Source organism: Typha latifolia, chromosome 15, assembly GCF_019914945.1.
Source record: "Typha latifolia isolate L0001 chromosome 15, TyphaL0001v2, whole genome shotgun sequence".
NCBI classification, from domain to species: domain Eukaryota; kingdom Viridiplantae; phylum Streptophyta; class Magnoliopsida; order Poales; family Typhaceae; genus Typha; species Typha latifolia.
Window position 1 is genome coordinate 1,031,246 of NC_133100.1, and position 71,486 is coordinate 1,102,731.

Sequence of the window (71,486 nt, forward strand, 5' to 3'; positions counted from 1 at the left end):
GTAAGCTCTTTCCACAAGAGTCAAGATCCAATGTATGCCCGAATGACCTGCTCACAAGGTGTCATGACACTCATTGAGCAGTTCTCTTCTCAAGTTGTTCATCCGTGGCACATACACACGGTTTCCTTTTGTCATGATGAGTCCCTCCTAGACCCAAAATTATCGCGTCTTCCCTTCGTCTACAAGCTTCTTGAGGGTCTTCGCCATCGGATTGCTTTGCATTCCCTCGTGAATCTTCTTTAGAAGCGACGCTTGCACTTGGCTTATACTCTCATTCGCCACCGCTTTAAGAGCAGCAAGTTGCGGCTTAATGCATCCGCAACTTGATTTGTTCAACCTGGTTTGTATTTCAAAACCATGTCAAATTCAGCCAAGAAGTCTTGCCATCTTGCTTGCTTTGGAGAGAGCTTCTTTTGAGTTTGGAAATAACTAAGGCAATATTATTAGTCTTCACCACAACGCGAGACCCAAGGAAATAATGCCTCCAAACATGAAGGCAATGTATGATCGTCGTCATCTCCTTTTCGTGCACTGTATACCTCCGCTCCGTATCATTCAACTTGCGACTTTCATAAGCAACCGGATGTCCTTTTTAAATAAGAACTCCGATGGCATAATCTGAGGCTTCCGTGTGAACTTGAAACGGAATGGAGTAGTTTGACAACCGCAATATGGGTTCTTCCATCACCGCTCTCTTCAAATCAGCAAAGGCTTCTTGACATTTGCTTGACCACTCCCATGAACAGTCCTTCTTCAGCAAATCTGTCAACGGTGCAGCCCTCAGCGAGTAGCTTGCAATGAACTGCCGATAATAGTTGACAAGTCAAAAATGAGTGAAGTTCCATCACCTTCAAAGGGACTTGCCAATCATGAATTGCACGAACTTTCTCCTCGTCCATGCGAACGCGACCTCCGCCAACTTAGTGTCCAAGGAACATGATTTCCTCTTGTGCGAAATAGTATTTCTCCTTCTTCACATAGAGAGAGTGGACCCTAAGCACCTTGAAGATGACTTTGAGATGTTGGATGTCCTCTTCCAACGTCTTGCTGTACACCATGATGTCGTTGAGGTAGACCACCACGAACTTGTCAAGGTATTCATGGAACAGTTGGTTCATGAGTGTACAAAAGGTTGCAGGGGCATTCGTCAAGCCGAATGGCATCACCAAGAATTCGAATGCGCCGTAATGTGTCACACACGTTTTCTTTGCTTCATCACCATCCATAACTCTGACTTGCCAATACCCTGACCGCAATTCTAATTTGGAGAAGTGCCGTGCTCCTCCAAGTTGATCAAACAAGTCCACAATGAGAGGGATTGTGTATTTGTTTTTTATCGTCACTTTGTTCAAGGTGCAATCATGCTTCTTTTGAAATAGCATCAGTGCCCCAAACGGTGCTTTGAGCTGCAGATCAACTCACCCTTAAGCAACTCATCAAGTTGCTTCCGAAGTTCCACCAACAACGAAGGAGACATGCGGTATGGTGCACGGGTTAGAGACTTTGTCCCTGGCTCCAATTCAATCTTGTGATCCACCGGTCGTCGAGGAGGCAAGGTCTTTGGCAATTCGGGTGACCCCACGAGGAATTAGGCCATTCTCCAAAGGATCCGCCTCAAGCTTCAAGGCCGCCAAGAATACTTGCTCACCCTTCTTAACACCTTTCTTCAGCTGAAGTACTGAAAATTGCTTTGTTTCCTTTGTTGTCGTCTTCACCATCGAAACGACACAAGGGGACTCATCCCCCATTATGCAAAGAGCATTAAGAAATGGCATTGGCACTCCTCTTGCCATTTGTAGGAATTCCATCCCAAAAATGACTTGGAAGTCATCCAAAGGAACCACGATGAAATTGGCTTTGCCTCTCCAAGACCCAACTGCAACAAGCACATCCTTCGCTTGCCCGGCGATCGGTTAAGACTTCGAATTCACCACCTTCATTAGACTTGAGTCCTTCAAACGGAGCAACCCAAGTCGTTGTGCTTTATGGTCTGTTATGAAGTTATGAGTGGCACTAGTGTCAACCAATGCCTTGGTCGACTTTTCATTGAGCTCAATGTCGACAAACATTAGCTCTTTAGGCTTTCGGTTCTTCAAAGGCAATGATCTTCTCTTCTCCCCCCACTTGAGCCTTGAGTGCATTTAGAAGCCGCAATGCCCCCATGCGAGGGCCCTCCGTCGACTTCTCATCGTCGCTCTCCGAACTTTGCTTTTGGAAGTAAGCCCCGTTTGGGTTTTGGCCCATGAGTTTTGTAGGCATGTATGGGGAAAATCTCAAACTAGTGTTGCGATGACACTAATATTGCGATACTAAGGTTGCTTCGCAAGGAGCTCTTGAAGGAAATAAAAAAACACTCAATAATATGCAAAAGACATGAGGTTGACATCCCATTTACGGACTCAAAAAGCGGTAAATAATAGGATCGACATTGCGAACAAAATGGTCCTAACAGTACGGTGTGAGTGGTTATAAATGAATCTTATATTTACATTTGTGTGTGAAATTTAAGATGCAAGGAAATATGGGACTTTATAATTTCCTGATCGCCTCTTTGAATTATTCGTATTCTAAACGCACAAGAGAAGTGGATTTTGTTAGTAAATTTATAGATGATAGAGGATGATGATCAATGATAACTTCGTTTGCTTCTTACTTCATCTATTTAACCTATAATCTTCCACTGAGACGGGACCTAATCTCAGGTAGAATCCCACTCTTTCATCTCTCGGGAAGGGCTTGCTACAATCAATTTCATTTCTTGAGCCTGAAAATGAAAAGTTGTGAAGAACATAGGAAGAACTATTAGCAGCAAAATTTAAACAACTCAAATCAAGAGGGTTAGGATTAGAAAACAACCTAAAGAACACAGAGAAGTATACTACCTCTTATATCCTAGAGCAATTGTTGTTTCAAGTTATACCAACGTGCGGTAATAAATTATGCATCAAAGATCCAAGAAATTTGAGACGAGAGACTTTGGAAGAAGAGAGTTAATTATTTTTCACAATCTAAACACAATATAAGGAAGTAACTAGTGTTGGCAGTAATAATGTGATTCCAAAGAGTCACAAAAAATATGTAAGTTAAGTAGCATAATAATCTTTACCGATAAAATAGGTACTTATTTTAGGGACCAAAGTCCATAAAAATTTGTCATTTATATACCATACTAATATTTCTCAAATATCCAATATGATACTAAACTCATTTTTTATTATTTTTTATTGTCATGATATTCACTTTAGAGCTAATTTTATTTACTTCTCTTTATGAATTTGACTAAGTGAATATATAACAATAAAATGCCTTTTAAGCTAAATTAATTTCACCATTAAATTATCATTAACAATGTGTGGGTTTCACTTAAAACTTAACTCAAAGTTAATAAAAATTTATGTCAAATACATAAAGTTACTGACAACCAGAACATAAAAACCCTCAAATCCCGTCCTTTCCATTAGCACAACTTTTTCCAGTTAACTGCAATAATATGGAACCGAGATAAGAAGAAAATGAGTATATGACAGTCCCTACATATCCAAATTCTACACAAATACACACAGGGGAAACAGAGCACTGAAATTGAGACAGCATTTCATTTGTAGGTGATGGCACGAGGAATATAGGTAGAATCAAAACAGCAACAATATCAACTTTTTCAAGATTTAAATCATGTCAATCACTCAACACGTAGACAGGGAATGTGACAAATGGTCTGCCAGTCAGGTCCGTCATCCATGTTATACCGGTCGTTAAACTCAGGGTGGCATCGACTTACTGACAAATATGCCAAACTCGGTGGCAAGTCCTCCTTGCTAGGCAGAGACCAGAAGTTGCTGCAATCCTCTATCTCCAAATTCCTGAGTGAGTGCAGGTTCTTCAATGCAGGCAAGGTGCCGAGATTGTCGCAAGCTTCAAAACGTAGCATCTGGAGGGAGGTGAGAGGGTGAAACACCTCCTCATTGATTTCCTGTTGATTAGAAAATATAATTTCCAGTTCTTTGAGGGAGGCAAGGCCTTCCCCACTAAGCAGCACTTTCAGCAATAGGGTGTTGTCGACGCAGAGAGCGGGAAGTGCTGATAATCCAACTTCTTCCACCACAACATATATCTCATTTAACCCCGAGGATGGCAATGGAGTTAGCTCTGGACAACCAACTTTCAAATATTGAAGGGAACAGAGGGCTCCAAGGCCCATAAGCGATATAAGGCCTCTATAATTTGTAATCTCTAACCGATGGAGTCCTGTCAACTTTTGCAGCCCCTTCTCCAAGGAAAGGGTCGTTGGACCTGAGCACCAGTCTATCCTCAATGACTTAAGAATATAAAGGCCTTGGAGAGACTTTGAGAGTATCTTGTCTGCAGCATTACAGTTAATTATTTCTAGGCTTTCCAAGGATTCAAGCAGCAGGCCATTATCCTCGTCCTCGTACTTCAGGTCCTCCTCCATGTAGTTCACGTCCTCCAGTTCCTCCTCTTCCTCCTCAAGGTTCTGCTCAGACGGCCAGCTGTCAATGCAGAGTTTCCTCAGCCCAATGAACTTGTTAATTGCTTTCACTAATAAAGGATCAAGCTCACCACGGGTATCAACAGTCAACTCTTCCAATTGACTAAAATTTTCATGCTGTTTTAGCAACCATTCACCTGGAGACTGCAATTTTAGACATCCTTTGATGGACAAAATGTCTAAAGATGATGGCAAGAAGTAGGAAGAGGATAAAGCCCATTTCTTTGCCATCAATTCTGGGAACTCGTTCAACCCCACGTTGAAAAGTTCAAGTCTCTGGAGAGTAGGAGGGAGTGGAAGCATTCTTCTTAGTTTTGGGCACCCTGAGATTCGGAGAATCTGGAGACATGGAAACAAGCAGACTTTATTGATTGAGGACCACACTTCCCACTCGCGCAAGTCATCAAATACCAACTCTCGCAATGATGGAAACCCAGAACCATGGAATCTATCTCCAACTTCTCTTACTGCATGCATCCCACTTAGTTCAAGAACTTGAAGCCTGGGAAGCTTTCCGAGAGGAGGGAGATCGTCCCAATCTCTGCAATCAGTTAGCTTGACACTTACTAAATCATAGTGGTGAAAGTAGTGAACCATCCATCTCGGAGACCGGGTACCTTTATAGCCATCGATATGGAGCTTTTTGAGATTTGCATTAGGTTGGAGGCCTTCTAGTATTTTGTTCTCTACCTCAGGATTGGTGTTTCTTTCAACGGAGCCCCAATATAACTCCAGCTCGACAAGATTCCTTTTCTCCACTAATCTAGCTTCTTTGGCTTGTTCTTGACTTTCCACATTTTCAAGATGCCTAATACTAAGAAATCCTCGGAGCTCATTTAGGCACTTTAACTGTCCAATGTCAAATCCAGGAACATTCTGCACGTAGAAGGGACATATTAATTGCTGAAGACAAGTCATTTTCCCTATCGCTGCTACCCTTGATAATACTCTGCTGGAACAGATCAAGCTTTGTAAATTAATCAGTTTGCTCATACTTGCAGGTACAAAATCAAGCTCCAGCTGGAAAAGATTGAGAGACTGTAAATGGTAAACCTTGGTTAGTTCATCAGACAGTTCTTTGATTTTACGATTTCCAGAGAGATCCAAGTAGCGCAGATGTGTAAGACTACTTTAGATTGTCGGGACACCTTTCCAAGTTGCAATGTTTCAAAGTCAGCGAGCGGATGCTTTTTAGCTGTATAATGACTCTTTGGAGATGATCAACATCGTTAGGATGGATAGAGAAATCGTCCGCAAAATCAAGGTGCGCAGCTTATTCAACACAGCTGCGTTCTCCTTTAGGCTGGCCAGATGTTTTGTGTTCAGAAACAAATGACGAATGGTGATTGGAATGGTTCTGAACTCATCACCTTCAACTCTAAAGTAGTCATCCTTGCAAATATGTTCTGCCAGATCATGTACTAGATTATGTATAATGTAGTGATCATAATCATCACTTGACTGAATGAATGACATGGATGTCAATTTCTTAAAATAGTCATCTCCAATATCCTCCATTCTTCTTTGCTTGGGATTTAAAAACAAAGTATCGAAAAGTCTCAATTCACCAATACCCATGATTCTTATTATCTTGTCATTTTGATAAATCATACCCTGTGCCATCCATATTTGTATTACATCTTCACGTTTGAAGATCCAATTCTTAGGATATACACTTAAATATGTAAAGCACTGCTGTAAATGAGTAGGTAAGTGTAGGTATTTCTGTTTGAAAGCTGCCATTATACCGTCCTGACCTTTCTCTAATTCATATATGTCACTCATGGAATTGCTATCCCAGTGACCAACACCTGACTGATCTTTCTGAAGCGCACCCGCAGTCTTTGCAGCGAAAGGTAGTTCCTCCAGATCTGAATCTAATTTCTTCCCTCTATGATGCTTCTCTAGATTGGCACGACCAAATTCATACTCCTCTAGGAAGGATCGGAATTGATCTTTTGGGAATCCCTCCAGTCTTTTTGGCAAGATTGAACATCAAAATATATAGTAATGGCAAGAGGTACCTATACCAGCTGACAGTTATTAGGAAAATGGTTTCCTTGCCGAGTATAGATACAATTCTTGCGGCACCAGAATGGGGAGTTACCGATTTCCTTTGCATTCTTGGCATGCCATAGCGTTGACCTTGAGCGATAATCTCAACGGAAATCATTTTACTTGGTAAACGCCAATTGGCTATGAAATCGTACCCAGCTGTTAAGAAAAGGTTGAGAAACAAAGAAATCTAATAAATTATTTGGAAGCCTATTATAAAGTGCCAGGTAGCCAAGATTGGCAATCACGTCTGGCAGGTTGATATATCTATGCCAGCTAATACTTATTTGGAAATTTATTTTCTTTCCTCAGTATATTCAATTCTTGAGGCAGCAGATAAATATATATAGGAAAAATCCGTAGACCTTACATTAAGTATGAGAAACTAATTACATAACCAAATTCATAGATGGATCAGTTCATCAACATTAATCTCAAAATGTAAGACTGGTTAAATTATAAGCGATGATGTTGCTACACTAGATCGTGAAGAATACCCTAATATCCTCCACCTATATATTCCTGGACAATGGATCAATTGTCCAGTCCGCACAATAGCGAGAAGCATTGATAGCTTTGACCACCATGGGGAACTGCAAGACCTTCACTAGCTAAAGAATTCTCACAATGATTTTGTAACACACAAAAAGAAAAAAAGAAAAAGCACAAGCGTCGTGTGCCCGCACTTCAATTCAATTGCAAGGCATGTGCCAAGCGCATGTGATTTCTTTCTCTCTTCCCCCACCTCTCGCGATCAGTTATGAGAGGTGGGAGAGATAGATGCCGGAGTGGAGTTCGGACTCCAACCCCCCCACCCCCTGGCCATGTCTCTATAAAACCTAACTTCCTCAATCCTCTTTTTTCCTAGCCGCTCTCTTCTCCCTCATTCCTCTCTCTCTCTCTCTCTCTCTTCTATGTTTCGTGCCATCGAAGAACCCGACGAGGGCCACGGACCATCGGAGCTCTGGCGGATCAAATCAAAACCCCCAATCCAATCCGCATGTCAACCTTTATCTCCCCTTATAATTAATTTGAAATTTGCTTAGTAAATCATAGTTAAATCCTAGCTTATAATCAATAGCCAGCGACTTCGAATCGACCACCCACCGGCCTGGAAAGTTACCCCGCATCAACCCCTCGCCATGGGTACTTAATATTCCCCTTTTGCATATAATCAAGCAAGTACATGCATATGCAAAGATTCTTAAGGACTTATGCACTATCAAACAAAAGCATAATGTAAAAAAGATTGCATTTCTAACGGAGCAAGTTAGTGTTATACTTGAACATAAGATTCCACCTAAAAATAAGGATCCGGATATCCCTCCATTACTTGTATTATAGGGGAGCAAGAGTTTGGGCAAGCCTTACTCGAGTTAGGAGCAAGTGTGAATCTTATGCTCTATTCGATTTACTTGCAATTAGGGTTAGGAGAAATCAAAGCCACATTATTAGTACTTCAATTAGCTGACATATCTTTAAAAAAACCAATAGGGGTAGTTGAAGATGTTTTAATCCAGATTAAAATTTTTTATTATCCTATTGATTTTCTAGTATTAAATACTCAATCTGTGGTTAACTCTACTTTTTCAAATTCTACTTATTTTAGGTAAACCATTTCGTGCCACTGCTAATACTACTATTAATTGTAGGAATGGATTATTAAAATTATTTTTTGGTAACATGACTTTAGAGGTTAACATTTCTAGAATTGGCAAACAATCATTTAACGATGAAGAATGTCAAACAGACTTTTCTACTTAACACTCCCATAGAAGTGGAGGTTGTTGCATTGTGCAGAATTGATCCCCTTGATTCTGAGTTCAAGGCATCTATAATTAAAATATAGCTATTAATGATAGTAAGTTGCCTATCACATCTGACACTCATGAGATGAAACATTGTCAACTAAGGTTTGAGGAGCTTTCTACCATACCAGCAAATCTAAGTATGGGAGTTCCTAAAATGGAGCTTAAACCTTTGCCAAAAGGTTTAAGGCATGTTTTTTCAGGACCAAGAGATTCATTTCCTGTTATAATTTCTTCTAATTTAACCCCGTCCCAAAGCGAGCAACTAATTCAAATCTTACGAAAACATAAGTCTGCCATTGGGTGGACTCTAGCAGATGTACGAAGTATTAGTTCTTTGATGTGTTATCATAGGATTCATATGGAAGAAGAGGCTAACCCTCGTAGAGACCCTTCAGCGTAAACTTAACCCCCATAATAAAAGAGGTAGTGAAAACTGAATTCATAAAATTATTAGATACAAGTATTATCTATCATATCTCTAATATCAAATGGGTAAGTCTTAGGCAAGTGGAGAATCAATTCCTACCAAACTCATTGTAAAAAAAAAAAAAAAAAAAATTGGGCACACACGTGCCGAGCACGTGCGTTGACTTAAAAGCGCGCACTGTGGGGCACGTGTGCCCCTTTTCTTTTCCTTCCCTCTTTTTTTTTCTTTCTTCTCTTTTTTCCTTCTTTCTTTTTCTCTTTCTTCCTTCTTCTCCCCGCCAGCTCACTTCCCCCCATCTCCTTCCTGCCGCGCCGGAGCGCTGCCAGCACCGCCGACCTCGTGGATTGAAGTGTCTAAGCTGCCTCTCTCTTCAGGTAAATTTAATTCAAAAATGTGATCCGGCCTCATCGTGATCCGGCCGGTCGGTAACTTCGTGCCTTGCCGCGCTGGCTCAGTGAGCCCCTACTCTCAGCGAGGATGCCCCTAGTGGCTTCCTTCGTGGCTTTTGTGGTTGGAGTCGTCCGACGAATGGTCGCCTTGGCCGATAGTTGAGGCGAGGTGGTTTCTCGCTGCCGGCCATCACTGGTGGTTGGGCTTCCTTTCGACTAGCTTCGATTTGCCAAGGGGACTGTGTTGGTGGGGTTAGCTGTGCTGGTCAACGGTTGGGTTCGCCGGCAACCCCCCTTCACTGATTAGGTCCTTGCCGTCGGTGGATGGTGGCTGTCTTCCCCACCGACGGGGTAGGCACCGTGGGTGCCTTCCTCCGCTGGCGGGGACATCAGCCGGCCTGTTGGCCCCGGCTGCTAGTGGCGGTGACCACCGATGGTTCTCCGCCCATCCACCCTCCTTTTGGTCTAGGTGAGTAGGGAGGGAAGGGGGAGCGATGCCTTGGACTCGGGTTAGGTGCAGCTAACTCGAGTCCTGGTCGGGCTAGGCTGGGTGCAGCCCCGGCTCAGGGGCTCTCGACCCAGCCCAGGCTCGAGTGTTAGGTCGGGCTGGTTGCGACCTATCCCAAGGCCGTGTGCCAGGCTGGGCTGGGCTGGGGGCAGCCCAGCTCGAGCTCTAGAGTATTGTTGGTCTGCATACAGCCCAGCCCATATTTGAGGTGGGTGGGGCTGCAAGCAGCCCAACCCAACTTGGGGGTGAGTTGTGCAATAGCCCAACCCATGTGTTTTTCTAGTTTATCGAAGGCTTGGGCCAATTCTTGGTGGGTTTATTTTGGCTTTGTGTTGGCTAAATACAGTGTTTAGTCGCTTATTTATCTCTTTAAATTGTTAAGTCATTATTTAATTATTTTTAATGCTGGCAATCATGAGCCTTAATTAATCAATAATTTTTTAGCCGATGGTATTGTTCGCTATATTAGTTGTTTTATAAATAAATCTTAATGAGCTAGACCATGGCCTGAGATTGCCGTTATAAATAACACATATTAGGAACTAGCTCCAATTGGATATGAAGTTTTGCTAATTATAATTTTAGGCAAATTCAAATTTATCAAAAGAGTCGATGGTCGGGTGTATCCTGTATTAATCGCTCCTATTGGAGAATTAATACAGATAAATGTAGGAAAATGATATTAAACAAGTTGCATTTCTTTGACGAAGCTTATTAATTAAATATTGTCTATGCTATCTCCGGTAAATTTAATAATAGTGATTGGGGCGATAATTTAAGGAGAATATTTTTATTACGTTTAATAACGTGTTAGGCCTTGGTATAGTTGTGCCGGTTCTACTTGATTAATAAAAGTAGGAATTACGAGATAGACCTACCCAAGCCTATAGTGGACGTCGGTAAGATTATTTAACTAATTAGTGATAGGATTGTTGTACTTATGCTTTTATTTACTTTTCTTATTGTGGTGGACTTCATACCCTATGAGGATGATATCGTGGTGTAGTTACAACTAGTATTAGGAAAGTGGTTCAAGTAAGTGAAACTTCTATAATTTAGGAGTAGTGTAGAGAATAAAATATCGTACTTTATGAAATCATCATATACATATCATGCATGTGCATATGTTTTTCTTATCGTTATTATTGCACATCATGATAGTAATTATATTTTGCGGTTCGAAAAGATTTCATATATTATGATATCTTCGCATACTTATTAGGCATGATCATATGTTTAGCATACAAAACATGATAATGATCGCTGTTACATTATGCTTGTTATGTTGGATAATATAATGCTACTTGCACATGTGCACGACCATAAAGGGGGTGACTGCTGCATCTCGACATTACTCGACACCTCCCCCAGCTAGGGTTAGGGGCGGGGGATATTCTTATACTTATATATATTAGGGCCCACGCCTGAGGTCTTAATCTGTTGATCCTAGACAAACAGACAGCCATTTTGCTAGGCGATGGACGATTTACTATCGATCGACGAGAGTTATACCCTTTAGGGTATCTAAGATAGAGAGAGAAAGAAAAAGGGTAGGATGAGTAGACCTAGTGGTATCCAATGACGCAAAGTGAGGGCATCCGTAGGCGACGGCTCATGATTTCTACACGGTGGTATGATAATGTGGAGCCGAGGGCTCAGATAGTACTATCGATGTGTGATACGAACATTTGTGATGGGCTTACTACTAAGGTTCTTAGTCTGCGGTGGCGGATAATCGGCCATGCTATTCGCTGGGTGATGGGTTAGCGATTTTATCGCTCGGGTCTACCCTTCCTTGGGGTATGTGTTTGGTTGGGTGTGAGGATTGATGTGGCCTTCAGGTGTAGCTCTGCGTGAGCTTATATTGCAGACTTGGTAGTATGAGATGATGCATATTATATGGTATGGTGTTGACATGACTTATGGGCGGAGCTTAGTGTGAGCTCAAGTTTGAAGACTTGATAGTTCGAATTGATTGCATAGTAGGTTATTGATTGTTGATGCATTGATTTGATCATGATGCACATATTTATATTTACTTATTGTTACATCATTCATTGTACTACTTTTAGAGTATAGAAGTAGAAACTTGTTGAGCTTTATGCTCACCACCTTCTAGTGAAAATATTTTCAGATTAGTAAGCCAGAGTTTGTGGCGGATCCGGCGAAGACTTGATTGAGTCTTCTTTTTCTAATTTTTATTTTTATTCTTAGTTTATTTATATAAATTAAGCTAAATGGTTTGTACCTCCTGCGTGGGTTTTATTGTATTTTTGGTTATTGATATATATTTTGAGCTTATTGTGGCCTTGGTGTTATGGGCATCTTGTCTGTATTATTTATAGAAATGTAGGCTTTTTGCTTGTATATTATGTTGAAACATTAACCAGTAGGTCATATGGTAATTATGTAGATTCTACCCACGTGAGGGCACGTGTTTAGTGGCAGGTGTTACATTCATGACTGGATGGCAAATGTGGATTGCTATAGAAAGTTGAATGCCGCTACAAGAAAGAATAATTTTTCACTTCCTTTTCTTAACCAAATTTTAATACATGTGGTTGGCCATCAAATAAAAATTTCTTGATGGCTACTCTTGTTACTCTGGTTATTATCAAATAAAGATTTCCTTAGAAGACCAGGAGAAAACCACATTTACATGTCCTTTCGGTACTTTTGCATTTCGTAGGATGTCGTTTGGCCTATGTAATGCATCTGCAACTTTTCAAAGATGCATGTTAAGTATGTTTAGTTATATGGTTGAGGAATGTATGAAAGTTTTATGTTAAGAACCAGATCTAGATCGATCCAGACATAATAAAATTACAAATGGTAGCCTCATGAGTTAGGGTTCTAATGACTCTAGTTTCATATTAATCGAATGTCTGTATAAAAAGATAAAATTAAAATAGTGAAGCAAGATTAGAATAGGACAGAACGGTAAATATCCGATGTTGCGACAGTAGTTGGAGCGTGGCAGACGCCCAAAGGTGGTGGTGGATGGCCATATAGTAAGGTGGTTGCTGGAGGAAAGTGGTGGCTAGGGTTTCGGTGGTTGGAAAGGTAAATGCGATAATAAGACGATCTAATGGCTACAATAAAGATGGTAAATACAATAATAATAAAAATAACTAAACTTAATTAATTATCAATGCCTAGATACTTGGATGCTTAGATGAATAATGCCTAGCCACTCTATATAGAGGTCGAGTACAACAAGTCCTACTCGGACTTAGCCTTAAAGACTTATACGACTCAAACTAGAACTTGTCTTAGAGGCTTATATAAGTTAATGGAACTTGCCTTAGTGGTTTACATAACTTAATTGAACTTGTCTTAGTAGCTTACATGACTTAACTAGACTTGTCTTAAGGGCTTACATAAGTATAAATCAGTTAAAAGATAAATAGGCTCGATTGATCGATTCCAATGTCTTTATGGTACGGTCTAATCTGACCTGATTCGTATCACTTTATGGATGACTTGACTATTTTTGAAGACTCTTTTGATATATGTTTGTTAAATTTAGAAAGCTTAGCTGAGGAAAAGAGTCTCGTGCTTAATTAGAAAAAGTGTCATTTTACGGCAATCTCGTGGGATAGTGTTGGGACATATAGTGTCTTCCAGAGAATTAAAACTCGATCAATCCAAGATAGAATTGATCTAAAAGTTTTCTACACCAAAGACTGTCAAAAAAATTTCTTCCATATCTAGACCAATGTGTAATCTTTTATCAAAAGATGTTGCATTGAGTGGACTTTCAGCTTGTCAAGAAGTCTTTAAAACATTAATCGGCAAGTTGACTTCTGCACCTATAGTTTAATCACGTGATTGGAGTCTTCCTTTTGAAATTATGTGTGACGTGTTAGGACAATGACGAGAGAGAAAACCCTTTGTGATTTATTATGTTAGTAGAATCTTGAATAGTACTAAGATGAACTACACAACTACTAAAAAAGAACTAGTAGCAATAGTGTTTGCATTAAATATATTTTGTGCTTATTTGATTGGATTCCCTATCATCATTTTTATTAGATCATTTCGCCCTTAAATTTCTTCTTAATTATTTAGCAATAGGCGAAATACCTTCCAACTAGGGTACGCAAGAAATACATAAGTTTCTTGTCGAGGTTAAGAACATCTATTGGGATGATCCTTTCTTTTTAAGTACTGCCTTAACCAAATTATGAGACATTACATACCTAATGATGAAATCCTAACTATCTAAAATTTTTGTCATTCATAAGCTTGTGGAGACCACTTTACTATTAAAAAAAAACTACTGCAAATATTTTAGTGTGGATTTTGTTGGCTAACTTTATTAAAAAATACAAACAATGTTTGTAAAACTTGTGAGCAATGCCTTAAGTTAGGGGCATTGTCCTGGCACAATATGATGCCATTAAACCCGATCCAAGTTATCAAGATTTGTGATTATTGGGGGATAGACTTTATTTATGGGACCGTTTCCACCATCGTTTGGTTATCTTTATATTCATGTAGCAGTGGATTATGTATCCAAATGGGTTGAAGCTGAGCATGTAGAAATAATGATCATAGTAATGTTGTTAAATTTTTAAAAGAAATGTTTTATCACGTTTTGGGCCACCATGAGTGATTATTAGTTATCAAGGCTCTTATTTCTGTAACCGTCCCTTTGAAGTTTTGATGCTTAAATATGATGTCATTCATAAAATCTCTATAGCTTATCACCCCTAGAAAAATGAGCAAGCAGACGTTGCCACTAGGGAGATCAAACATACCTTCACAAAAATGGTTAATCTTGACTGCAACGATTGGCCCTTACGGCTTACTGATGCACTTTGGGCATACTGTATTGCATATAAAATAATTTTGGGTATGTCTCCCGATAGGCTTGTCTTTACCGAATCTTTTCACCTTCCGGTGAGCTTGAACATAAATCATATTGGGCTACAAAGAATTTCAACTTAACCTGACTAAAGCAGGTAATGTAACAAACTCCAAGTAATTAAGTTGGATGAGTTGCGTACTGATGCTTATGAGAACTTTAAAATATCAAAAGAAAAGATGAAAGCCTTCCATGACAAGAGAATAGTAAGAAAACAATTTGTACAGTATCAATAAGTTCTTTTGTATGATTTTAGACTACATTTACATGCTAGCAAATTGAGATCTAGGTGGAATGGACTCTTCATCGTGAAGGGCATCTTTGAAAATGGCGCAATATAACTATAAGATCCTAAAGTTAGGCGTATCTTCAAAGTCAATGGTCAAAAGGCTTAATTCAATCATCGACACGTTAGTATATGTAGAAGAGTCTATCTTTCTTGGAAACCCTCTTTACAAACCTTAACTTGTTTACATTTTGAACTCTCAAAGTCTTGCTTCTACATCTCAGGTGATTTCCTTCCATTTTAGTTACTTGTTATTTATTTATTATATTTTAAGATTAAATATATTTTATCTTTATGTATTTATGGCTAAAATCACTTTACTCCTATATACTTTAAAAAGTCTTAAATCAGTCCTTATACTTATGAATAAAGTAAAATAATTAGTTTTTACATTAAACTTAACTAAATGACATTAAAATGACCAAAATAATCCTATCTGTTTGTTAGAGAAGACATACAGATTTTTATATAATATAAAAAAATTATTAAAATAGTTATGTTACTCGGTTAATTTAATAGAAAAACTAATGGTTTTAGTCATAACTACAGTGACTTATTTGAGATTTTTTAAAATGCAAAAGATGTAAAGTAATTTTACCTATAAGTACATAGGGTAAAATATATTTTACCCTCCAAATCTTAGAAAAGCTTCTAATTGATGGTCATCTGACCTCCAAGTTGGATGATCGGTCATCTTCCATTCACCAATTTTGTAAGACTCGAGCTATTTGATTGCAGAGCATGGAAGGACCTACCACCTCCTAGACAACTACCTTGGCTTAAGATACTTGTACTAGCGGGGATGCATGCCATAAAAGAAGTCAGTCCTGAGTTCTATGGCTCTGGTCCAGTGAAGGGGTTTCCATTATTGCAAGAGTTGACATTCCATGATTTGCCAGAATGGGAAGTATAGTCGGCACTTGAGGAGGCCCATTCATTTCCCCATCTCCTGACACTTGAAATCTTAAAATGCCCAAAACTAATAGCAATTCCTCCCCTCCCTCCTATCCTCGAAAGACTGGAACCTCATTCTATAGGAGTAAATGATTACCCTAAATTTCTTAGAACAGCGTGCCAGTCGTCTTTGCCTTCTTCCTCCTCTTTGTCATTATCTTTAAGAGTTTTGGCCGTCAAAGAGTGTCAAAAATTGGAGTATCCGGTGGAATGGTTGCTAGAATAGCACGAGAGATCACTTTGTCTATTGAAGCCCCCTGCGAGTTTAATCCTCTACTCATGAAAGCAATTAACAAATTTACTGGGCAAAAAACTGTTTATTGAGCGCTTACGGTTTGTGGAGGATGATTGGGAGGACCTAGTAGAGAATGATGATGCGGAGGACGAGGAAAGTGGCCTCCTACTTCAATCATCGGAAATACTAGAGATCTCGGCCTTTGTTACAGAGAAAGTACTTTCAAGGCATCTCCGAGGCCTTTCTTCTCTTCAATCGTTGACAATACGCCATTCCCACTTAGAACAACTCTTTCCTCTGCTAAGGGGCTTGAACATTTTAGAAGACTCACTCGATTATCACTTATTGATTGTGATGAGTTTACATCACTTATAGGGCTTAAAGCGCTTCATTCCCTTGAAGAATTGGAAGTTGTTGGATGTCCAAAACTGACTTTGCTACCATCATCGCAGTCATATGAAGTTGAAGTGGTGGGGGAAGATGTTGGCTCCTCAGCACTTTCCACTCTTTACATCGACAACATCTTGCTGCTCAAAGTGTTGCTTAACAGGGAAGGCTTTGCCACTCTCAAGAAACTAAAAATTAGATACTCTCATCAGTAGGAAATCAACAAGGAGGCATTTCAACATCTCACCTAGGGGTGGCAATCGGGTCGGGTTAAGCGGGTTCCGGTCGGATTAGATTCGGGTCGGGTCCGGTCAATATTACCTTGACATGAACACGACCCGATTAATAAACGGATAACACAACACGACCCGCCTAACCCGTTTAATAAACGGGTCAGGTTAACACGACCCGTCTAACCCGTATACTTAAACGGGTCCTGTTAACCCCACACGTTAACACGACCCGTCTAACCCGTTTAATATAAATCCTATATAAAATTTAATATTTACTAATTTATTATATATAAATGGTGTATTACACAAATAAAATAACCTATTTTTAACTCAAAACTCATACAACATCAAAATTACAATAGAGTTTAGAACAAAGTTCCAACTCTCAAAAAGTGTCATACATTCATACAAATAAAGTAATACATTTCCAACTTAAAACTTATACAATATCAAAATTACAATCCTAATAATTCATCATAACAAAACACATACAATAGAGTTTAGAACAAAGTTACAACTCTCAAAAAGTGTATCATACATTCATACAAATAAAATAATACATTTCAACTCAAAACTTATACAATATCAAAATTACAATCCTAATAATTTAACATAACAAAAGTTCATACAATATAATTTAAAACAAAGTTCCAACAAAGTCCATACAATCCCATGACAATTGGAACAAAATTTAGAGTTTATAATCTATTACAAATTAAAAATAGTTTGAAATATGCAAACACTATCATTAAGCTCTCCATCTCCAAATATCACGACCCTGCCAAAAAGAACAAAAAGTAAACATCTAAAATATAAGATATATAGAAAACTTCACTTACATTAGTCAATGAGCATTCACCGGATTTAGATTTATGCATTTGAGCATTCACCAGATTCTACAACTTCACGTGCATTAGTCATTAAGTCCAAATTTATAATATTTTCTGTTAGCTCCTCCAATGCTACCAAATTGTCTATCATAATATGATAAAATAAGTAGTATACTAACTTTTTAAATATTTATATAAGAAAACAGCAATATACTTACCTCTAGTATGAAACAACCAATCTCGAGTACAAATTAAAGCTTCCATAGTTTCAGGCTTTAAAGCAATTTTATATTGATCAAGTACTCTACCACAAATACTAAAAGCAGATTTAGAAGCAACTGTGGAGATAGGAATACTTAATTTATCACATGCCATAAGAGAAAGATTTTGATATCGAAATTGATTGGATTTCCAATAATTAAGAATATCAAATTTAGAATTTCGATCAATTCGAGGCTCTTCAAGATACAATTCTAATTGTGACTTTTGTGATTTACTCAAACTCAAAACTCTCAAATAAATTAAATTCCTACATAAAAAACATATAATGATAAGAACATACTAATGGTATTAAATTACCTTCATCATATAGTTGTTACCTTTAGTATTATTTGAAACTTTATATAAAGTAGCTGAACATGTCATATTGGAGATGTCACATTGAAAACTTTAAAAGTATTCTGAATATAGTGATCAAAAAGAGCAAACAATTTCTCGCAGATCTTTATCATCTCATAAGAAGAGCCATAGAGTTTGTTGTATGAAAATTTCATAAAATGTATTTTGAATTGTGGATCTAGAATGATAGCTATCACTAAAATAATACTGTATTGTTTCTAATATTTTTCAAACTTTACATTCATTTGTGTGGCTATATTACTAATAAAATTATCTGAGCTTTACATGCCTTCCATTATATTCAATTGGATCAAAACCACCTTAAAAAAGTACAAATTTACTGTATGGTATATAGATCTAGAAAATAGAGATGTAACATCATAAAACAACTTCAAAAACTTACAAATATTTTCAGATTTACCCCATTCTTCTTATGATGGACAATACTTGTAATTTGAATCACTCAATTATAAATAAAGAAATGCACGACGATATATCATAGCACTATCAAACATTAAGTAAGTTGAATTCCATCTTGTAGGCACATTTTGCCTTAATCCTTTACTGTTATTCAAAGAAACTTATTTAACACACTCAGCAAATCTTTGTTTTCTGACTTGTGACCCCTTAACATATTTGATGCTCTTTCTGATTTTGAATACAGAATCATCTATTTCTTTTAATTCTTCTTGCACTATTAAGTGAAGAATATGAGCACAGCAACGAACATAAAAGAAATCACCATCACATAATAAAGCATCGTTTAACATAAGTTGGCTCCTCAATAACTCAACAAACAAATTATTTGCAGATGCATTATAAGTGTTATAGAAAATAACTTTTTCTCTATACCCCATTCAGTAAATAATGTATAAATCTTATCAGACAAAGCTATTCCAGTGTGTGGGATTGGCATTGCACAAAAATTTATAATTTTTTTTGCAATACCTAATTTCCATTAACAAAGTGTGCCGTGAGACATAGATAATTAGAGGTCCACAAGTCAGATGTTAAACTGAGTCTTCCAGAAATAGAATGTAACCAATCTTTGAGTTTATTTTTCTCCCTTTTGTACATTTTCAAAACATCCGCCTTAGCTGTATTTCTACTAATATATTTGACCTCATCACATAAGTAACAGCGCAATATTCTAACTCCTTCATATTTAACAAATTGAAAAGGTAATTCATACTTAATAATTGTCATTGTCATCAATTTACGGTATTTCTCCTGATCAAACTTAGAAACTTGTAAAGATATTGATCCTTCTGATTTGGTAATTGGCCTATATTTTTAGTTTTCAACTTTGGGCATACAGGTATATGGCGTTTCATATTTCCAGTCTCATACTTACTATCTGATATGTATATAACACTACATAATTTACATATGGCTCTCTTTAACCCATCTTCTCATTTTGGTAGTTCCGTAAACACTTCCCAAACACTAGATGCTTGTTTTATATACTATAGGAGGAGGAACCTCCTCAGAAATATTTTCTCCAACTTTATGAAATATCTCCACACTATCATCACCCATAACTAAAATGAGAGCAAGAGAAATAATATTATAACATGGAACCAAAGCTATGAAACTAAATTAAATTAAACTAAAATCAAGTAAGATATACTTGACTAAATAGATCTAACAAGAAATTAAAAAAATAATACAGTAAAATAAGTAACTAAACAATAATCAGTAATTAAAAAATATATAATAAGTGGCTAAACAACAATCAGTAATTAAACAAATATATAAAATAAGTAACTAAACAATAATCAGTAATGAAACAAATAATCAGTAACTAAAGAAATAATACAGTAAAATAATACCTCTGACATGGATCTAATGTCTGTCACTTGCATATACATTCCATTACTAATGTATTGATTTATGCAAGAATCTGGATTTGACCTCTGCAAGTATTGCTATAGTTATGCTAAGATAATCATTCCAAGGAAGTGTAACCTTGACCCTAATTGTGAATAATTAGAATAAAAAAAAAATCAAACATATGCCATATGATAGCACCATGTTGTTGTTGATGAGATGCATTTATACTCCAAAGTGAATGAGGTGTTGGGGATAATTATAGGTCAGGAAAATTATAATTATAGGTCAGGAACATGGCCAAGCACCATCTCATTCTTGGAACATGGCCGAGCAACACAAGCGGGAAATAGTGGAAGGAGTTACAAGAAGAAACGCAGACATTCTTGGAGGAATCAGGAAGATCATAATTATAGCTACATTCATTCACCATCGCATCCAATCTTACCATAAATGACTAACATATGAATGTCATGGTAGCTGTGAAAGATGTTTCCAACCAATAAAACGATGATAGACTATAATCAAGTGAGAAGAAAAGTATATGTACTAAATTGAACCAACCAATGCTTTTGAGTTTCTTACTCTTTTACTGATTCTTCTACAATTACATAGCCAAATTAGTTATGTGCTTAGAGACATACCTTACTTTAAAACCTACAGGATGAGCTAAAACTTCTTAGATCATAAAATGTTTCCACGAGATACAAAGACTTCAAAATGAGGTAAAAGTATTCAGCAATAAATTGAACTCTAGAATGTATTAGAAGAAAAATATCATGACTAAAATGTATTAGAAGTTTAGAACCTCAATGTATTAGAAATTTAGAAGCTCGGGTGTCAGGTGGCGCGAGGAGCTTGGTGTTCGGCGGGGCGAGGAGCTCGGGATCGCCGGATCGGTGAGCTCGGGCGGCGTGAGGGGGGAGATCAGACGCCGCGGGTGTCGTCGGGCGGCGTGAGGGGGGAGATCAGACGTTGTCGCAGGTGTCGTCGAGCGGCGTGAGAGGGGAGCTCACGCGAGGAGCTTGGGTGTCCTCGAGCGACGTGAGGGGGGAGATCAGACGCTGCCATAGGTGTCGTCGGGCGACGTGAGGGGGGAGATCAGACGCTGCCATAGGTGTCGTCGGGTGACGTGAGGGGGGAACTCATGCGAGGAGCTCGGGTGTCCTCGGGCGGCATGAGAAGCTTGGGCGCCAGCGTGAGAAGCTTGGGTAAGGGGAGGAGGTAAGGGAAGGGGGCGACGACGCTGGTGGTTGGTGTGAGGATTGAGATTTAGACTTTGGGTGACTTGGGTTTTAGGGTATTAGTGTATTTTGGTCAAATTTAAAATTTAGAATATATATCATATATGTGTGTGGCGGGTTGGCGGGTTGTCGACCCGCCCGACCCGTTTACTTAAACGGGTTAAACAGGTCAAGCGGGTCAGAGGTATAAACTCGAACACGACCCGATTAATAATCGGGTTAGGCGGGTTGACCGGTTTATGACCTGAACCCAATTAATCTAAACCCAAACCCGATTAACAGCCGGGTTATCGGGTCGGGTCAACTTTTGCCACCGCTAATCTCACCTCCCTAGAAACGCCACGTTTTGAAGATTGCCACAATCTAAGGATTGAAAAACCTTGACTAGCTCTACAAATTGGAGATAGAGGACTGTAGCAATTTCCAGTCATTGTGTAGCTACGGAGGCTTGCCACCCTATTTTTAAGGAGTTGTACAACAGGCACGATGGAATTGAATGGTTGGCCATTGATCTTATTTCCCTCATCAGTATCGATTAATTGACATGGTTGATGAACTATATATTTCTAATTTAATATAATTCATGAGGTATCATATTATACACTTCCTCCTTTCATCTACGTTCTCTATTCTTCTACTTCTGTTTCTGCCCACATTCTTCATGTCATCACCAGCATTCTTCCATTGCGCTACTTGTAGTTTTCTACCTATGCCCATATGCAATTAGGTGTAGTTTCATTTCAGTGCTTCTATTTCCTCTGTGTACCTATACAAGGTTTAGATATCTACTCTAGCTTTGTTGGGCGTGAGGAGAAGGAAGAGATCATTAACTTTTTGTTGAAAATAGAGTCACATGCTGATGAAAGTATCCCTGTTCTTTCGATACTCGGCATTGGATGTGTCGGGAAGAGTACTCTTGCCTAATATGTGTATAATGATGAGAGGGCGGAGAGCCACTTCTCCCTCAAGATGTGGATTTGCGTCTCTACGAGCTTTGATGCAGTCAAGCTTACAAGAGAGATGTTAGATCATTCAAATTCTCGCTACAATCATACTGGTGTCCAAAGCTTCGAGATACTATAAGCAATGCTTAGGAAGATTCTACGCACGAAGATATTTCTCCTCGTACTCGACGATGTATGGAATGAGACTGAGAGGGAAGCATGGGATACAGTTAAGGCTCCATTGTACGCCGAAAAAAATGGAAGCAAGATCTTACAGACCAACAGGCTAGAGAAGGCTGCAAAGTTGATGGGAACAGTGAACCTAATTAAAATAGAGGGTTTACTAGAAGATGACTACTGATCCCTTTTCAGCGAGTGTGCTTCTGGTGATGCAAAGCCTGAGGAGCATCCGAGATTAGCAACAATAGGAAAAAAAGTGGCCTCGAGGTTGAAGGGATCACCTTTGACTGCAAAGACTATTGGGGCGTTTTTGAAAGATATCTAGATGATGATCACTGGGAGAGCATTTCGCAAAGTGACATATGGGAATTGGAGCAGGGTCAGGATGGCATAATGTCAGCTCTCAAACTAAGTTACCTACACTTACCTGCCCATCTACAACAGTGCTTTGCATACTTGAGCATGTATCCTAAATATTGGAAGTTACCACAAGAATATGTAGCAAGAATGTGGATGGCATAGGGTATGATTCATCAGGATAGCAGGATGAAGAGAATCGAGGATATCGGAGTAGACTACTTCAATGAATTGATATCCAAATCATTCATTGAGTCAATTGTTACAAAATGATATGTACACTTTACATGATCTATTGCATGATTTAGCAGAATCTGTTTCCAAGAATGACATTTGTAGAATTAAAGATAATATATTTAGGACAATCCCAACTAATGTTCACCATTTATCTCTTTCTACTGACAATCTTGCCACACTTAAACAGAATGTCGTCTTGCTGAATAACTTGCGTTCCTTGATTTTCATGTTCCCCTTCAAAATACGTCTTGACAAAGATGATGATCTTCATGATGTTTTTAGACAGCTAAAAAGAATTCGAGCCCTTGAGTTGAGCTACTACGTCATGGAGTGCCTAATACTCTAAGTAGTCTAATACATTTGCACTACTTAGATCTCTCTAACACTGGCATCGCAGATTGGCCAGATGAATTAAATAAGCTTTATCATCTCCAGACGTTAAATCTTTTTGGGTTGGAGTTGTCTCATGTACCTAAAAGAATGAACAAGCAGATCAACTTGCGATACTTGTTCTGTTGGAACAAAGTATTGTCAATGATAGCTGGGATAGGGAAAATGACTTATCTTCAAGAACTAATTAGCACTTTCTTTGTGCAAAATGTTCACAGATTTGAGATTGGACAGTTGAAGTACCTAAGGGACCTTCGACAATGCCTTTCCATAAATAACCTCGATAATTTGCTCAGTAAGAAAGATGCCGAAGAAGCTAGGTTATGTGACAAACAGAATCTTGTTGAGTTGAGGTTAATTTGGGAATACCCTAAAAGTGACGCAAATCCAGAGCTGGAGAATAGTGTATTAGAATGCCTCCAAGCGTATCCAAATCTTAAAGAACTTGTAATTGATGGCTATAATGGCGCCCGACGTCCAAGTTGGATGATCGGTCATCATCCATTCACCAATTTTGTAAGACTCGAGCTATCTGATTGTAGAGCATGGAAGGACCTACCACCTCTTGGACAACTACCATGGGTTAAGATACTTGTACTACGGGGGATGCATGCCATTAAAGAAGTTGGTCCTGGGTTCTACGGCTCTAGTCTAGTGAAGAGGTTTCCATCATTGCAAGAGTTGACATTTGATGATTTGCCAGAATGGAGAGTATGGTCTGCACTTGAGGAGGCCCATTCATTTCCCCATCCCCTGACACTCAAAATCTTAGAATGCCCAAAACTAATAGCAATTCCTCCCCTCCCTCCTATCCTCTAAAGACTTGAACTTCGTTTTGTAGGAGTAAATGATTACCCAAAATTTCTTAGAACCATCACCTTTGCCTTCTTCCTCCTCTTCATCATTATCTTTAAGAGTTTTGGCCATCAGAGAGTGTCAAAAATTGGAGTCTCCGATGGAATGGTTGCTAGAACAGCATGAGAGATTAAAGCACTTGAAGATTTGTCTATTGAATCCCTCTGCGAGCTTAATCCTCTACTCGTGAAAGCAATTGACAAATTTTACTAGGCTTAAAAAACTAGATATTGGGCGCTTATGATCTATGGAGGATGATATTGAGGAGGACCTAGTAGGGAATGTCAAGAATTATGATGATGAGGAGGATGAGGACGAGGAAAGTAGCCTCTTGCTTCAATCATTGGAAAGCCTAGATATCTCTGCCTTTGTTAAAGAGGAAATACTTTCAAGGCATCTCCAAGGCCTTTTTTCTCTTCAATTGTTGAGGATATGGCGTTGCCCACTTATAATAGCCCTTTCCTTTGCTGAGGGGCTGGAACATTTTAGAAGACTCACTCGATTATCAATTACTTATTGTTATGAGTTTATATCACTTGCAAGGCTTAAAGCGCTTCATTCCCCTGGAAGAATTGAAAGTTGTTGGATGTCCGAAACATACAACTTTGCTACCATCCTCGTAATCAGATGAAGTTGAAGTGGTGGGGGAAGATTTTGGCCTATCAACACTTTCCACTCTTTGCATCGACGACACCCTATGAAACACGGACACTTCAAATAGCATGCCGTGTTCGTGTCCGACACTTGTCGGACACCAACACTCGTCGAACACTTATTGGACACGTATCAGATACTTCTACGACATATTCGATATTTAAAAAATTATAGAATAAATTCGGACACTCCTTAGACACCTTTAGATACTCTTGAAAAACTTTTTGAACATAAGATTTATTATATACTATAAAAGTTGATAACATAAATTATTAATTTTAGACAATTCCTGCATATGCTATAGAAATATAATGCAACAATCACAAGTTACTACATACAGGAAAATTAATATTAATATATATTATTGTAAAATCACAGATTCGTCTATGCCATCCACTGTAGTTAAGTAATGGTAGTTAGTTATTTATTCTCAGGTAGTTAGATATTTATTCTTATAATATAAAATTGTATTATCACGTATTAGCATTATCATTTTTGGCTTTGTAGTATTGTATACGTTTTGTTTTTCTGTCATGAATAATTTATGCATGCTTGTGTATTTATACTATAAGTTTAGAAAAATATTTCTTTAAACGTATCGATAATATATATAATGCTTTTATTTATTTATTTTGCCGTGTCCTAAACGTATCGTGTCCTGTTTTTTTAAAATTTGTCGTATCCTTGCGTCCGTATTGTGTCGTATCCGTGTCTGTGCTTCTTAGACGACACCTTGCTGCTCAAAGTACTGCTTAACAGGCCTTGCCACCCTCAAGAAACTGGAAATTATACATTCTGATCAGCAGGAAATCAACGAGGAAGGATTTCAACATCTCACCTCCCTCGAAACACTACGCGTTAAAAAATGCCACAATCTTCAATCCTTACCTGAGTTGAAAAACCTTGACCAGCTCTACACATTGGAGATAGAGGACTGTAGCAATTTTCAGTCATTGTGCAGCTTTGAGGACTTACCACTCTATCTGTTTGAGTTATCAGTACATCGATACCACGCTGATTTTAAGGAGTTGCACAATGGAACTGAACGGCGGACCACTAATTTCATTGAGTTCATAAGTATCGATTAATTGGCATGGTTGATGAACTATAGATTGCCAATTTAATATATTTCATGAGATATCATCTTATACACTTCCTCTTTTTCGTCTTTCTCAATTCCTCTACTTCAATTTCTGCCCACATTCTTCATGTCATCACCCACATTCTTTCACCGCTCTTGTCACGCCCCGATCTAGGAATATAATAGTCGCAAATCTCTAGGATAAAACTTAGAGAAAATACGAAAGCCCAAAGAACAATCAAATCTTAAAATAGATTGACATAGCGGAAATGGTACTTAACTTTTAGAATCCTTTCTAAGTGACTTTTTTAATTCGTGCAAAATAATAAGTCTTCATGAACTAAATGCCCAGCAAGTAACCCACTCCACTATAAATATATCTAATGACAAATATCAACATGTGATACATATAGTAGTAGAAAAAGAATTATAATAATATATATAAGCCGTCTTGAAAAATAAATAATTTTTTTTTGACTCTTATACTAAATTTTAAAATCCAATATATGCTAAATTAAAATCATAAATCATTCTCATTATCTCATATTGAATAAATCAATATAACAAGGAGTGATCTATATAAAAGTGTACTATCATGAAAATCAAATTATAAATTATTTATAATATCTCAATTTAAAGAAATTAATTTGCTGGTAAAAATGTATTATCATAGAAATCGAATTATAAATAATTCATAATATCGCAATTTAAATAAATCAATATTAAACAAATCAATTTCTGCTAAAAGTGTAATATTATGGAAACCCGCCAAAACCAATAAAATGTCATATCGTCTCTTTAATGGATACTCTAACCCGTGGGCACATCGCATTACCTAGTTACAATCGGGATGGCGTTTGGGACTTTTTTAGATAGCCAATTCATTTAGAGTCACAGTAGTTACTCTGCGGTGCCATATCGACTTTTCCACTAGCCGTTGAGAAAGATTAAGAGTTATCAGGATAAAAATCCAAAATTTTTTTCCCTAATCCCGCTAGAGTCACTTGGTAATAGCACGTCGCAACGTTACATCTAAAAATCTTTTCTTTGGACTTATCTTTTTGAAAACAAATTGAGTTCCAGATCTAACTTTTATCGTATTCAACTATACTGATTCATTCTGAATCTCAAGTATCAAATTCCTCAAACATCAAAATTCTCAATTCTTTAAATACAATATATACATGAATAATCCATAAATCTAAATACTATTGTTTTCTCTAATATATATATATATATATATATATATATAAATCATTCTTAATAAGTGAACATTTGGTCTTATAAAATTACACATCTCAAAATAATATTTTACCTATAATCATCTCAAAATCTTTCTTTTTAATAAAGATCTCTCATATTTTATTTACAGAAAATAAAATATATTAGCATAAAAATCTCTTCTGTTATTTTTTGAAAATAAAATATAATATTAACTAATTTCAAAAATCTGGAAATTCATAAAAATTGGAATATTCCTAATTTATATCCTATTTTCTGCAATAAAGATAAATATTTAATATTTTCAGAAATCTAAAAATATAAACAACAAAATCCTTTTTTTATTCCGAAAATAATAAATCTGAATTTTCTGTAAAATATAAATAATCTTAACATCTCTAATTTTTCATTAAAAATCCTTAAAAATAACAAATCTCTTAATTTCCTATAACATCATCATATATTTATTATTTATAAAATTGAACAACATATGAATAAATAAAAAAAGATATTTTCAATTCATCAATTCTATTTTAATATAATAAAATTTAAGAAAATATAAGTGGGAACTTGACTTGATCGCTCCATCCAAAAATAATTTAATTTTTGCATTTAAATCGTAATCTGTATTGATTTTGATGCCCTCTATTATTGTCTCTCTTTCTTTTCTTCCCTATAGAATGATAAACTCTTTTCTCTCTATTCTCTATAGGTTTTCATCTATATTTCTTTTTTGCTTTTTTCTCTTCTCTCTCATTAATAATCTCTTTTCTTTCTCTAATCTCTCTCAAGAATGATCTCCTTTTCTTTTTTTTCTTCTCCTTTTCTCCAAATTGCTATGATGGCGCTCTTACCTACTCTCTTAAAATTGCATGTAGGTTTTCTTGTAGGCCCCTTTTTTTATAGTTAAGATTATAATAACAATTGTAGTAGAATAAGGATTCCAATATATTAAAGATATATCTAAAGTTTTAATTTAATTTAATCAAATCCCAAAATATGAAAGATAAAAATAAAATTTCTCATTGGTTTATTTCTATTCTATTTATTTATTTATGTTTTAAAATTTTGGGTTGTTACAACTCTATTTCTAGTTTCCTACCTATGCTCATATGCAATTAGATATAGTTTCATTCGCAGTGCTTCTATTTCCTCTGTGTACCTATACAAGGTTTAGATATCTACTGTAGCTCTAGTCAAGTTCCACACTAATTTTGTAGGATGAGCTCCTCGCAACTAGCATTGCTGCAATTAATCTTCTTATTGCATTCAAAATAAATATAATTTTGGCTTTGTAAGGTTATGCTTGCTTCTATTCCTCTTGCTATCAAAATATACTACTATCATCCTCCTTTGCTGCTGTTGTAAAAAGTCAAGAATGTAGGATTACCATGTGTTGATGATTTCCGCCAGTTCTCTGCAAACATTTATTACTTCTATAAGAAAAGCTCACTGTGTTGATCATTTCAGGCAACCTTTTAACTCTGGATTGGACTCCTGCTATGTTTGAGTGATTGGCAGGTGTGCGGAATAAATACTTAAGCGCAGTTGATCCGAAAGTCTAGCCCAATCCATCCGATGATCACCTGGATGATTGAGTGGTTAAACAACCAAGGTTACTTAAAAGAAAAAATAATAATTACTGGTTAAACTGGTTTGAGAAGTTCAATTTACAAATTTTGTACAGTATGGGCTACATAAAATCTAGTTTTCCTATTTCTTAATTTTGATTTAAGTATATTGAACTAGGGTAAGAGAATATGATGTTTAATTATAATATATGCTAAAGTGTAACTATTATTTCTGATGTGATGCGAAAAAGTGAAAAAGATATTAATTTTAGAGAAAAATAAATAATATATAAAAATAATGGACTAAAATGCCCTTTGTTTTAATAATATAAATATTATTATTAAAATAATTAAAGCTTTTTAGTTACTAATTTTCAGACTTTAGATGAAGCAAATGGGCTTACATATTTTTTTTAATTTTTTAAAATAATATAAGGTTGATATTTTATTTTGAATAATAATATAACATTACGATTTTTTATTTTCTTTTGCTTTTTGGTTTAAGCCGGCTATATTTTTTAAATATTATTGTGTACTTAGTTAATTTTAAAAAGAATTGGACAGAAATAGATTTATTTAAGTGGAAAATTATAGATAAATTAGAGAGTGTTTGAAATAGAGGTGTAGTTATTAATTTGAGTGACATGAAAAAGTAAAAAAATTAAACTTTTTAATAAAAATTGAGTATGTGTCATGCAAATAGTATTAAAATATTATTATTAAATTTATAAAATATAACTGGAAGATCTATTTTTAACTCATATTAAACCTATCAGTAAATTATATTAAATCTGGCATTGTAAGCATCGTGCCAGACGTGATTGCTGGATACCTGGCAGGCTGCCAAACAACTTATAGATTTCTTTCTTTTTTCAACCTTTTTAATACTTGGGTATGATTTACTAGCCCATTGGTGTTTACCAAGATAAAATGATTCCCGTTGACAATATTGCCCAAGGTCAACGCTATTTCGTACCAAGCATGGGAAAGGAATCAGCCTCCCCATTTTGGCGCCGCAACAGGACCTTCCCCCCAACCCCACCCCCACCCCCCGGAAGGAAAAAAAAAAGAAGAGAAAATCTCATCATCACTTGGTTGGTCGGCACGTAGTTGACTAATATTTCCTTAACCTTCAGCAAAAGTCTGTGCTGCCATATCTTCTCCCTCTTTCATCTCATTTTCTTTACGCGCGGTTTCACTTTGCGCTTGCGGAGCAGGAGATCGACATGGCTGCCTTTGCAAATTCAATAGTACCGATCTTTGGATCTGCTGCTATCGGTGAGTTGCTGACCAGACTCAGCTACTTGTTGCTATGGCGGAACTTGTTGGACTCCAGCGTCCTAGACAAACTGGAAAAGCTGAAAGAAGTACTAATAAAGATCAACAACGTCGTTAAAGCAGCTGCGGGGAAGGAGATCAAGAACGAGAACTTGATGCAATGGTTGATGCAGCTCAAGGATGTCGCTTACGAGGCGGACGACCTCCTCGATACCTTCGAATACCGATGGCTCGAAAATCAGGCCGACGAGGACGAGAAGGTGATCAGTTCCTTTTGCTTCCTCTCTTTTGATTCCTCTGATACTGTTCCCAGAAGTTATATCTTCCGTTTCTATCGCGAGGACGTTTAGCCTTGTTTAGTTTGGGTTTAAGTCCTAAATATAATTAACTAGCTTCTCATTTCTTAAAAAAAAATGGTATTTAGTTTTGAATTAGGGTAAGAGTGTAATTATTATTTTTGATATGAATGTGAAAAATTAAACAAATGCAGTTTTGGACAAAAATAAACAATATGTAAAATTATTAGATTAAATACTCTTTAATTTTAATGATATTAGATAAAATATTATTATTGAATAAAATTAATTAGTTAAAGTTTAAAAGAATATTATAAAATTTATATTTTTAAAAAATATTTTATTGTGAGTTTATGCGCTTGTAAGCCCAAAGCTTTAGACTTAGACTTACAAGGTTATATATAATATATTACTCTTTTTTTAAGGTTGAAGACCAATGAGTTAATTTTTGGTTTATAAGATCGCAACGAACTATAATGTAAATTCTTTTTTTAGGTTCATGCATAAAATTTTTAAGGATAACTTTATACATACCTGTTGTGACAAATTAAGTAACACTTGCAAGTGCACGAATCTATGGAGTAGATCGGCAAGTAAGGTATCGATCCCACGATGACTTGTTTGAAAATTTGAAGTGTTTGAAAATCCTAAAAATAATTTTAACCTAGTTGGAAAATAGGTTTAGAGGATTTATGGAGAAAGAAAACCTTCCTGCAATTTTTTTAATTAAATATGAGAAATAATGTCTTGGAATCCACTTGTAGATAACACATTTCTATTAGATAACATAAATCTCTTCTTTTTCTATGATTCACCAAGAAATCATCACCAGTGGATCGAAAGATTATCTTTACATGAACAATTCAATTTTTCATAAAAATTACGTTCTTTCTTCATTTTTAGAAAATATGGAGTAAGAATTTTAAATCATTAGATGAATCCTTTTTAAGAAAAACAACTAATATCTAAATTCTACAAAACAAATTTAAAGTAGAAGAAAGAAGAACCTATTTAGCAATTAAGAACACATAAGAGATTTAGAATGAAAGAAATATGTTCTCAATAAGCTTCATCCTCAACTTAAATAAAATTAGAAATTTATTTTAATAGTTAATAACACAACTTGAATAAAAATAAACATGAGATTTAGCACTAGAGAGTTGCAGAATACTTCTTTCGAAAACAAAATCCAAATCCAAAAACAAGAGATTACGTTAAAAGAAAATTAGAATATGAACTTTGCTGACTTACAAACATTGAAATTTCTTCGAATGTGCTCTATTGTTGCCAATTGAATTGAAACAATTGTTAGTTTAAATGCTGAATTTTAAATTACAACTCCTCAAAGAAAAACTTAACAAAAAATACACAAGAAAAGATATTTTTCTCTAGCTCTCAACCCCTCTATTTATAGACTTCTTGGAGCATGAAAATTTGCTCCAAATCGGTTGAAAATCTGTTGTGATTGTGTTTAAAATCCGCTAAATATGTGCATAAAATCTGGTGAAAATCTGTATGAAATATGTTAGAAATCTGTCGCATTAGGTAGGTAATTTGCTTGGCTAGAATTGCTGCTCAAATAGGAATTTAAAATTTGTTTACTGCTGCAATTATTGCTGAAATTGTGCCTGAATTGGAGATGAAAATTTGCTGCATTAGGTAAAGATTCCTTGTGAAAATTCTGCAACTTGATAAAGATCTAATTGTTGAAAATCTATTGCTTGATAAGAAAAGGAAAGAATTTTGACTCATTTTGATTTAGATAAGGAAGAAAGTAATTAGTTGATCATGGTTTGACTTAAGCATGACTTGAAAGATGAGAGGTAGATTCAGTTGGTTAATAGTGGGGAAGCCTAATTCTGATTTGAGTCCAAATTTGATCATTTTTAGTGATTAAATGAGATTCCATTGATCAGAGATCTACATATAACTAAAATATATTAATTAATTAAAATAAAATATTAACATTTAATAATTTGGGCATAACAAATATTATAATTATGAATTCCATTGATTAGAGAATTTATGTTTGGTTATCAATTATAAATAGGTATGTTAATTTTTCTTATAAAACTTGCATAACTTTATGATGCGAACCGGGTCAGATCGAATCACATCAAGGGGAGATTGAGCTCAATGGATTGAGTCTAGTTATCTTATTTATTTATTTGGTTTAGTTAGAATCTTAGTAGGTTAGGATTCTATTTAATTAGCTAAATCCAACTTTATATAGTTTCAAAAAAATATTCGTAGAATAATATTACAATAGCTGGATAATATCACTAACCTCTAGATCTATATCTTTGATATTCATGACTTCTATGTATAATAAAACAAAGAAATATCTCAAGAAAGATAAAGAATGATGATTTAGCTAAGTCATGCTTATATGCATATCATGTTTATCTTTAATATAAGCTAATAAGGCAAATCCTAATGAAAGTTGGTCTAGGGTTAGCCTCTGTAAATATGTGAAGTGCAACCCTAATTGATTATGATAGAATGAATATTGAGTTAAGTTTATTTACCTTACATTACTTATCATACTTATCTTTTACTATAGCCGTTAGATCGTCGTTATCTTTTTAGGAGTGGATCATAGCCGTAGAACCTCCAACGTTTTCAAACCCTAGCCACCACCTTCCTCCAGCAGCCACCCTACCCTATGGTCATCCACCACCACGCTTGACCTTTAGCCACCTTCTGACGACCGTCGCAACGTCGGATATTTACCGTTTTGTTATATTCTGACCTATCTTCATTGTTTTATTTTTAACTTTTCATCTTGACCTTCGATTTAGGTGAAATAGAGTCATTAAAACCCTAACTCACGAGACTACTATCATCTAAATTTTCATAATTTTTTTGACGTCCGGATCAGTCCAGATATGGTTCGTAACACTTTATCACACTCTTTATTTGTGATAAAATTTTATGCATAACTTGTCATATAACTTACCTTATATAAGATTTGATTAAAATATATATAAGTGAGTGTTTAATTACAAAATATATTTAAGACAGTCCTAATTCATTAATAAATATTTTATGCACAAACCAAATGCTACTCAAGGCTGCGGACATATTAAGTTATTTGCGTACTTACTAAGTCTGCAACCCTAAGGTAACATGACTACATTTTTTTTTTCACGGCTACAACCTTGAACTCAAAACGAAAAGCCGCCGAATGAATAAACTCTCATGGAGAGTTAATTTGGAGACGGTGGCTTCTTGTAACCAACGTGTATTAATTTCAATTTATTTTAAATTTTACATTGATAACAGAGTTGGCAGCCTACTCCAAGCATCCTCAAGAGCCTATTTTCACATGGTGGTGGCATCGAAGATTTGAGCAACATTGCAGGAAGGTTAGAAAGGATTGCTTCTAATGTCGGGAGCTTCGTTCAGTTCTTACGATTGGAGGGGCAGTCTAAGAAGCACACCGTCGAGCAGCGTATTGGTGCTTCGCCGGCATTCCGACATAGTTTTGTTGGGCGTATGAAGGAGAAAGAAGAGATCATCAACATTTTGCTGAGAACAGAGTCATGTGGTGTCAAAAATGTTCCCGTCCTTCCGATACTCGGCATCAGTGGCACCGGAAAGACTACTCTGGCCCAAGTCATCTATAATGATGAGAGGGTGAAGAGCCACTTCTCCCTCAGGATGTGGGTCTGCGTCTCTGACAAACTTAGTGTGTTCAGACTCACAAAAGAGATCTTTAATCAAGCAGGTTGTCATAGCGGTGTCACAAGTTTCAACAAATTACAAGAAATTCTCAAGAAGAAACTTAACACAGAGAAATTTCTGCTCATCCTCGACGACGTACGAAATGAGATAAAGAGTGTATGGGATACACTTAAAGCTCCACTGTGCAACGGGAATAAGGGAAGTAAGATTTTGTTGACCAGTAGAGTACCAAAGGTCGCAAAGTTGATGGGCACATTGGACCCAATTGAACTGGAGGGATTTCCAAGGGATCAATACCGATCCTTCCTTGCGGAGTATGAATTTGGTGGTGCCAATCTAAAGAAGCATCACAGAGGGAAGAAGTTAGCTTCAGAGCTGGAGGATCTACCTTTGGCTGCAAAGACTGCGGGTGCGCTGCGGAAAGATAAGTTAGACGCCTCTCACTGGGATAGCATTTCCATGGGTGATATATATGAATTGGAGAAGGGTCAGGATCACATAATGGCTGCTCTCAAACAGAAATACCTACACTTACCTCCCCATTTACAGCAGTGCTTTGCATATTTAAACATATATCCTAAGGAATGGAGCTTCAAACGTGAAGATGTGATACAAATGTGGATGGCACAGGGTATGATTTATCAAGATCACGACAAAAGGATATTAATCAAGGATATTGGAAAGGATTATTTTAAGGAATTGGTATCCAAGTCATTCTTTCAGTCAAGTGATGATGATGATCATTACACTATACCTAATCTATTACATGATTTGGCAGAATCTGTTTCCAAAGATGACTGCTTTAGAGTCGAAGGTGATGAGTTCAGGACCATCCCAACCACCATACGTCATTTGTTTATAAACACAAAGCATTTGGCCAGCCTAAAGGAGAACGCATATGTGTTGAATAAGTTGCGAACCTTGATTTTGCGGAGCGATTTCCCTGTTTTTCCTAATGATGCTGATCATCTCCAAGAAGTCATTATACAACTAAAAAGCATTCGCTCGCTGACTTTGAAAAATTGCAACTTGAAAAGGTGCCCCTACAATCTAAGTAGTCTTACACATCTGCGCTACTTAGATCTATCTGGAAATGGTAAAATCAGAGAACTGCCGAAGGAACTAACCAAGCTTTACAACTTACAGACTCTAAATCTTTTCCAGCTGGAGGTTGATAGTATGCCTGCAAGTATGCACAAACTGCTTAATTTACAAAACTTGATTTGTTCCAGCAGAGTGTTGTCAATGGTAGCAGGGATAGGAAAAATGATTCAACTTCAGCAATTAATGTGCCCCTTCCACGTGCAAAATGTTCCTGGATTTGACATTGAACAGTTAAAGTACCTAAGTCAGCTTCGAGGATATCTTAGTATTAGGCATCTTGAAAATGTGAAAAGTCGAGAACAAGCCGAAGAAGCTAGATTATGGAAGAAAATGAATCTTGTTGAGCTGGAGTTACATTGGGGATCCGTTAAAAGGAAGACCAATCCTGAGGTAGAGAATGGAATACTAGAAGGCCTCCAACCCCTTGCAAATCTTAAAAAGCTCCATATCGATGGTTATAAAGGTACCCGGTCTCCAAGTTGGATGGTTCGCTATTTTTGCCACTATGATTTGGTAAGTGTCAAGCTAACCGATTGCAAAGCTTGGGAGGATATCTCTCCCCTCGGACAGCTTCCCAGGCTTCAAGTTCTTGAGCTATGTGAGATGCATGCAGTAAGAGAAGTTGGAGATGGATTTCCCGGTTCTGGCTTTAAATCATTGCGAGTGTTAATATTCGATGACTTGCGCGAGTTGGAAGTGTTGTCCGCAGTCGATGAAGTCGACTTGTTTCCCTGCCTCCAGATTCTTTGTATCTCAAAATGCCCAAAACTAACAATAATTTCTCCACTTCCTCCTACCCTCCAAAGACTTGAGCTTTTTAACGTGGGATTAAAAGAGTTTCCAAAGTTTCTGGCAAAGAAATGGGCTTTAGCATCCTCTTCCTTCCCGTTACCATCATCTCTAGTCACTTTGTCCATCAAAGGGTGTCCAAAATTGCAGTCCCCAGGTGAATGGCTGCTAGAACAGTATAAAAATTTAAGACAATTAGAAGAGTTGACTGTTGATCCCTGTGGTGAGCTTAATCCTTCATTAGTGGAAGCAATTAACGAGTTCATTGGGCTCAGGAAACTTCGTATTGACAGCTGGCCGTCTGAGCAGAACCTTGAGGAGGAAGAGGAAGATCTGAAGTACGAGGAGAAGGATTGTGGTCTCTTGCTTGAATCATTGAAAAGCCTGCAAATAATAAACTGTGTCGTTGCAGACAAGATACTCTCGAAGACTCTCGAAGGTCTTTCTACTCTTCAGTCATTGAGGATAGACTGGTGTTCAGGTCCAACAACCCTTTCCTTTGAGGAGGGGCTGCAAAAGTTAACAAGACTCCATCGATTAGAGATTACAAATTATAGAGGGCTTACATCACTTATGGGCCTTGGTGCCCTCTGTTCCCTTCAATATTTGAAAGTTGTTGGTTGTCCAGAGCTAACTCCATTGTCATCGTCAGGATTAAAAGAGATGGAAGAAGTGGGTTTGTCAGCACTTTCCACTCTCTGCATCGACAACACCTTACTCCTCAAAGTGTTGCTTAATGGGGATGGCCTTGCCTCCCTCAAACAACTGGAAATTATATTTTCTGATCAACAGGAAATCGACGAGGAGGTGCTTCACCCTCTCATCTCCCTCCAACTGCTGCGTTTTGAAGCTTGCGACAATCTCGGCACCTTGCCTGCGTTGAAGAACCTGCACTCGCTCAAAAATTTGGAGATAGAGGATTGCAGCAACTTTCGATCGCTGCCTAGCAAGGAGGACTTGCCACCGCTTTTGGTACATATGTCAGTACGTCGATGCCACCCTGAGTTTAACGACCGGTATAATTTAGATGACGGATCTGATTGACAGACCGTTGGTGACATTCCCCGTGGTCGTTGAACTCATATTGTTACTGTTTTGATTCTTATCGTTATTCCTCATTTTACCATCTACAATTGATATGCAGTCTCACTTTCAGTGCTCTGTTTGTATTTTGACCAAACTAGCTCTGTTTCAATTTCTTTTACTAAGATAGGCTCCGCTCAAATTTATTATAAAATAAGATTTAATTCACTGTAGCTTAATAAAAAGGCTATTTTTCTAGGGTTATAAAAAGGGAATTTGAAAAAGGCTAGGCACACCTCTGGAGGCTATATGAAGCTATACTAAAGAGAAGGGAGTAGAGCTCTTGGAGTTGGTTGAAGCTCGAAGATATTGGATCTACCTCGTGCCTCCTTATTTCAAGATTGAAGAATGTACTTGTGATTGCCTCAAGGGTGATCAAGACTGAGCTACAATCTTAAGGGTCATCAAGATTGTGAACCAAGAACATGAGGTGGTTTATTTAGGGGGAGTCAAGCATAATACTACTGTGACGATTGTGGATAATGACAATCGATTTGTAAGTGTTCTTGCAACCACTAAATTTATAGTGCATAGTTTACCTCATAGAAGAGGTACGTGGTTTTTTTACCCGGTTGATAAAAGTTTTTCCTATGTTAAATGTATTGTTTATGCATGTTTCATTTCCATATCTTAATTCACAAAGGGTTGCATTATTAGGGTTTTTCGTCTAGTAAGGATTTAGAATTTTCATTCTTCAAAACTTATATTTATGCTCAAGAAATGAAGTCAATACTAGCAAGCCATATATAGCATTGAGTGTGAGATTTCCCAAGGTGAACTTGCCTCTCAAGTTCTTCTCCTCTAGCTAGAGGTGATCATATGGCCTAACTCGTCTATAACCAACTCGAGCTCGAATAGTCAATGGGCAGCACGAGCTAACCTTTTGCTTGCCTGGCCTGGCCCAGTAGCTCGCCCATCGGCCCGACCTAAAAGCCCAACCCAAAGTCAGCTAGGAAGCTAGGCCATTAGTCGGACTTGACTAGGGAACTATAGTCCACAGCCCACAGATCCATAGCCATAGCCCACAGGTCCATAATATGATTTACTAATAAAAACAAAAGAAGCCAAGGGCAGACTGGTAGAGGGCTAAAAGGAAAAATAAGAAATATAGAAGAGAAGAATCTTCTTCTTCTTTCCATGGCTGATTCAAAATGTATTGATATATAGACATTATTTAATTCATTCATAATAAATTAATTTATAAAATAAAGAACCTAGACGTTAAATGATCATGACATGATTATGGAATGACTCCATATAAATTATATTGGTGAAAGAAATATTGGAATACAATTTGAGATATAAGTCCAAGAAAATGATCCTTCGAATGTAACAACACTGCATGCTATCAAGTGACTCTAGTAGGATCTTGAAAAATATTTTTAGATTTTCATTTGTGATGATTCTAATTTTACTCAACAATTAAAGAAAAAGCTAGTAGCACGTTGCAGAAGTACCTAACTGTGACTCTAGTTGAATTGGCTATTTAAAAAAGTTATGGACAAACCAAATAGTGACTGATAGTGCAATGTGGCTATAGGACAGAGTACCTATTAAAGAGACAATATGGTATTTTTATTAGTTTGTCGGTATCTAAGATATGGATTTCAATAGATATAAGTTCTATTATCACTCTGATTTATTCAAATATATAAGTTAATACAATATTCATAATTTATGCATTATGGTTTCAATAGCATTGAAAAATCCTACATAATGTACTTATTTTAAGAAAATGTTGTATATGAGTTTATGATCCATTGATGCATAATATTATATATATATATATATATATATATCACTTGTTGATTTTTTTTATTGTTAGACGTATTGATAGATAGAGTGGGATTTTTTACTGAGTGTCGAGCTCATTAAAAATCTAATTTTACAATAGCAAATTAAAATGATTCAAAGTTAGACTCTCTAAACTAAGTTCAAGGCTAGAATCCTCCACAAAGGAATCTATGGATTAGTTTTAGTTATTTTAATTTTTCTTTATGGTCCGATTTGAAAAAACTAGATACACTTATGTATCAAACCCTAAGCACAATTCTCAACTCTTTGCTCAAGTAGAAAATGTTAGAATAAAATTCAATGAATAAAACAAAGATAAACACTAAAAATTTTATATGAAAAAATTCCAAACGAGTAAAAAACTACGGATCCAAACTTGGATCAAACGAATCACTAATATATCGTTGCAGTTTACAAGATTGACTTACAAACAACCTATCGATTTCCATGACTTTATTTGACATAGTCTTAATCATTAGACCTTGCAATTCACTACGTCTTGTGATTGATTTTCAATCTCAGTAACACTTAAAATTGATCTTCCATCTTAATGACCCTTAAGACAAATCTTTTTAATGTAGAAGATGAGTAAACCTCTATTAGTGAAAAGTATTGTCTTTTTAAAAACTTCCTTCCAAAGCAATGATTGACATACTCTAGGGTTAGGTCATCCTAACCATTATATACCTTATAAATATAAGACTTAATCCAAGTCAAATCAGATTTCATAAAATTCCATATTCCACCAAGTTTCGCGACCTCGTTAGAATGGAAGTTGACCCCATTCGAACGACGTGACTTGAGTTCCAGGTGTGTTTGGATGACCAAAAATACCTTTTTGTATCTTCGAATGACTTAGAATGGTTCATAGGGTTCATCCGGATGGCCTAAAACCTGCCTCCGTATCTTTGAAAATTTTCTAGGGTGAGTTTAGATGCACTTTGAATGCCCCGACTTAAATGCTTCAAAACTTGAAAATTTTCAAACCAAATTTCATCAAAACTTATAGATATGCAGGGGTATAAACGAGCCGAGCCTGAGCGAGTCGACTACTGCTCAGGCTTGGCTTGAAATTAATTTCGAGCTTCTTTATTGGTCTCAGGCTCAGCTCACCTTAGCTCGAGTCGAGCCTGATTGAGCCCGAGCCGAGCGCGAGCCTGAAATAAGCCTATTATCAAGCCTCATTCAAGCCGAGCTGGCTCGAGCTGGACCGAGCCAATTCGAGCCTAGCCTATTTAAAGTGAAAAAAAAAGCTAAAATTGAATAACAAATTTAATCTGTAAATAAAATAAAAGCCAACCAAATTGACTACAAAATTTAAAGTTAATCAGTGATTAGCAATCACACCAATTTCAAAAATTTTACCAGTAAATATAATAAAAGCCAACCAAATGAACTTAACTTAAATTATACAAAACCTTACTAAAGCCAACCAAATTATCATACCAATTGCAAAATATTAACATAGATTCATCAAAATTTGGCTCAAAGCAATCACACCAATTTCAAAATTTTTACTAGTAAATATAACAAAAGCCAACCAAATGAACTTAACTTAAATTATACAACTTTACTAAAGCCAACCAAATTATCACACCAATTGCAAAATATTAACATAGTACCATTCATCACTTGCTAAATCCAAATTATCACACCAATCCAAATTTTGACATCCAAATCATAATCTATCACTTGCTAAAAATTACCATATAAAGTATTTAACTTATATCTTGCCAAATATTACAATAAAATCTAATAGCATGCCAAATATTACAACTAAATTTATTTGACACTCTCAAGTCTCAACACCAAAAAGAAGCTTCATCTTATAACTAGAAAAAAAAACAACTTAATTGCAGCTTAAACATCATTGCAACCAGTATAAACAAACAATGATGGAAAAATTCAGTTGTTAATTAACTTAAACATCATTGCTCTCAATTCAAAACATTTTTAATATATCCTTGCCTCTTCTATCATCTATGCAAATGAAAATGTTATACAAATGAAAAAGACATACAATGTATGATACCTAAAGATCAAACTACATTTGGAATCTTCACAAACACATTTTCCATCTCCGATACCTAAAGAAAATAAGATTATAAAAAAGAAGTTAGCAATAGTTTATAAAAGCATAAAATGAGAAAAAATTATTATGAGAAGTATATTACACATACCCTAGATGAGCTGATTTGTTTTTTTGATGATTCTCTAATCCAATTTCCTCCACATATCAAAGCCTCCACTGTCTCGGAAGACAAAGAGCTTCAAAAATTATTTGGAACTCAAAAAGTAGAATTCACTTTCAGATCTTTTATTTAAAGCTTCTTTCACTTTCCATAAATCAATCAAAAATAAATTTGCAGTAGGATATGAACTTCCTAATATAATTTGAGTAACATCATAAATTTTTTTTAAAAATTCACGGACTTTTGCAACTTTAAACCAATCATCTTCTAAAGGTAGCCATTTGTAATTTGCATCTCTCGTTGCATATTGCTCAAAAACTTTTTAGTACACAAAAACATGCTCTAACATAACATATGTAGAATTCTAACGAGTTGCAACATTCAAAGCTAAACCCTTAAAAGTAGGAACAGAGAGTTGTCTTGCAATTTCACCAAACTTATATATACGTGAAGGACTCTTTTTTAAGTAACACTTGCATCGACATTTTCAATGACATCTTAAATGACATGGATCCCATCTTGAACAACTAGATGTAAAATGTGAGCACAACATCTAACATAAAAAATAAGCCCCTTGAAGTACAATTTATCTCTAATAGTCTTAGCAGCAACATCATTGGCGGAGGCATTGTTTAAGGTAATAGTTGATACTTTATCCTCTATTCCACAAGCAATTAAACAATCAATAATAGCATCTGAAATAACAACTCCAGTGTGTGGAGGTTCTAATTGACAAAAGTTGATAATGAGTTTTTGTAAAGTCCAATCAGAATTAACAAAATGAGCAGTCAAAGATATATACCCAATATTTTGATTTGAGGCCCACAAATCTGAAGTCAAACTAATTCTATCCGTTCATTTCAAAAGCAATTTCACTTCTCCTTTTGCAGATTCATATACTTTTATGACATCACTTTTCATTGTGTTTCTAGAAATCCGTTTATAACGTGGATTAAGAACCTTCAAAAGAATATTGAACCATGTATGCTCAACCATATTAAAAGGATACTCATGTACCATCATCATTTTTGCCATTATTTCTCTCACCATATTTTGGTTGTATCTTGATGAAATAGTTTTGAGATAATTTTCTTCTATAGTTGAAGCCCCAATAACACTAGATGCAGAAGCAAAAGGGATTTTTTTTTGTCCTTTGCCTACCAAACCAATGCAAAATTTCACATGTCTTTTTATGTATGAAGTGACGTCTTGCTTAGGAACATTAAATAATGATGGGCAATTATTACACTGATATTTTTCTACCTCTTCTCCATTTTCTTTCACCTTAACCCGCTTGACATACAACCATACATCAAAAGTTCTTCTTCTCCCTTTCTTTCATTATCCTCTTCACCAATATCAATTCAATAGGTTCACTTTCACTAACAGCATCGGAAAGATTCTTAGTTACTGACTCTGACATCTACATAAAAAAAAAAAATAAAAAAAATAGAAGTACTGCTTAAATTTTTATAATACTTAATTAGTACAAAACAAAAATAGATATGACAGATACAACAATGGACAATTAATAGAATAAAATAAATTACTGCCTTGATGTCCATAATTGGAAAACTTAGGAGTAGCAAAGCAATTTAATAGGCAATTTGTAAACTCTATTCTAACAAACATGACAAATTAAAGCCACTGTTCTACAATTAAAGCCATTGTTCTACTATAGATCCTGTTCAATATGTGGGAAAAAAAATGGAAGCCTAACTCATGCAGAGTTATCTATCTTTCTTCTCACCAGTGAAGAGGGCATGCGGGAGTTATCTATCTTCTGCCATAGACCCTGTTCAATATGTGGGAAAAAAAAATAGAAGCCTAACTCATGCAGAGTTATCTATCTTTCTTCTCACTGGACCCTATTTTTTGTATCTTAGATATTATATTTAGTTCAAATCAATGATTGTAAATATAAAAAAAAAGTCAATAAGTAGGGATTTTGATACCACCAGAAACAGGAAAAAAATACTCTAAAGAAAAAAATACTCTAATAGAGGAGGACGATAGAGGATACCTCTTGTCGGCCGATGGAGGAGGACGACGCGGCGACGGCGGCTTGGAGAAGGAAGGTGAGGCGGAGCTTAGAGGAGACGACTACCGCGGGTCCGTGGCAGCCTGACGAGGCAACACCGCGGCAGCTTGAGGAGACGACTAGCACAGGTGCCGACTATCGAAGTTCTGAACTGCAGACTGCCGAGTGCCGAAGAAGGAGGAGGAAGAGGTGGCAGTAGTTTGAGGGGACGAGCATGGGGAAATTAAATTTGGGGCAAGGGACAGGGAAGGGATGTGGGACTTACATTTGGGGATTAGGATTTTCTAATTTAGTTTTATACCGAGCCGATCGAGTCGAGCCTGAGCGAGCCGACTTCAGCTCAGGCTCAGCTCGATATTGATTTCGAGCCTCTTTCAATGGCTCGGGCTCAGCTCAGCTCTAACTGAGCCAAGCCTGACTCGAGCTCCAGTCAAGTCGAGCCTGAGCCGAGCCCGAGCTGCTCGATAAGCTTGACACCCCTATAGATATGCTCATACATATATATAAAAGCTCTTAGAATATTTTATACATATTTGCCAAGACTATAAGATCTAATAAGATTAGTTGTTGTTAAAATTTATAAATCATCTGGATATTGTTTTAGTTGGATTATTATTTAAATTAAAAAATTTGACCATATTTTAGTTATCATAAGATTTTAGTTTTCATTGATTTTAATTTTAAATTATTTTCTCGAGTTACATAGCATATTATGTCTCTGACGATGTGGTACAAATTCTTAACTGTGTGGTACAAATTCTTAACAATCATGCCCAAGAAGCTTTTTTCTACCTCAAAAATATCTAGTGCTCGAGTGCCAGGGGTGCTCATGCTCAAAGGGGAACTATGAAAAACCTTCGCCCAAATGGAATGAAGCTTCCTGGAGCGTCTAAAGATCTATGGTTTTTATAATGAGTTATGGGATATTTTTCCTAATATTTTTTAATAGCCGGGTATGACTTCATTGCACTTTGGTGTTTGACAAGTTAAAATGATTTTCCTTGCTGAAGGTAGAGGTAATCATTAGGCCTAATCCATCCAAACCTAGCCCAAATCCACTTGATTTAACTGGGCTAATTCTGGCTTGACCTGTGCCTTAAATGATAGTGGGCGGCAAAGGCTAAGCCTTTGTCCATCCGGCCTGGCCCAAAAGCCCACCCGCTACGCCTATTCATGGTTTGACTCATAATACATGTATATTCTTATAATTCTTTTAGTTCCATATTAAATATTTAATAATATATAATGTTTAGATATCAATATATAATGTTTCCATGAAAGATAACTAAAATATCACAATAAATGCTTATTATATTTGGCCTGATAAAATATAATATTTTTTAAAAATCGTGAATACATATTTAAGTTCGGTTAGCAAAAAAAGTGTAGCCCAGATGCGCCCAATAATCACCTCTAGGTTAAGGTTAAATCCCGATTCTGTTGGCCGGAGCCGTCAGAATTGGTTCTGTACGAAGCGTGGAAGCCACTTCCAAATAACAATCAGCTGGCATAGGTGCCAAGTTGCCGTTACAATAGATTTTGATGTCTAATCTTGCAAACAAATAAATAATATTCATTTATCATCATTAATCGAGGATGCGTGCATTCCATCAATCATCAATCATCAATCGACGTAGTTGACTAATTTTTCTTCAACCACCAAAAGTGTTTGGTACCATCTCTCGTCTCTCTTCTGATCTCTCTCTGTTTCTCTGATTCTCTCTCCTTTTGTCTTTCACTTTGCGCTCGCCGGGAAGGTGATGGAGCCAATAGTGGCGGTGTTTGGACCTATTGTTGTGGAGGAGTTGGCGAGTAGAATTCGCTCCTTTCTCGGAGGGCAGCACGAGCTTCACTCTGATGTCAAAGAAAAGCTGAAATTGCTGAGTAAATTTCTCCTAAAACTCCAATGCGTTGTCGAAGTAATTGAGGAAAAGAAGAATCAAAACCCATTCATGGTCCAATGGCTGGAGGACTTCAAGAAGTTGGCGTACGATATGGACGACCTCCTCGACACCTTTGCATACCGAGAGCTTGCACACAACTGTTCTTCCAGAACAAAGAGAGCTCTACGTAAGATTATCAATATTGTGCCACTCAACAACGGGGAGTTGAGTGATCTGAGCAGTCTCGTGAGGAAGTTAAAGCAACTTGACGATGATCTGAGGGACTTCATTAAAGTAAGAAAATTGGATGGAAAGTTCAAGAAGCTTTGTTCTAACTGCAATCTTCCCGCTGGCACACCAAAGAAGAACAAACATAGTTTTTTGGGGCGGAAGAAGGAGAAGGAAGCGATCATCAACTTCTTGCTGAACACGGAATCGCACGGTGCCACAAATATACCCATCCTTCCAATTCTCGGAGCCGGAGGGATCGGGAAGACTGCTCTTGCCCAGGTAGTCTACAATGACGAGAAGGTGAAGAGCCACTTTTCCCTCGAGGTGTGGGTATGCGTCTCTAACAACTTTGATTTAGGCAGGATTACAAGAGAAATGCTAGATCAATCATACTGTTCTTACAGTCATATTGGTGTTGACAATTTAGATGAATTACAATTAATTCTAAAGAAGAAGCTAAGCTCCGAGAAATTTTTACTCGTGCTCGATAATGTATGGAGTGAGACTCTTAGAAAAGTGTGCGATATGGTTCAAGCATGCGCTCCACTATGCCATCAAAATGAAGGAAGCAAGATCTTGTTAACTAGCAGACAAGAGGAGGCTGCGATATGGACGCAAATTGGGGAACCTATCAAATTGAAGGGTTTGCCAATAGATGAGTACCTCTCCTTTTTCTCTGAGTGTGCATTTGGTGATGCAAACCCAGTGGAGCATCGGAGCTTAGCAGAAATTGGGCAAGAAATAGCTTTCAAGTTGAAGGGGTCGCCATTGGCTGCGAGGACAGTGGGTGCATTGTTAAGAGATAAACTAAACGAGGATCATTGGGAAAGAATTCTTAAGAGTGGCACATGGAAGCTAGAGGAGTACCAGCATGACATAATGCCAGTTCTCAAATTGAGTTACCTATATTTACCTGTCCATTTACAGCAGTGCTTCGCATATTTAAGTGTAACTCCTAAAGACTGGGAGGTACTCTGTAGTAAAGTGATAGGCATGTGGATGGCACATGGTATGATCTATCCCTCTGATGGGAATAGAATCGAGGATGTTGGGGAGTATTACTTTAAAATGTTGATATCCAAGTCATTTTTCCAATCAACTATGAAGGAAGATGTGTATAGTTTACATAATTTACTGCATGAGTTGGCAGAAACTACTTACAAGGGTTACAGCTTTAGAATCGAACATGATGAGATCAATGGAAATTATGAAATCCCATCGACTGTAAGGCATTTGTCTGTATCAACTAAAAATCTTGGCGGACTTCAGGAAAATGCGTTTGTGCTGAATAATCTGCGCACCTTGCTTTTTCTTCGCAATTACGACGCCAGTTTTGATGATGCTAATCTGCGTGATGTGCTCAAACAGCTAGCAAGCATTCGGGTGCTCAGTTTAAGCTACTGTCGGATGAATACGCTACCAGGCAATCTAAGTTGTCTTATTCATCTTCGCTACTTGGATCTCTCACACAGTGGCATTAAGGAATTGCCAGAGGGTGTAACCGAGCTTTACCATCTACAGATATTAAATCTTTCCCAGCTGGAGTTTGATCAGGTACCTGAAAAGATGAACAAACTGATTAATTTGCGAAGCTTGATTTGTTCTGCTGGAGTATTGTCAAAGGTAAAAGGGATTGGAAAAATGACTCAGCTTCAGGAATTGAAGTGGCCTTTCTCCGTCCAAGTTGTTCCTGGATTTGATATAGGACAGTTAGGAGACCTAAAAGAACTTCGAGGATCTCTTTGTATCAAGAATCTTGAAAATGTGAACAGTGGAGAAAAAGCCAAAGAAGCAAGATTAAGTGAGAAAGAGAATCTTGTCGAGCTGATGTTACAGTGGGGATTTGTAGAAAGGAACACCAGCCCTGAGGTGGAGAATGAAATATTAGAATGCCTCGAACCACATCGAGATCTCAAAAAGCTGTGTATCGATGGCTATAAAGGTATTGGTTCTCCAAGTTGGATGGTTTGTAATTATGGACTCGATAATTTGCTAAGTCTCAAGCTAATTGATTGCAAAGCTTGGGAAGACCTTCCACCTCTCGGACAGCTTCTCCAGCTTCAGTTTCTTGAAGTAAGTGGGATGCATGCGATAAAAAAAGTTGGTCCTGGATTCCATGGTTCTAGCATTGTAAAGGGGTTTCCATCATTACGAGAGTTGAAATTTGATAGCTTGCCCGAGTGGGAAGTGTGGTTCTCTGAAGTCAACTTGTTTCCTCACCTCCAAAATCTCCGAATCTCAGAGTGCCCAAAACTCAGAAGAATTCCGCCACTCCCTCCAACCCTCCAAAGACTTGAACTTTTCAATTTGGGCTTGAGCAAGTTCCCGAAATTTCTAGCAAAGGCATGGGATTTACCATCCTCCTCATCATTTCAGCCATCTTTAGCCATTTTGACCATCGAAAGGTGTAAAAAGCTGCAGTATCCTAGTAAATGGTTGCTAGAACAGTATGAGATTTTAAAAAGTTTAGAGGAGTTGACTGTTGTTCCCTGCAATAAGCTTGATGCTTTATTAGTAGAAAAAACTAACAAGTTCGCTGGTCTCAAGAAACTTTGCTTGCAGCATCACCCTTTTATGCAGGAGGGAATTGGCTACCTTCCATAATCCTAAGAAAGCCTGGAAATCTCTAGTTGTGGTTGCTGCAGACATAGTATTCTTGAAGCATCTCCAAGACCTTCCTTTTCTTCTACCATTGAAGGTGGACAGGTGCCCATCTATGGCGACTCTTTCAATTGCACAGGAGCAGCAACATTTGACAAACTTTTTTCACTTCTCTCCAAGTACTTAAGTATGCAAGTATCTACAATATCATTTTCAATGCTCTGTTTCTTCTATCTGCTTGTGTAGTGTTTGCCATTCGCAGTGCTTATCAGTTGATAATTTGTACAAGTAAATTGAACGATGCATTGACACTCATATTGCTTAAAGCTTTCCATTTTGTAATTGTTGCAGTCGACTGTAAGCCTTGTATACTGTAGATGTCGTTATTGTTTTGTTTTATTTTTAGATATTGATTTTGCATGCAAATAAGGATCAATTCTCTACATTAATGAGATACTCCATGTTAAAATGTGTAAGGTTTTATATATTCTAAAAATGTGTAAAAAATTCACAGAAACTTGTTATTGATTATCTTGTGGCATTCTGGATACACAGTTTAAACTTTTAGAGTAATTGGTTAGTTAACACTTAATTTTTGGATTGTTGTACTCAATCATAGAGGATCTTCGGGTGGGTTGGATATTGCTATAAAAATTACTATATATCATAATAGGCCAAATATAATGGACCTCCCATAGAAGCATTTTAGTTAGCTTTTATAGAAACATACTTATATAGTGGTATACAATTAATTAAATATTTAATGTGAGATTGAAAAGTTATAGAAATGAGTCAGCATAATAGGTCAAACCAAGCAAATCCGGTCTAGCTCTAAGAGTTCCCCAATACTAAGGTTACACACCTTGAGCGTACACTTCTAATCATGCTCCTCTCCTTATTTCTCTTGACCGGGTGCTCAACAAGGTTAGAGGGCATTTTAGATTTGAGATTTTCTGGCTTGAGTATGATGAGTGTTGATAGGTCATTGATAGTGCTTGGTCTAAAAATATCCATAATAACTCGGGTCACAAGTTTAACCATTCCCTTGCTACTGCTAGAAGAACCTTGGGTAAGTGGAATAGAAGGTGTGTTGGGAATCTGGATAAGCAGCTGGCCAAGGTGAAAATCCAAATTAGAGAACTAGAGCTTTTTGATTCCTTGGGCCTTGCCACTAGTGTTGATAGGTTGAAGCTCGGGGTTGTATAATCCTGCAAATTGCCCTAAACCGCCAAATTAATACCTTGTAGAGGCAAAGATCTAGAACCAATTGGATCAATAATGGAGATCTGAATACTAAATTTTTCCATATCACTGCCACCATTAGGCATAGGAAGAATTAGATTAATGGTATCTTTGATGAGGTTGGGGTTAGGGTTGAGGATTAGTCTTGTATTAGACCTACCTTTAACAATTTCTATTGAAACCTGTGGGACAATGATCATATTAATAGTGTTTTTCTTAGTCACTAGCCCACTCCCCCTTGGGTTGAGTAGGCCACTGCTGCCTTTCTTGAGTGCCCGATCACTTGTGAGAAGACTAAAAAAGTTTGGTGGGCCATGTCTTCGAACAAGGCCTCTAGGCCTGACAGATTTCAAGCTGACATTTATCGAGCCTATTGGGATATCACTGGGCTGAGTATCTCTAATGTTGTGTTACCTACCAAATGGGGCTTTACTTATATTACTCTAATCTTGAAAAAAGATAATCCTATACATGTTAAGGATTTTTGCCCTATTACGCTAGCAATGTTTGCTATAAAATTGTTGCTAAAATCTTGGTTAGCTATGCTCCCTAGCCTCATTGGCAATGAGCAAGCTACCTTTATGGCCGGTTAGAATATTGGGCCCAAGAGTTAGCTCACTCAATGTCTAAGGATAGGAGCAACTACCCAATGATGTTAATCAAAATTGACATGGAAAAGGCATATGATAGGCTCAATTAGAAAGCTATCTTAAATACCTTCTCAGCTCTGGGTTTCTCTAGTAAGGGGTGTAGTTCGGTCAAGGGTTGTATTGATTAATGGGAGCTTATCTGAATGGTTTGTGCCTCATTGTGGCATTCGGCAAGGAGATCTACTCTCCCCCACCTTCCCCACCCTTTTATCATATGTTCTTAACTCCTCACTACCAATTTCAACGATCATGCCGCCAGTGGCTTGTTCAAAGGCTTCAAGCTTAGCTTGGGAAAGATCAACAGGGTTTGAACCATCTTTTTTTTGCTAATGATATCATCATTATGGCTGAAGCCTCTTTGCCTTCTACTGATGTTGTTAATTTTGCGCTTAAGACCTATTGTGGACTTACCAACTAGAAAATTAATCTCGAAAAATCTAGCATCTACTTTAAGTCCTCTATGGCCAACAATATTAGGGAATCCATGAGTGCTGCTCTTAGCCTTAAGATTGCCATTGGGGTATTTGCACAACAAGAGAATCTGTTTCCAAGAATGATATTTGTAGAATTGAAGATGATGAGGATGATACATGGAGGACAATCCCAACTAGTGTTCACCATTTATCTCTTTCTTGCGAAAACAATTTATCTCTTTCTATCGACAATCTTGCCACACTTAAACAGAATGTCGTCTTGCTGAATAACTTGCATGCCTTGATTTTCTTTCTGCCCTTCAAAATATGTCCTGATAAAGATGATGATCTTCATGATGTTTTTAGACAGTGAAAAAGAATTCGAGCCCTTAATTTGCGTTTCTACCCCGTGGGCAGCTTGCCTGATACTCTAAGTAGTCTAATACATTTGCGCTACTTAGATCTCTCTGCCACTCGTATTAGCAGATTGCCAGATGAATTAACTAAAATTTTGTGAGAACCGGAAAAAAAAATTGAGATTTGGATCTTTGCCCTAATCTTCAATCCTTACCTGAGTTGCACAATTTGCACTCGCTCTTCACATTGGAGACAGAGGACTGCAGTAATTTCCAGTCATTGTGCAGCTTTGAGGGCTTACCAGCTTCTCTGTTTATATTATCAGTACATCGATGCCACCCTATTTTTCAGGAGTTGTACAAGGGGCACAATGGAACTGAACGGCGGACCATTGATCACATTAACCTCATAAGTATTGAATAATCGGCGTGGTTGGTGAACTATAGATTGCCAATTTAATACAATTCATGAGGTATCATCTTATACACTTCCTCCTTTCATCTACCTTCTCTATTCCTCTACTTCAGTTTCTGCCCACATTCTTCATGTCATCACCCGCATTCTTTCACTGCTCTATTTCTAGTTTTCTACCTATGCCCATATGCAATTAGGTATAGTTTCATTTCAAGTGTTTCTATTTCCCCTGTGTACATATACAGGGTTTAGATATCTACTTTAGCTCTTGTAAAGTTCGACACAATAATTTTGTAGGATGAGCTCCTAGCAACTAGCATTGTTGCAATTGATCTTCTTATTGCATTGTTGCAATAATGTTATGCTTACTTCTATCCCTCTTGCTATCAAAATATACTACTATCATCCTCCTTTGCTGCCGTTGTAAAAAGTCAAGAATGTAGGATTAGCATGCGTTGATGATTTTCGCCATTTGTCTGCAAACATTTATTGCTTCTATAAGAAAAGCTCACTGCACTCTGGATTGGACTAACAAGAGGGAGATGCTGCATGCTTTATTTTGGACTCAACTTATAAGCAGACAGGACTGGATTTATCAAATCTTGCCAAGGCACTAGAATTTCTGGAAGTCCGGTGCTGATGATTCATGAATGTATCTCGGATAGAATTTCTGGATTTTATCTTTTGTTTTAAATTTTGGAGTTGGTGTGTTTCTTGTCCAACCATCTGGATTTTTTTGCTGTACAGCAGTATTGTCATATACTTGTGCTTGTTATTCTCATTGTATCCTGAAAACTTATATACTTTACATACTGTACTGATAATTAATTGTTCATGTAAGCTTTTAGCGATCTTGCTTGCATGCCGTTTTAAAATATTTAACTTGTGTCTATGAATGCAGCAGGCATCACGAGAAATTCATGGCAGTCTCAATGGGTCTCGGGACGACGTAACTAAATTTGAGTGTCAATATTATTTTGAGCAACCCGTTGTGTTTTGGCCAAATTTCATCATTTAGACCTCGAAAATCATAATTTTGTTATTTTAGAAAAGTTTAATATTTTTTTAATAATTTTTTGTAGAGATCTCGGATTTGGATGATTTTTTTTTCAGATTCTGAATCTCTGCCCTTAGGTTAGTTTATATTGTTGAAAGATTGTCATCAGGGATCATTGAATATATTACTCTAATTAAGGGTATCCTTGTCATATAATTTATTAATGGTTCATATTTCAATATATAGTTCTCATAAAAGCAACTAGAAGAGTAGCCACACAAAACTGATAGAACTTGAAAAGTAATAAATTTTAATACGAAATTTACAAGGATATATACCCAAAGAGGAGATGTTGAGGTATACATGCACACAAAAAACAAACAATGATTCCATAAGAACCATTCATTTCTCTCTCTTAATCCAAAGATTAAAATTTTATAATCATCTAAAAAATTAATAGGATGTACCGAGCTGAAGTACTTGTCATCATCTTATGCGTTAGGATTCGGCAAACGCAAAATAAAGTCCTTTGATTTAGGACCCTACAAAACCAAATGCTTGGATAAGAGCCCACTAATTTCTAATTTCTTTCAACTAATTGAAAGGTTAAAATTATATAATCGTATAAAAAATTAATCGGATGTACCGATTAAAATAACCCGAGGTATCCATCATCCTCTTATGCGGCCCATTTTTATCCCCTTTGAGTTAGGACTAAAAAAGATTAAAAATGTAATTTTAAAGTGCTGAGTCCAATTCTCTAACTACCCGTGTCCATGGTAGGCGGTGGTTCTAGGTCGGGAGAGCCTCTGTTAAGGCTTGCAGCATCTTATTGAGCCTCTCGGTGTTCTCCATGGCAAATATTGCGACCTCCTTCGATAAATCCTTCAACGTCTTCACGGACTCGATTAACACTTTCGCCCGAATGGGTGGATCATCCACGGTGGTGGCTGATGGCGCTAAGGAAGCTTTTATAGGGATGGAAACAAGTTCTTGGACCTCCTCACTTGGATTTGCTTTGGACCGCGTGTTCACTATCGGCCGAGGAATGAGGCTCTTATACTACTGTTAGGAACCAAATTCTGAAATGACCCATTCGTAAGAAAATTCTGAAATTTTTATTATTGGTATCCTCATGAAGTTGGATCTAATGGCTTTAGAAAAAAAAATGATTCTGAATTTGAGCTGGAAAGTTATGAAGGAAATAGTGAAGGAATATCGAAATGGGACAAAAACAGGGAGATCTGACGTTGCAGTAGTCGTCGGAGGGTAGTGGTCAACCATAGGCATGTGTGGCTTGTGAAGGTTGATGGTGGCTAGGAAAATGAATGGCTTCAATTAAAAGATAAAAACAATAATATAAATAGCTAAATTAATATTCCTCTCAACATAACCAATAGGTAACGAATACTCATATTTATAAGAATGGAGACACTATGGGTCGGGCCCAACTCACCCTATTAGGTCTATATATGCGAATTATCTATTTAAATTTAAATTTAAAAATAATAAACAAATACAATCGAGTAGACTCAGACTTGACTCAACCTGACTGACTTGACTCTCGTGGTCGAATTATATCAACCCACGCTTCTGACACCCTGTCCTCAAGGTGACTAGTCTTTCACGTTCTTGGACTCATAGAGTTACTCGTGCCAGTCGAAGGACTCAGATTCTTCTTCATCAAAATCGCCTAAGAATATGATGAGAGCCGACTGATGCTTGCACCTATGATTAGGGCAAAGCGGTCATCACAATAGAAGCACAAGCCATTCTTCCTATGGTCTTCCAAGTGGTTGGGCACAAAATGGCGCATGATCTACTATCGGTTATGCTTGGTCGTTTGTGCGGGCTAGGCCTAGATAAGTGCAATCTCTTGTAAGCCCTAGGCTTGGGCCATTTTCTTTCTCTCTTCTTTGCGAATCTGGTTCAGATCCGTTCAAACTCCTCCCGATAAACCCGAACTATTGTTAACTAAGTTAGTTTTGTCAATACAGCCTAGATGAAACACTCGCCACCAAATACTTGTGTCTCTCACGTGGGTAGTACCCACGTGATTTTCACGTGACCTGTTGGTTAATGTTTCTACACAATAATAAGATAAAGAGTCCGCATTTCTACAAATAATACAACAAAAGAAATCTAAAATATTACAAGTCACAACAAGCCCCAAAATATATATCCATACATATTAAATAGGGTAAATACCTGCGTACTGCAATGAAATAAATAAAAGAGACTATGAGCAACTTTTCACCAGCTCCTTCATGGACTCGGGGCCACTAATGTAAAAATATTTCCACCGAAGGTAGTGAGCACAAAGCCCAGTAAGTGTACACCTCTACAATTTAAAAGTAATGTAAGAAAAGATGTCACAATATATACATATATGCCAATATGATTATAATAATGCATTCATGCAACATGTCTATCATGTTCATATCTACAACTCACATGTATTGATAAAAGGAATACATGATATGTATCATTTAAACTATCAAATCATTTCTCCCATGCTCCCACAGAGCTATAGCCATAAATTATCATTATATACTCATCGAGCTATCCACCACATCATAACACATGCTCATAAATCATCTCATACATTGATGAGGAATAGACATCTAGCGATAATATTGCCTATACATGCCTGCGACGTTGTATATGATTGGTTATTTATGGCCAACAGATTGAGGACCCTAGTCGTAAGCCCATATCTCTATCTCTACAATCATCACCGCCCACAGCAGGATAGTAAAGAGCCATCAACTCATCAATAGACACCATGACCATGCGTTATCGAGTACCGCTAGGTTTAAGACCCCTACCTCCCAATCATAGTTCCATATCACTAGTGTCTAGTCTCTGATAGGACAGTGTGATCGCCCGAATGCCACTCAGGCTAACGACCTCAGGCATAGACCATTAATCTCATAAGCACTATACAAGGAACTCTACCCTTAACTCCGGGTTGAGTTAGTAAGGGGCATTACCTAGTCAGGACTTAAATACGTGGTAATATGTGCAAGTAGTGCAATGATTAATATCATTAATCATATGACATGTATATCAAAGTTATCATATGTAGGTATGCACCAATAATCCATGAATAACTATAAAGTAGTAAAGTAAATATAATTATGCTGAACAATAAATAAATATTTGCACACGTGTGGTTTGCATGTCGTGAGTTCATAAAGTCAACATCACATCAATGTTACACTATTCCTAGACTACGAAGGATTTACTTGCCTGACATAGTTTCCAAGTTAATCAATTTCAACCGCGTCACGAATCATCCTTGCATAGCACGAAGTCCACCTCAATAATGAAAGTAATAAAATATGAGCATAACAATTCTGCCACTAAATAATTAAATTACCCTACTGACATTCGATATAGGTTTGAGTAGGTCCATCTAAAAATTCTTACGTTTATTAATCCAATAGAGCTGGTATATTAATTATTATGGTCTAATATAGTTATCAAACTCCAATTAGAGATAAATTTCCATTAAAGCAATTCGTAGTGGTAATCTTACGCTAATGCCTCATTTATCAATATTAATTTATAGCAATCATTATGACTAACTAATTTACCCTCCAAAGGTGATTAATAATTAAAGCTCAAGTAGACAACGATAATTAAATAAATTAACTAAGTAACTTAGAACAACTAGAGGGTAACTACTCTATTTGGGCCAGATCAAGCCTAGGAGTCCAACACAACCCATCAGATTGGGCCTAAAGCCCTAAAGGAACTCAGCTTACAATGCCTAAAAGCCTCTTGAGCTGGTCTACAAACCAACCCAAACAATACTAACCCAAAGAATAGGCCCGAAGCCTAATTTAGCCAAAACTCCACTTGGGCTGGGCCGCAGCCCAACCCGCTGCACCCAGCGCAACTCCACCACACTCTCCTCCCTTCCTCCTCCAAACCAAACCAACAAGGAAGGCTACCGACGGTGAGGAGGGGAACACATCGGTGAAATGCCGAGGAACCCGGAGGGAGAATGAGTCCAATAGAACATGGGGGGTCGATGATAACCAAAGGTTAGTCGGCCAAGGAGGCTGGTGGTGATGGGAAGCTTCCTCCATGACCGGCGGCCATGAAGTTTGCTATCACAACTCAATGAGCCCTAAGAGTCCCAACCAACGATTGTACTGGCTCCCACTAAAGGGAAGGAAAGTGACTGACCCAAGAGGGAGAGGACACCTTGACCACGGCGGCCGGAAAACCCAAGAGAAACCGGCGACGAGAGGCTACGGGTGTAGCCTCAATCGGCAGCGTAGAGTACCATGAAAGGTACCTAGCGATGGAGGATGACGAGGGGAAGCTCCCCAAATCGGCGCGGCACCGACACAAGGTTGTCAGCCAGCCGATTGCCCGGAGAGACCGCAAGGAGGATGGGGAAGGGAAAGTAATGCAGGGCTAATTTAACTAAAAAATTAACTACACTAGATGGGGGAGGACTCATCGGCGAGCACCTCCACAGCGGCGGCAAGCCCCGGCAATGATCGGGCGCGCACGAAAGGGAAGAGAAGAGCGGCGGCTACGGGGTGAGGGAGAAAGGTAAAAGAAAAGAAGAAGAGATGAGGGGAAGAAAAGAAAGCAATGTACGTGCCGGGCACGTGCACTCGCTTTAATTTCTTTTTTTTAATAAATTAGTACGGGATGCTACACCGGAAGTCGTTGTACTTCGAGCACAGATCCTGTCAATGAACCTACCACGACTCAAAGGATCAGTCCAGTTTACTGATTGGTACCACTTGATCGCCACACCCTATAAGTGAAATGATGTGAGTTGAATCTTCTAGTGATTGAGCATGCTATGGTACGTAAAAAATTGCTCCGTTAGGTAAATTCAATTTAGCAGATTTTTTTCTAAAATTTTAGAAAATCAAGTTTGACGATTCGAGTTTGAATTCTCAAATGTGGTCTGCCATTGCGGGTTAGGTGAATGCTGGTCACATGGGTCATAGGCCTATGAGTCTAGCTCGCGACATGCCTAGGTTGCATGCAGGTCCGGCTCAGTTAGCTGACACGGACCCACGCGGTGGTCTCACCAATCATCGTCGAGCTTGTAATCAACCTTAAATCATCCTCATAAGTCCCAAACTGAATTTGGCTCAAATTCAGCAGATTATTAATATTGGTTAAAAAGTTCTAAACCCGTTATTAAGGACATCCTAATAGTTGACCCGAAGCCGTTGTTTTTGGCTTACATGCATTAATGTTTTATTTAAATCTTTATAAAAAAATAATATAAATATATGCATATGACTTATGATGGAGACGGTTGACATTTTCTATGTTGAAGGAAAAATCATTGAAGTGGACAGCATTTCTTTGAACAATATGCAACAATTGTATAACTGTTACCAATGGGCTTTAATTTAAATGGTATTATCGTGCCATTTCAAAATTCTGGTTATTACATCCAGTCAACCACCAAGATTTTTTGGTGTCATCTTCTTATCCCTACTTTTCTGATCCCCTCTCTCTTCTCTTTTTTTGGCTGGCATGTTTAGATCTGCTTTCGTAGGCTTATGAGTCTGGCTCGCGTTGTGCCTAGGTTGCATACAGGTCTGGCTTATGAGTCTAGCTCGCGTCGTGCCTAGGTTGCATACAGGTCTGGCTCAGTTAGCTGACACGGATCCACACGGTGGTTCCACCGATTATTGTCGGGCTTGTAATTGGGCCTAAATCATCCTCATAAGTCCCAATCTGAATTTTGCTAAAATTCAGCAGATTATTAATATTGGTTAAACAGTTCTAAACCCGTTATTAGGGACATCCTAATCATTGACCCGAAGCAGTTGTTTTTGGCTTACATGCATTAATGTTTCATTTAACTCTTTATAAAATAAATAATATAAATATATACATATGACTTATGATGGAGCGTTTGACATTTTCTATGTTGAAGGAAACATCATTGCAAGTGGACAGCATTTCTTTGAACCATACGCAGCAATTGTATAACTGTTACCAATGGGCTTTAATCTAAATGGTATTATCATGCCATTTCAAAATTCTGGTTATTACATCCAGTCAACCACCAAGAGTTTTTAGTGTCATCTCTTGTCCCTCTTCTTATCCCTACTTTTCTCTGATCCCTTTCTCTTCTCTCTATTTGCTCGCTTGGTTACCATGGCAATGGTGGCTGGCATGTTTGGATCTGCTTTCGTAGGCGAGTTGGTGAGCAGAGCCAGCTCTTTCCTTGGAGGGCGGTATAAGCTCCACTCTAATGTCGGAGAGAAACTAAAAAGTCTAAAGGTATTCCTCATAAAGATTCAAAGCGTCGTCCTAGCAGCCGAGGCGAAGGAGATCCATAACCGAGCGTTGGTTCAATGGCTGGAGGAGTTCAAGAACTTGGCGTACCAGGCCGACGACGTCCTCGACACATTCGCCTACCGAGAACTTGAACAGAAAGTCAACGAGGGTGAGGTAGGTTCCTCCTCTGCCATCTCTTTGTCCAACGTTTTCAAACGTATTCGGAAGGTTGGCAAGTTTACTGCACTTCGTCAAGAGGATGTTAATGAGCTGAGCAGTCTACTGGAGAAGTTAGAACGGCATGCTGCTCATGTGAGGGACTTCCTTGAGTTGCTAAATTTGGATGGGAAAAAGAAGCCTACCATCACTTCTCAACGTATCACTGGCTCTCTGCCGACGATCCGACATAGTTTTGTTGGGCATGAGAAGGAGAAGGAAGGGATCATTAACTTTTTGTTGAAAACAGAGTCACATGCTAATGAAAGAATTCTTGTCCTTCCGATACTCGGCATTGGAGGTGTGGGGAAGACTACTCTTGCCCAGTATGTGTATAATGATGAGAGGGTGGAGAGCCACTTCTCCCTCAAGATGTGGATCTGCGTCTCTGAGAGCTTTGATGTAGTCAAGCTTACAAGAGAGATGTTAGATCATTCAAATTCTTGCTACAATCATACTGGTGTCCAAAGCTTCGAGATACTACAAGCAATGCTTAGGAAGATTCTACGCACGGAGATATTTCTCCTCGTACTTGACGATGTATGGAATGAGACTGAGAGGGAAGCATGGGATACAGTTAAAGCTCCATTGTACGCCGGAAAAAATGGAAGCAAGATCTTACTAACCAGCAGGCTAGAGAAGGCTGCAAAGTTGATGGGAACGGTGAACCCAATTAAAATAGAGGGCTTAATAGAAGATGACTATTGGTCGCTTTTCACTGAGTGTGCTTTTGGTGATGCAAAGCCTGAGGAGCATCCGAGATTAGCAGCGATAGGAAAAAAAGTGGCCTCGAGGTTGAAGGGATCACCTTTGGCTGCAAAGACTATTGGGGCGTTGTTGAAAGATAATCTAGATGATGATCACTGGGAGAGCATTTCGCGAAGTGACATATGGGAATTGGAGCAGGGTCAGGATGGCATAATGTCGGCGCTCAAACTAAGTTACCTACACTTACCTGCCCATTTACAGCAGTGCTTTGCATACCTGAGCATATATCCTAAAGATTGGGAGTTCGAGTGTGAAGATGTGGTAGGAATGTGGATGGCACAGGGTATGATTCATCAGGATAGCAGGACGAAGACAATCGAGGATATCGGAGAAGACTACTTCAATGAATTAATATCCAAATCATTCGTTGAGTCAGCTGTTACAATGGATATGTACACTTTACATGATCTATTGCATGATTTAGCAGAATCTGTTTCCAAGAATGACATTTGTAGAATTGCAGTTGATACATTGAGGACAATCCCAACTAGTGTTCACCATTTATCTCTTTCTACCAACAATCTTGCCACACTTAAACAGAATGTCGTCTTGCTGAATAACTTGCGTTCCCTGATTTTCATGATCGCCTTCAAAATATGTCCTGACAATGATGATGATCTTCATGATGTTTTTAGACAGCTAAAAAGAGTTCGAGCCCTCAGTTTGAAGCACTGCGTCGTGGTCAGCTTGCCTGATACTCTAAGTAGTCTAATACATTTGCGCTATTTAGATCTCTCTGGGCCTTGGTATCGCAGATTGCCAGATGAATTAACTAAGCTTTATCATCTCCGGACATTAAATCTTTTTGGGTTAGAGTTGTCTCATGTACCTGAAAGCATGAACAAGCTGATCAACTTGCGATACTTGATCTGCTCGGACAAAGTATTGTCAATGATAGCTGGGATAGGAAAATTGACTTGTCTTCAGCAACTAATTTACCCTTTCTCTGTGCAAAATGTTCACGGATTTGAGTTTGGACAGTTAAAGTACCTAAGGGAGCTTCGACAATGTCTTACCATAAAGAACCTCGAAAATTTGCTCAGTAAGGGAGATGCTGAAGAAGCTAGGTTATGTGACAAACAGAATCTTGTCACATTGATGTTATATTGGGAATATCCTGAAAGGGACGCAAATCCAGAGCTAGAGAATGGTGTATTAGAAGGCCTCCAACCACATCCAAATCTTAAAGAGCTTCTAATCGATGGCTATAAAGGTACCCGACCTCCAAGTTGGATGATCGGTCATCATCCGTTCACCAATTTTGTAAGCCTTAAGTTATTTGATTGTAAATCATGGAAGGACCTACCACCTCTTGGACAACTACCTTGGCTTAAGATACTTGTACTAGTGGGGATGCATGCCATAAAAGAAGTTGGTCCTGGGTTCTCTGGCTCTGGTCCAGTGAAGGGGTTTCCATCATTGCAAGAGCTGACATTCGTGGATTTGCCAAAATGGGAAGTATGGTCAGCAGTGGAGGAGGCCCATTCATTTCCCCATCTCCTGACACTCGAAATCTCAGAATGCCCAAAACTAATAGTAATTCCTCCCCTCCCACCTATCCTCGAAAGCCTTGTACTTCATTTTGTTGGAGTAAATGATTATCCAAAATTTCTTAGAACAGCGTGCCCATCGTCTTTGCCTTCTTCCTCCTCCTCTTCATCATTATCTTTAAGAGTTTTGGAAATCACACAGTGTAAAAAATTGGAGTCTCCGGTGGAATGGTTGCTAGAACAGCATGAGAGATTAAAGCACTTAAAAGATTTGTTTATTGATTCCTGCTGCGAGCTTAATCTTCTACTCGTGAAAGCAATTAACAAATTTACTGGGCTTAAAAAACTGGATATTGCGCACTTATGGTCTGTGGAGGATTATGGGGAGGAGGACCTAGCAAAGAATGTCGAGAATTATGATGATGAGGAGGATGAGGACGAGGAAAGTAGCATTCTGCTTCAATCATTGGAAAGACTGGAGATCTCTGGCTTTGTTGTAGAGAAAGTACTTTCAAGGCATCTCCAAGGCCTTTCTTCTCTTCAATCGTTGACCATACGCCATTGCCCACTTATAACAGCCATTTCCTTTGCTGAGGGGCTGGAACATTTTAGAAGACTCACTCAATTATCAATTACTTATTGTTATGATTTTACGTCACTTGCAGGGCTTAAAGCGCTTCATTCCCTAGAAGAATTGGAAGTTGTTGGATGTCCGAAATTGACTTTGCTACCATCCTCGCAGTCAGATGAAGTTGAAGTGGTGGGGGAAAATGTTGGCCTGTCAGCACTTTCCACTCTTTGCATCGACGACACCTTGCTGCTCAAAGTGCTGCTTAATAGGGAAGGCCTTGCCACCCTCAAGAATCTGGAAATTAGACGTTCTCATCAGCAGGAAATCAATGAGGAGGCATTTCAACATCTCACCTCCCTCGAAATGCTACGTGTTGAAGATTGCCCCAATCTTCAATCCTTACCTGAGTTGCAAAATTTGCACTCGCTCTTCACATTGGAGATAGAGGACTGCAGTAATTTCCGGTCATTGTGCAGCTTTGAGGGCTTACCACCTTCTCTGGTTTATGTTATCGTACATCGATGCCACCATGTTTTTAAGGAGTTGTACAACGGGCACAATGGAACTGAACGGTGGACCATTGATCTCATTAACCTCATAAGTATCGAATAATTGGCGTGGTTGATGAACTATAGATTGCCAATTTAATACAACTCATGAGGTATCATTTTATACACTTCCTCCTTTAATCTACGTTCTCTATTCCTCTACATCAGTTTCTGCCCACATTCTTCATGTCATCACCCGCATTATTTGGCTGCTCTATTTCTAGTTTTCTACCTATGCCCATATGCAATTAGGTATAGTTTCATTTGCAGTGCTTCTATTTCCCTTGTGTACCTATACAGGGTTTAGATATCTACTCTAGCTCTTGTAACACACAATAATTTTGTAGGATGGGCTCCTAGCAACTAGCATTGTTGCAATTGATCTTCTTATTGCATTGCTGCAATAAGGTTATGCTTGCTTCTATCCCTCTTGCTATCAAAATATACTACTATCATCCTCCTTTGCTGCTATTGTAAAAAGTCAAGAATGTAGGATTAGCATGTGTTGATGATTTCCGCCATTTCTCTGCAAACATTTATTGCTTCTATAAGAAAAGCTCACTGCGTTGATGATTTCAGGCAACCTTTTAACTCTGGATTGGACTCACAAGAGGGAGATGTTACATGCTTTATTTTGGACCCAACTTATAAGCAGACAGGTCTTTGGAGTTGGTGTGTTAGATTCTAGTCCAACCATCTAGTTTTTCTTCTTCTTTTTCTTCTGTACAGCAGTATTGTCATATGGGCTGTTGTTCCCTGAAATAAGCTTGATGCTTTATTAGTAGAAAAAACTAACAAGTTTGTTGGTCTCAAGAAACTCTGCTTGCAGCATCACTTGTTTATGCATGAGGGAAATGGCCACCTACCTGAATCCTAAGAAAGCCTGGAAATCTCTAGTTGTGGTTGCTACAGACATTGTATTCTTGAAGCATCTCCAAGACATCTATGGCGACTCTTTCAATTGCACTGGAGAAGCAACATTTGACAAACTTGTTTCACTTCTTTTCAAGTACTTAAGTATGCATGTATCTACATCATCATTTTCAATGCTCTGTTTCTTCTATCTGCTTGTGTAGTGCTTGCAATTCCCAGTGCTTGTCTGTTGATAAAATTGTACAATTAACTTGAAGGATGCAGTGGCACTCATATTGTTTAAAACTTTCCATTTTGTAATTGTTGCAGTCGACTGTAAGCCTTGAATACTGCAGATATCGTTATTGTTTTGTAAATAAGGATGGATCTATCTTCTCCATTAATGAGATATTCCATGTTAAAAGGTGTAAGGTTTTATATAATTGACAATGTGTTTTAAAATATTTTAAATGTGTAAAAATTCACAGAAAATTGTCATTGATTATCTTGTGGCATTCTGGATAGGCACAAAATTCATACTTCTTAGATGATCTCTTTCTTTGCCCTTGCTGTAAGCACAAGGATGGAAGGATTTCAATGTATTTATAATTTTTTTTATTTACCATCAAATATTTGTTGTTTCTACACTAAAAGCTTATTTTCTTTATTGTTAGCGGCAGCATACCACTAGAATAATATTGTGGAAAGATATTTCACTTGCTGTAACGATTAGCTATAACTAATTTAGGTAGAAATATGAGATATGAATGTACTAGGGAAGAGGTTTTTCCCGGATCCATTGTTATATTTCTCGGCCACACAAATGTCAATGGTGCATACTGTAATCGAGACAAGTGGGTAATATATAATTTTTTTTAAAAAGCTGTCGCTAAGATATGAATAAATATTTTAAGCTTTTAGAGTAGTTTGTGAGCTATGACATATAAAACAAAGACATTCTCGGTCTAAATATCACATATCTCAGTGTAAAAAATTAAGAAAAGAAAATTTTCGATTTACATCTATATAATTAGGCTACAGTTCAAAGTCTCTTCAAATGTCACAAAAGACTCTTGTAGTACTTATCTATACAATTGTTAGATTTTTTTCTTTAAAAGCTGCCGGTGAGAGTAATATTTTATTTAAATCGTGAAACTTTTAACCTATTTGCCTTTTATATTATTTTAAAAAAAATTGTATGCCTAAATTATAAAATTAAGAAAGATTAAGATGTAAAAAGTATTGGGCTAAAGGATTTTCACAAAGAAATTCTTTTTTAATTAATTTGTGTAATACAAAAGGAATATTGTGGTCCTTTTATATTAAAATTAAATATAAAGTCAAAGCAGTTGCTTGTAGATTAGAACTATAAAGAATTAAATGACAAAATTAAAAAATTAGACATTGTGGATTTTGGCTTAACCTCGAGGAAGTAAAAAAAAAAATATATATATATATATATATATATATATATAATAAAAAAATCATGACCAATCCATATTGAACTGAAAATTGAAGGAAATGGCACTCTCTGAATTCTTTCTATAAAGAATTTTATTTATGAATTAAAAAAAGCTTAAAAATTATTCAAGCCTACCCCGTTCTCAAACGAGCAACTACTATTTAAACTACCTAACCGCCAAAATAAATCTCAAAATCTTCTCTCTACCTTTCTACACCTCTTCATGCGAAAACTCACCTCCCCCCTCCAACGCTTGCACCATTTTATCACCCCGATAACTTCCCCACCATCACCTCCTCCCAAACCCTTCAAACCCCCACCTCTCTCCCTCCTCGCCGACCGCTGCTCCTCCATGCCGCAGCTCAAGCAAGTCCACGCCCAAATGCTCGTCTCCGGCCGCGTCCATGACAACTACGCCGCCAGCCGCCTCCTTTCCTTCTCCGCCCTCTCCCCCTCCGGCGACCTCTCCTACGCCCGCCGCCTCTTTGCCCACGTCGAAGAACCTAACTCCTTCATGTGGAACACCCTCATCCGCGCCCTTGCCGATAGCCCCGCCCCGTCCGACGCCGTCCTTCTCTACGTCAAGATGCAAAGGCTCGGCCTCTCTCCTGGGAAGCACACCTTCCCTTTCCTCCTCAAGGCCTGCGTCAATTTCCAACCTTTCCTAGTTGGTAGGCAGGTTCATTCCCATGTTCTGAAACATGGATTGGATGTAGATTTGTATGTGATCAACGGGTTGGTCCGTTGTTATGCGTCTTGTGGCCTTCTTGATTATGCACGCCAGGTGTTCGATGATGCTCCTGAAAAGAATTTGATTCTGTGGACGACGATGGTTAGTGGGTACGCTCAGAATTTTCGTTCTGAAGAAGCTTTACAGCTTTTTGATGGGATGATAGAAGTTGGAATTGAACCTTGTGACGCGACCCTTGCATCAGTTCTCTCGGCTTGCGCTCGATCAGGCGGGTTGGAATTAGGGAAGCAGATTCACTTGTTTATCAAGGAGAAGGGGATCGCAATGGGAGTGATTCTTGGAACAGCTTTAGTCGATATGTATGCAAAGAATGGTGCGATTTCAGATGCATTGAGATTGTTCAGGGAAATGCCTGAGAAGAACACTGCTACATGGAATGCAGTAATCTGTGGCCTGGCTCACCATGGCCATGCTAAGGATGCTCTTGAGCTTTTCCAAGAGCTGGAGAAGATGCAAGTCCAACCAAATGATGTTACTTTTGTGGGTGTATTGTCAGCTTGTTGCCATGCCGGTTTTCTTGATGTGGGTAGAGGGATTTTCGATTCGATGAAGAAGAATTATGGAATAGAACCAAAGGTAGAGCACTATGGTTGCATGGTTGATCTTCTTGGGCGGAGTGGAAGATTAATTGAGGCTGACGATTTGATCAAGGGAATGACGTGGGAAGCAGACGTGGTTGTTTTGGGAGCATTGCTCACAGCTTGTAAGAATCATGGGAATATTGAGATTGCGGAGAGGGTAGTGAAGGAGATCCTCAAAGTGGAACCTGGTAACCACGGGGTTCATATTGTTCTTTCCAATATGTATGCAGAGGTAGGGAGATGGGAAGATGTTGTCAGGTTGAGGAGAGTGATGAGGGAGGGAAAATTGAAAAAGATTCCTGGACAAAGCTGTGGATGGTGATAGTTGATTGATTCAGTTCGCCTTCCTGAGTACATGTGGCTTAACTAGAAGGTAGCTGAAAGATTGCTGCATCATGATACAGGAATTGCTCATCCAATTGCCTTTTTGGTTGAAGATGACAGCAAAAAAAGGGAAAGAAAAGGACTAAATGTATTCTTTGCTGTCATGCCAAATATAGCTTTGAGACTGGAGGACTGTAAGATATTATTGATTTTGATATCTCAAATTGTTAGCTTTGTCCATCGACTTTTGATTTCAATAAATGTTTGGCATGGATGCTGACTTTTTTAATACAGTAATGAGGATAATATCAGAAAGTGTCAAGTTGAAGTTCTTGTAAGTGGCACTAATCCAAGGTGTTCTTTTCATTGCTCATAAAAGTTGATGTTCTTTTGTGACATGAGTTGGATAATTGCTGCAAGTCGTCAATTTAAGTGCTGGTTGTACAATATAGATTTCATAATTGCTTTATTCTGTGGTTGGAAAAAGACCTTGTATTTAGCCAAGCATCAGCGTGTTTAAGCAGTAGTCTATTACTTGATCTCAAATACTAAACATTTCAAATTTGGACTTCTCACTGTCGATCAATGTAGGAAATTTACACAATAAAATGCTACATTATACAAGGTTTGAATGTATAGATAGGTACATTAGTGCTATGCTGATGTGTTCTGTTAGGTATGGGATGATGCTGTTTTGGGTATGTTCACAGATAAATCATAAGCAGCTATTCTTTTTTGATCTTACCAGATAAAGATGGAGAGAAGAAATAACCTGACAACTTGATGCGCTATCTAAGAGCTGTTTCAAATGTGCATCATTTTATCTCTGTAGGCAAACAAGCAGCATTTACTGCATTTTTAGAGCAGTTAAACATTTTTTTTCTTCAAGTTAATGCACATTGTTCAGATTGGTAAAACGATTTGTCTCAGCATGAATTCAATTGAAAAAAGGAAACGAGCAATCTAGTAGTCTGTCTTTTGAAAGAATTTTACCTGATCTCTTGCCAGATTTCTACTGACAGTTAACCTCAATATAGGTGAATACTGCTCCTGTATATAGCCTGATTTAAAGTCTGTAAATCCTGTAGGTTGAGTATTCAACATTATCAGATTGATAGTCTCATTTTTTTGCAAGTTATCTGGTAAAAATGAAAAAGCAATCTTAACCATGACCATATTTTGGTTAGGAAACTCCACTGTCATTAATCTCTTGCAGAAAAAATGGCACGATGTAGGAAAACAAATGGCACCTCAGAGGCAAAGAATCGACCAAGAACATATGATTATAGCAGCAATATAAGAGAACAAGGCAATAATAGCAATCACGCATCTTGCTATCGATTCTTTGATCAACGAAGATTGATCTATCTCCACACACATAATGAGTACTAAAACTACTAAGCTGAACTAGATAAGCATTATTTTCTTTATTACAAGACAGCAGATGAATACAAGATGCGACTATTTTTCTGTGCATGCTCTTGGTTCTTTCTGACACCATAAGATGTAGTTGCTTACTAAGCAACTTGCAGGCAAATGTGATGCCACGATGTGTTCAGTATACCTCTCAGGTTCCATATGGCCCCTATGCTTTCAGGTTGGACATTTGCACTGGAATCAACCTGCACATGAGCGAAATTTATTAACAAAAAATAAAACCCTGTACAACCTAAGATGCAGTACAAAGGATTTTTATATAAAATTCAACTACGTAATTAAGTTAATCTATAGCAATAGCCCATAAGATAAGATCTCCCAGATGTAAATGTTTATGATGCAACAGGGAAAATTTGATGATACGAGGAACGCCTAGCATGTTTTGCAGAAGCTGCCATCTTAAGTGGAATAGTATTTTGCTTCATTCAGCAATGGCAAAATTAAAATCTGTTTGAGAGCAGCAACAAAGAATTACTCCATTTAATAGGAAGCAACTAATCATGTTAAGCGGCAAAAGCCCAAACTAATTCCATATATCTACTCTCCAACACTCCAAAGGTGTTTCGTAATGATGTGTAGCTACTGAATGTTACAGAGGACCCAAAATGATGTGTAATGAGAAGTTTCAAATGCTTGAATCAGAACAATGTGCTGTGTTCAGAAGTATGTATTTCTGGGTTCTGATACATGTAAAAGATAATAATATCCCATTTAACTGAATTTAGTAGGGAAGAGGATTAGGCATTAACAGGTGATAGTTCACTGAAACTAAAAATAATTAATAGAAATGCATACCGCTTTTGCAATAATTTCGGCATCTCCTGATATCTCGACAGCAGCCTTGAAGAAAACCCATGCCCATTTATCGCTGCTTGTATCACCAGAGACATATGGAACATCAGTTTTCTGAAACCTGTGAGCTTCCAACCAAGTCTTTCCCCCATCAACAGATATATCAACTCTCTCAATGCCACGTCCACCTCCAGACACTGCATATCCAGCAATAGTGACCTGTGACACAAAGAATATGAAAAATCATTAGGTCTTTGCACTTTCACAAGCCAATAGACAAGAAGATATAATTGGGAAGGTTTACTCACTTTTCCTTGCTTAACAACATCTTCATCCTTAAAAGAACAGATAGCACTCTGTAGGATCATAAATAAAGTGTGAAAAAAGATAAGAGTGCCGAGTATCAGATAAGTTTTCTGTAAATTTTAACTTCAACATGTGGTTTGTTTTTCTGAGAAAACAAAGAACGCAGGTGGTTGCATCGACGAATATTTGTTATATGAGCACATTACCATTGTGCAAATACAACAAAATGGAAGACTATTCGTCTGATAATTTTCATCTACTGGCATCATCTAGACTAATAGTACATAAAATTAGTGATTTCAGTTTGTGCATTCTTCTGTGGACATCTTCTTCTAATTTGCATGTTCACTTGGTGGCGAGGATCTAGATGTCCATCAACCAAATTATGTACATAATTTTCCTTGAAAGCCATAGTATCTCTTGACTCACCAGCATGATCATTTCATTGCTTGTATATTTTTCTTCAAGTTCTCTTTGCTTCCCAATCTACATACTTGCATTGATCTTTACTGATGCATTGAGTATATATTTCTAGATTAATGCTCTAATAGCAACCTGATATTGTCAATGGCAGAATTTATAGCATTCAGACTTATATAGAAGGCTCAAATCTCCTAAATTATCAGATGTGAACAAAAACTTTACGTACTTCTAAGTTAGAGAAAATGAAAGAAAGGTAATCCAAGATGGTTAGTCATTAGCGGTGTCCAACTCGAACTGTCCCCCAGCAAGTAGGATATATGATATTAAACACCTTAACTAAAAAAAGGGACAAAAACATTCTTGTCTAGATCTTATTTGACCCATGGCTTTCAACACTGAAATTTGTTTAAGATAGAATTCTTGCACACATTTCCTGAGATGTCATTTTCTCTTCTCGAAATGAAATTTACAACTTAAAAAATTAAAAGGTAATGTACAAAATTATAATAGCTTGAAGATACCTGGACAGGAAAGTCCATTTGGGGCTTCCTGGTTGACCAGATGATATTATCCCAATCAACTGTAGGGGGAAACATTTTGTAGTCTTTTTGCATAAAGAATCCCTTCATTCATGAAAGAACAATATAAGTTCTTAGATTTCTGGGTGAATTTTGTCTCTACTCTGAAGATAAACTCACCTGGCATTCTTCCTCAATTATGTCAATTCGATCCAACCATTTAACAGAGCGTGCACCAATAACTCCAGGAACAACCACACGTAGTGGGTATCCATGGTCACGATTGATTACCTTGACAAAGAAACATCAGAGTGGAACTGCAATTAGAATATGAATGGCCACTACCCAGTGCAACTTCAACGAGAAATTTGACTGATCTTTGGCTGATGTCAAAATTAACAGACAAAATACAGACATGGGGTGACAGAAGAATCAACCATATATATTTCTCAGAAATGAAAATGAAAAGCAAGATTCTCGGATCACATGGATATGTAAGACATAAGAAAGATATCCCGCCTGATATCATTTACCTTCGTTCTTAACCAACCATCTACTGTAATTATGGTACTTTAAAATGCAATGGATGATACCAAGATCAGTTGTTTTGCCTACCTCGCCATTCATTTCATATGCCAGTAAGACATCCGCTGCAGGATTCGTTGCTTGGTCAAGGGGAATCGATGCCTTGTAAGGTCCACCATGTTCCTCCTAGTGAATGTAGATGACAAAGACGAATTAGTAGGGAAGTTCCACCCATAAAGAGAAAGAAAATAAGCTGATGTATTATGTTCTTTCAGAAAGAAATAGTTCCAAGAAACGCACGACACAATTATCAACACTGATGAACTCGACATGCTTTCCTCCTGATGGTGTTACTGCAGTGTGGTTGGATATCCCAACAAGCTCAAGAACATCTGCCAACTTGGCTCCTCCCCAGATAGCTGGAATGGTTATGTATAATTTTTGATGAAACATAGCTCCAATTTGAATAGTTAAAGCTTAAAAGACAAGTTGAAAATCCAAAGAGAATATAAATACGATATTAAGAAGTTTCAGAAACTGGTGCTTACTTTAGTGAAAAACCTTGCATTAAATAGAGTCAAATGGGGAAAAAGAAAAAGGATCCACATTGCCAACCCTGAATAGTTGTGATTTTGCACCTTGTTGGTTTTGCAATTTAGTCAATAATCAAGTCTAAAATGAAACATAGGAATGGTATCACATATAAACATATTCTTTATGTGTGTGGTAGATGAAACCAAGATTCCCTGGCAGTATAACCAGCTAAAAATCAGGTTTGTAGGTTCAGATAGGTGGATTTGTCGATTCATGCTCATGTGTTATTTCTATCATTCAAATTCTTTTTTATAGAACTGAATTACGCAATAAGAAGAGGTCAAAAGATGTAAATTGTTATAAACATGAATCAAACTAAGAAACACAATGAGAGTATTCTAACCATTGCTGACAGCAGCGACATCCCAACCGACGCCTCTCACAGTCCTTGTCTTGCTCATTTCTGTCCTCCTATTACCTGCACACTGAACACCCTCAAACATGTCAAGCCATTTCTATTACACAATAATTTCCGCCAAAAACCAACCACTGGATTGCCCAAAAACTTACCTGCAAAGTGGCAGTAACATTGTATTTGGGCAATTTCCTGCAAAAACAAATTACAATAGTTTCAGCTATACCATCAAGCAAGAGGTCATCCCAGATGCATCACTTACTTGATGTCAGCTAAAGAGAGCTGCTTTGGATTCTCCAACAGGCCACCAACGGAGACATAGTAACTGGTAGACAAAAGAAATCCAAAATAATCAGCTTTGCAGGTTTAAAATTTTGATTTTGAGCAGAGATTGGAGATGCAAAGCAAACCTATTGATGTCATCAATAATTGGGATGGGCCCATGGTTCCTCTTGAAGAAGAAATCGACGGGGGTGATGTAGGAGGCGATGAGATCATCCCGAGTTGCCTCAGCATTGAAGGGCGTCTGCAAACAAACAGATCAAAGAAGGATCTTTCAACGAAAAGATTCAAATCTTTTCTTGAGGAGATTGAATACCCAGTTAAGGGTTCAAATTTTAGAGGCATTTATTACCAATTTACACCCTGCCACCTTTATGTGTTTATTGTGGCTTAACTCAACCCTGTACTTCTAATACAATAACCAAAACAACCCATATATATTACCCTTAAATTTTTCCAGAAACATCTAGGTGGGTTCCTTTCTATGATTTAATCAAAAAGTAATAGTTGAACTAAATAAATAATATAGGATATGAAATGAAAAGATTCTTATTCCAAACCTTTGATGGCAAGTCTAATGGTCACTCTATATCTTTTTCATAAATTAAAAATGAGATACAGCTCTCGTCGATAATTAGGTTAGATATCTGAGCTAATACTTTTTACCATCACTTAGTTTAATCAATGAG

At 37.6% G+C, this 71,486-nt stretch overlaps 5 protein-coding genes and 1 long non-coding RNA gene across 6 annotated transcripts in view; 5 read left to right on the plus strand and 1 right to left on the minus strand.

Annotated features, from left to right (window-relative positions):
- The window catches only part of LOC140802362 (uncharacterized), a 9,894-nt gene extending 3,892 nt beyond the window's left edge, over positions 1–6,002 (plus strand). Inside the window, exon 2 of the long non-coding RNA XR_012111638.1 lies at positions 5,509–6,002. This is a non-coding gene — a long non-coding RNA (uncharacterized lncRNA). The remainder of the gene's footprint in view (positions 1–5,508) is intronic.
- A 23,854-nt stretch (positions 6,003–29,856) lies between these two features.
- LOC140802134 (putative disease resistance protein RGA1) lies at positions 29,857–36,872 on the plus strand. Its single transcript, XM_073157570.1, has 2 exons — positions 29,857–30,212; positions 33,534–36,872. Exons 1-2 carry the CDS (start codon positions 29,901–29,903, stop codon positions 36,870–36,872), a joined length of 3,651 nt encoding a protein of 1,216 aa, XP_073013671.1. The 5' UTR covers positions 29,857–29,900.
- Positions 36,873–44,698: 7,826 nt separating this feature from the next.
- On the plus strand, positions 44,699–47,951 carry LOC140802135 (disease resistance protein RGA2-like). Its single transcript, XM_073157571.1, has one exon. It carries the CDS (start codon positions 44,699–44,701, stop codon positions 47,654–47,656), a length of 2,958 nt encoding a protein of 985 aa, XP_073013672.1. The 3' UTR covers positions 47,657–47,951.
- A 9,928-nt stretch (positions 47,952–57,879) lies between these two features.
- LOC140802136 (putative disease resistance protein RGA3) lies at positions 57,880–61,659 on the plus strand. Its single transcript, XM_073157572.1, has one exon. It carries the CDS (start codon positions 57,880–57,882, stop codon positions 61,657–61,659), a length of 3,780 nt encoding a protein of 1,259 aa, XP_073013673.1.
- A 2,470-nt stretch (positions 61,660–64,129) lies between these two features.
- LOC140802068 (pentatricopeptide repeat-containing protein At5g56310-like) lies at positions 64,130–65,856 on the plus strand. Its single transcript, XM_073157488.1, has one exon. The coding sequence runs from the start codon at positions 64,133–64,135 to the stop codon at positions 65,561–65,563; it is 1,431 nt and encodes a 476-aa protein (XP_073013589.1). The 5' UTR covers positions 64,130–64,132; the 3' UTR covers positions 65,564–65,856.
- Positions 65,857–66,821: 965 nt separating this feature from the next.
- LOC140802020 (sulfite oxidase-like) overlaps positions 66,822–71,486 on the minus strand; it is a 4,855-nt gene continuing 190 nt past the window's right edge. Inside the window, exons 2-12 of the mRNA XM_073157427.1 lie at positions 70,926–71,041; positions 70,778–70,840; positions 70,671–70,707; positions 70,504–70,585; positions 69,867–69,985; positions 69,657–69,752; positions 69,222–69,332; positions 69,045–69,146; positions 68,103–68,150; positions 67,798–68,013; positions 66,822–67,187 (exon numbers count right to left, since the gene is read on the minus strand). Coding sequence (XP_073013528.1) covers positions 67,083–67,187; positions 67,798–68,013; positions 68,103–68,150; positions 69,045–69,146; positions 69,222–69,332; positions 69,657–69,752; positions 69,867–69,985; positions 70,504–70,585; positions 70,671–70,707; positions 70,778–70,840; positions 70,926–71,041 — 1,095 coding nt within the window. The 3' untranslated portion in view covers positions 66,822–67,082. The remainder of the gene's footprint in view (positions 67,188–67,797; positions 68,014–68,102; positions 68,151–69,044; positions 69,147–69,221; positions 69,333–69,656; positions 69,753–69,866; positions 69,986–70,503; positions 70,586–70,670; positions 70,708–70,777; positions 70,841–70,925; positions 71,042–71,486) is intronic.

Bases quoted from the DNA above. Each gene is read 5' to 3' on its own strand.
- LOC140802134 (XM_073157570.1), top strand. From the start codon at position 29,901: ATGGCTGCCTTTGCAAATTCAATAGTACCGATCTTTGGATCTGCTGCT. The intron at 30,213-33,533 runs GTGATCAGTTCC...CATTGATAACAG, and splicing joins AGGCCGACGAGGACGAGAAG to AGTTGGCAGCCTACTCCAAG.
- LOC140802135 (XM_073157571.1), top strand. From the start codon at position 44,699: ATGGAGCCAATAGTGGCGGTGTTTGGACCTATTGTTGTGGAGGAGTTG.
- LOC140802136 (XM_073157572.1), top strand. From the start codon at position 57,880: ATGGCAATGGTGGCTGGCATGTTTGGATCTGCTTTCGTAGGCGAGTTG.
- LOC140802068 (XM_073157488.1), top strand. From the start codon at position 64,133: ATGCGAAAACTCACCTCCCCCCTCCAACGCTTGCACCATTTTATCACC.